This window comes from Bidens hawaiensis, unplaced genomic scaffold, assembly GCF_021521415.1.
Source record: "Bidens hawaiensis isolate Kalapana, Puna unplaced genomic scaffold, B.hawaiensis_p1.1 tig00013980_1, whole genome shotgun sequence".
Lineage (NCBI taxonomy): Eukaryota > Viridiplantae > Streptophyta > Magnoliopsida > Asterales > Asteraceae > Bidens > Bidens hawaiensis.
This window is the reverse complement of record NW_027492196.1, coordinates 113682-185770: the sequence shown is the minus strand read 5'-3', so window position 1 is coordinate 185770 and position 72089 is coordinate 113682. Positions and strand designations below refer to the sequence as shown.

The 72089-nt window shown below is 35.1% G+C and overlaps 3 protein-coding genes and 1 long non-coding RNA gene across 4 annotated transcripts; 1 reads left to right on the top strand and 3 right to left on the bottom strand.

Annotated features, from left to right (window-relative positions):
* The first annotated feature begins 2887 nt into the window (after window positions 1–2887).
* LOC143545548 (BTB/POZ domain-containing protein DOT3-like) lies at window positions 2888–7319 on the top strand. Its single transcript, XM_077037419.1, has 6 exons — window positions 2888–3028; window positions 3126–3195; window positions 4188–5095; window positions 5727–5982; window positions 6070–6198; window positions 6950–7319. The coding sequence occupies exons 1-6, from the start codon at window positions 2913–2915 to the stop codon at window positions 7301–7303; spliced, it is 1833 nt and encodes a 610-aa protein (XP_076893534.1). The 5' UTR covers window positions 2888–2912; the 3' UTR covers window positions 7304–7319.
* A 15406-nt stretch (window positions 7320–22725) lies between these two features.
* Window positions 22726–23410, bottom strand: LOC143545547 (uncharacterized). Its single transcript, XR_013137446.1, has 2 exons — window positions 22945–23410; window positions 22726–22802 (listed from the first exon to the last, which is right to left on the bottom strand). It is a non-coding gene; the product is annotated as an uncharacterized LOC143545547 (long non-coding RNA).
* A 1161-nt stretch (window positions 23411–24571) lies between these two features.
* LOC143545561 (calmodulin-binding transcription activator 3-like) lies at window positions 24572–35459 on the bottom strand. Its single transcript, XM_077037430.1, has 14 exons — window positions 35382–35459; window positions 35211–35292; window positions 34696–34815; window positions 34492–34607; window positions 34256–34344; window positions 33394–33436; window positions 32842–33028; window positions 32168–32281; window positions 31384–31616; window positions 30169–30663; window positions 28777–29435; window positions 26070–26640; window positions 25314–25637; window positions 24572–24881 (listed from the first exon to the last, which is right to left on the bottom strand). The coding sequence occupies exons 2-14, from the start codon at window positions 35248–35250 to the stop codon at window positions 24804–24806; spliced, it is 3069 nt and encodes a 1022-aa protein (XP_076893545.1). The 5' UTR covers window positions 35251–35292; window positions 35382–35459; the 3' UTR covers window positions 24572–24803.
* Window positions 35460–40038: 4579 nt separating this feature from the next.
* On the bottom strand, window positions 40039–43548 carry LOC143545546 (protein SCO1 homolog 2, mitochondrial-like). Its single transcript, XM_077037418.1, has 6 exons — window positions 43292–43548; window positions 42405–42543; window positions 42245–42323; window positions 41138–41431; window positions 40897–41029; window positions 40039–40348 (listed from the first exon to the last, which is right to left on the bottom strand). The coding sequence occupies exons 1-6, from the start codon at window positions 43360–43362 to the stop codon at window positions 40240–40242; spliced, it is 825 nt and encodes a 274-aa protein (XP_076893533.1). The 5' UTR covers window positions 43363–43548; the 3' UTR covers window positions 40039–40239.
* Window positions 43549–72089: the final 28541 nt, after the last annotated feature.

The following is a 72089-nucleotide window of genomic DNA, read 5'->3' as shown; positions in this document are numbered from 1 at the left end:
AAATAATTTGTTTCGTTGCTAATATTGTTAAGAAAAATAAAATATAATGATGATGCTTCTAATTTCTAAATGAATATTCTTTGAATTCCTTACTAAAAGAAACTTAAGAGATCGAGTACTTTATTTTAACTCTAGTTATTGTCCAGATTCTAATTCCATTCAGATCCAATATCTTGTTCTTTTACTTATTAACTTTTTTTGCCATGCATCTAATACTTCATGCATGGTTATATTTCAACTTATTTAGTAATTGTTTAATATTAATTATTTATTTATCCACAAAGCAAAAGCCTGTCTCTTAAAGCGAGGTGGTTTAATATTCTTTGGTTGGTCTTTCAAAAAAAAAATATATAGTCAGTTATTTCTTACATTCAAATAAAGACATGACATGACTGTCAGGAAACACATACCCAAGTGTTTGATACTGTTTCACCTACCAAATTTATTGATATTCTTTTTACATCCACACATGCAATGCATACTTTTGAGCATAAAGTGGAGTTTAGAATTAGAAACAACCACGTGTTAATGATGATTGGTTTAACTTTCATCCTAGCTAGAATGAACAAAATGCGAGAACGATCATGGTTCATGAAATAATAAATAAATAAAAACATTAACTAAAGACACAAGTGAGAAACATTTAAACGATGTTTTCATAGCCGGACTCCTTGCGGGTTCAGTTCGTTGCTCCACGCCATTTTTTAGCCAAAGATCAAACCGGTGACCTGCTTCACGGCCGGTTGAATTGCATATTTTTTATAGTGTCTTTAGCTTGTAGAAAACTTGTATAGGATAAACAAGTAGTAGAGCCATCAGCTTGTTTGTTTAATATATGTAACTAAAGTATATATTAATATAATTCTATTTTATTAAATTTGCATTTATAATGAAATCTTTGTGTATTTTTGTTTAGTTATAAAAGGATAAAACACATATACGTATAATACTTTTGATTCTATATCTACATTAAATTTTAGTATTTTTACTTTTTATAAACCGGTCCAGCTGGTCGACTAGTAGACTGGTAAAACGTTTGGTTAGATTTTCAGCCACCCGGGTATGAAAACACTATAGTTAAGATGTGCTTTAAAACTTAATAGTTGTTTCATTGAATATACGATTATTGTAACGATTCGCATTTAAATATGAAAATATACACAAGTGTAAAAGTAATAAATTTAGTATATATAAATCCAAAGTGAACATTTATTTTGTATGTCCATATACTAGTTATACTTGAATAGGCATTTGTAGTATGGAATTAGCCACAAAGTGATTTGGAGGTTGAGTTTGCATACACGTGAAATGATTGTGACTTGTCGGAGTCTAATGCCCAAACATTCTCTTCATTCTCTTAATACCAAACAACCAACTTACATTATTTTTATAAGCCCCACATCACTTCAAAATCAAAACCAGATCGACTAAAATAATACAAATAAAAAGTCGACCATTTCATTGATTGTGGCCCAATGATTGGGTTAAACCAACTATGCCACGAGACCATTTTGTCGAGAATATTATTAATCATGATAACAAAGTAATATGTATATCATCTGTTATTATTTAGTGATGATTATTTGTCATATAGTATAATGGCTAATGTAGTGAGCATGCATATAACATTATAACAATCAACTATAATGTGACGAAAATTACTTGTGAAGTATGAAAATTTATAAATCATAACAAAAATTACTATTTAATCAATATATTTTCTCAAAAACTAATTTGAAATATAAAAGAATATTTTGTTTCTCAATGTTCAGAGCTCATCATAAACAAGTTTACTTATAAATCAAACATCAAAACTTGTATATATTTAAGTTTGTATAATAGCAAATATAAGAGTACATGGTATAAAATTAGCTATTGTTGTTAATGTCTAAGAGAACCTTTCCCACTAAAGTTTCTAAAATTTTGATTAATATTTTATGAGTAGAATATTAGATGTTAAAAGTTTGATTAGTATTTATGAGTAGAATATTAGATGCAAAAGAGTTTGCTAGTTAGTTAAATCGTCATACCAGTTTCGTGTATGCAATAAAGGTTTAATTAACTAACCCGTTAACTCACACGTTGTTGTTTACCTACACATTAAATATATATATATATATATATATATATAAAACAAAGAAAAAAATATGATTGGTTATTTGAAGGTGTCACCACCATTTCTTTGTTAAAAGCCTCGTTGCTTGACTAACAGGTGTTCTTAACGACCCGGCACAATGTAGCCGGCGCTAAAGCCCCGTCACCTCAACTTTGCCACCTCCTTTGGTGCCCCACAATAAGTAGCCTAAGAGTTAATAGCACAAATTGTCAATGTGATTTGATCATATTGCATGTTTGGTCATTAAAAATGAATTGAAATTGCAAATTTAGGAGCGAGTTAAACGTTTAATCCCCAATGTTAATGCCTGCCCGTTTTTAATGAAAAACCTAATGTGCCATCCACGTAAGAGTAACTATAGTAAAATACTCATTTCTCCCAAAATTGTCGCTCGTTCAATTTCCTTCAACATATCATCATGTCTGCTCGACTTCTTTCAACACACCATCGCGTCGTTCGACATCCATCATCACACCATCAATATTTCAAAAATCGTTAAAATCCACTTCCAATTATATATACATAATGTATATAAATAAATTAATAAGAACAAGCCAAGCTTGAGCTTGAAAGAGGGACTTACAAGCCGGGCTCGAGCTTTAGAAAAAAAAAACTTGATACAAGCCGAGCTCAAGCTTAGTACATTTCAGGGTCGACCCAGCTTATTTACACCCCTGCTCAAACACACGACCCCACACACTACCAAACCTGTCCATGACTACTACACAAATTATGTATATATAGCTAAAGCATACAAAGAGAGTTGATCACAATAAGTAGTTATTAATTTCTTGAAATGGCCCAGTCAAATTTCCCTGAGATAGATTACGAAGATGCCCCTCAACAAGACTTGGTTGTTCCTCCAACTCTTATCTCTGCAGCAGAAAGCTTCGAGAGAAAAGGCAATTCATGGTAACAAGTTAACACACACACATGCATGCATGTTATTTATTTATATATATGATTAGCCGGTCATGAAGAAACTAACCCATGGAACTTGTACTCGCAGGTTTGCTGTATCCCAGCTTCCATCAGATTTAGCAGTCACTGTTGATGATGTTACGTTTTATGTTCACAAGGTATTAATAACATATATTCTTTTTTTAGTTTTTATTTATGTAATGTACAAATAATCAGTAACGTTAAACACAAACACCAGGCATTAATGTCATCAGTCTCTAAGAATGCGTGAGCGTAAACTAATATAAACTTATATATATATATATATATATAAGGGTTCAAATAAGAATAAGGAGTTTCCTAAGAATGGTAAGAACCAACAAATTTTGATATTTTGCACTACAAATGATGGTGAAAGAATAATTCTAGGAAACTATGTCGGTTATTGGTAATTTTAAATCTTAACCATTGATTAACATGATCCAATGACTATAATTTATTCCTAATCTTCCTAAGAAATTACTTATTTTTAGGATAACCCTCCCCTAGAAGAGGGTTCAAATAAAAAACAATTGTTTTGTGAGAAGTGTGAGAATGGTTTAAAATAAAAGCAAACCACCTAAATAGGAAACTATACGATTTTTAGAAACTACTAATCTCAACCGCTAGATCCTAGATCCAAGAGTCTAGATCTCTTCTTATGCTTCTCACAAAATTATTGTTTTTTACATTAACCCTACCCCCTCCCCTATATATATATATATATATATATATATGATCACTAGTGGCACGATAAGTGTGATAAACTCATAAACACACAAAATACTAAAATAGTTTAGCTAAAATTTCAAACAATAAAAAGTGTATTTAAGTGCATATATAAAATACAATACAAACCTTTTAAAAAAATTATAGGCCATATGCAGCTACACACCCCACACAGGGTACTGAGATAACCCTGATACGACTTATGATATAGAGAAAATTGTTATGTTAACCGTATGACTTTGTTAGTGATAATATCAGTCACTTCTATATCAGTATATATATCACCTCATACGACCATAATTTGACGACACCATCTCATATCACAAAGCACTACAGTGATGTGCCAGTTTAACACATTATACGACTCATATTTTCTAACTTCACTATGTAATACATTTTTCAGTATCCATTGCTTTCAAGATGCGGCTATTTGGAACATCTTGAGCTACAACCTTCAATCTCAAACTACGGGTACGACCTAAGACTCCAAAACATGCCCGGTGGAGTCGAAACATTCGAAACCGTGGTCAAGTTTTGTTACGGCCTTCCTGTATCACTAAGCCCAAAAACCGCAGCCCCTTTAAGATGCGCGGCAGAGTTTCTAGACATGAGTGAAGAACTCGAAGAAGGAAACCTTATTTCAAAAACCGAGTCATTCCTCACTTTCGTCGTGTTCTCGTCGTGGAAAGACTCGATCACGGTCCTTAAATCATGCCAAACGCTCTCACCGTGGGCCGAAAATCTCCAAATTGTTAGAAGATGTTGTGATTCTATCGCGTGGGCGTGTCAAGAAAACGCGGGTGAACAAAGCCGGTGGTTAAACGACGTTGTCACGCTTCGTATCGATCATTTTAAACGGATCATGACATCCATGGCTCTTAAAGGAACATTAAGGCCTGATTTTTTAGGTTCGTGTATTATGTTGTATGCTGAAAAATGGTTGATGGTTGGAAATGATGGTGAGAATAATAATATTACTAATACTAATAGTAATATTAATAATAGTTATAGTTATAATAATTATAATAATGGAAAAAAGGAGTTGAAATGGAGTATTATGCAAGGGAGGAAGACTGAAAAGGAGTTTCAAAATGAAGAACAAAGGATGATTTTAGAGAGTTTGGTGGGGATATTACCGCATGAGAAAGATGCGATTTCGTGTAAGTTTTTGTTGTGGATGTTAAAGATGGGTGTGGTTTATTCGATATCGCCGACATTGGTTTCAGAGCTTGAAAAACAAGCTGGGATGGCGCTGGAGAACGCAACCGTGTATGACCTTTTGATACCCAACGGGGAAGGAACACAAGTCAAGTAAGTTTAATTTTAGATGTTATGTTTTTTTTACCTTCGGGTTTCGGGTAATTCAGGTTCGGGTTTTTTCTGGTTGGGTTAATCGGGTTTCGAGTATCCTAGGAAAAAAACTACATTATTCAATTTTAATGTAACATATTCTTTTTTACTCGTAATGTAAATAAACCAATAACAAAACAAAAATAAACGGATAAAACATCCTAGAAAGAGTAATATTTTAACAAAGTTCAACCATAATAAATAAGACCAACATAAACGTCTTCAGTATGTTGGGATCAGGGTGTTGGTTTATAGTTGCTTTTAGTCATAAATTTAAACATTAACAAACAATAAACAATCAATTCATAATAGATGGAATGAGAATAATCTATTTGGACTAAATTCTGATATCATTAGTGGCTGAAGCTTAGCCTGTAATATATAAAGATATATATGTTTTTAAAACTAAAAATTTATTCGGGTTGACCCGAATCCTAGAATTCGGACCCAAAAACCAACTCGAACTACTTCAGTTCGGGTTCGGGTTAGTTCAGATTGAGGTACGTGTTTTCTCGGGTTGGGTTTCGGGTAAAAGTGACAGCCCTATTAGTACATATGATATTAGTTATTGATCAGTATATATATGGTGTAGGTCAATGGTAGATCAAACTATATACAATGTGGATTCAGTACTAAGGATTCTCGAATATTACTTGATGAACCAAGAGCAACAATTAGAAACTCATGGGAAAGCAAACATTAGCAAACTATTGGATAGTTACCTTGCGGAAATAGCAGGAGATCCGAACCTTTCTGCTACTAAGTTTCAAGTGATTGCTGAATCAATACCACATGCTGCGCGTCCATGTGACGATGGACTCTACCGTGCAATTGATATATATCTCAAGGTTTGATGATGATATATAATTTAATATACCCTTTGCTAAATTAGCAACCTTGTTGTTTAAAAATGTTATATGTTTTGTAACTTGTAGGCACATCCTACACTGTCTGACCACGACCGAAGAAGGTTATGTAGAGTCGTGGATTGTCAGAAGCTTTCGGTTGATGCATGTTCGCATGCTGCACAAAACGATCGACTGCCTCTAAGAAGCGTTATACAAGTAATTACCACTTATTAAATATTTTAATTCTAGGTGGTACACAAAAAAGTTTTCAATACAGTAAACTGCGGTTTTCATCCCTATGGTTTGTCCAAATCTACGGTTTTAGTCCAGTAGTTTCAAATTTGTGATTTTTGTCACTGTGACTTCATTTCACTTGCAGTTAAACCCGAACCTACTAACACAGTTAAGTCTAGTTGTTAAACCATCAACGTGCACCTCACGTGAGAGGCAATTTTGTAATTTTACTCCCCAAACAAACCCTAGCCCTAATTCACAAGCCCTCTCACGAGAGGGGTTGGGGTTTATTTGGGGAGAAAAAGGACAAAACTGCCCCTCATGTGAGATGCATGCTGATGGATTTAAGGATCTGACTTAACGGGGTTAGTGGGTTCGCGTTTAATTGCAAGTGAAATGAAACCACAATGACGAAAATCGCAAATTTGAAACTATTGGACTAAAACCACATATTTGAACAAAACACGAGGACGAAAACGACAATTTACTCTTTTTAAAAGTATTTTGGTTTCTAGTAGACCGCTAGTCAAAAGAGCAGACTCTAATGAATCTGACACTAGATATTCACGTGGCAAAAGTGAGTTTGCTTCTTTGACTAACAGACTCCTAAAAAACCAGAACAAGTTTAAAAACCTCCTATACCGACACACTTAATATTTTGGCGGATCACCTAGAAAACAAAAATATTCTAAAATATCACATTGTTAGACGATTCTAAGCAAGAACGCATCAGGTATTGTTTGCGGGGCAAATGAAGTTGAGGGCAACAATGAGTAGAAAGCACGAAACGGACATCTCATCAGAGGTGCGAGAAGATAACTTGTCATCTACAAAAGAAGAAATCAAAATGTTGAAAGCGGAACTAGAGAAAATGATGACACTGATTGAAGACCTTCAAAGGGACTACATAAACTTACAACAAGATTGTAAAAAGATGAGAACAAATCAGAAAGCTTTATCTGGTGGGATTTTAGGATGGAAGAAGCTTAAATTGTTTAATGGGAAATTGAATGAAAATGAAAATAAGGAGAAAGAAAAAAGAATAAGCTCTATACTCAGATTTAAAAGGAGACAGTCTATATCTTGAACAAGTGCCGGTTTGGATCAATTGTTCGACTATTCAGTATCGTGGCATAGAAACAAAACCATACCGTGAACACCCCTAATTACCGACACAGTTTGCAGTTTTGGGGTATATAAAGATTCCAAGTAGTTTGTGTTCAATATTAGGCAGTCTATAGTTATGAATTCAAATAGGCTTCTATTATATAGCTAGCTGCCAATATATATAAATATCCTCTAGTTCCTATTGCTTTTACAAGTACTAGTGAATGCATGTATTTATCAAAGAAAGCTTTTTATTCAACCAATATAGATATAATGCATTATCCAATACTTTAAGTATGTAGCGGCTACTATGTACTCTCATGCGAACGGTGACACTTAAAAGCCGAAAGTAACGGTTTTTTTCCAGTAACTTAATGATCAACATAAAGGTTTAACGAAGGATATTACACCTAAAAGCCCAAACCCAACCTTATACATGTATGAACTCACCCATTTGGCAGTATATTTCATGGGTCCTAGACATATTTCACAACTTTCATATGTTGCATTCAGTCCCATGTTGACATGTCACTCTGAAGGCTATGGTTTGGTGTGTCCGGTGGCGAACTCAGAAATTTCCGTACAGCGGTCAGAATTTTTTAACTCGATACTCGGTTATATATATATATATATCGGTCCGGTTCAACTGTTCGGCTCGAGTCAAATCTGTATATAACTTTTTATTCGTCCGATTTGACCGTCCCGTTGGGTCAAATCAGGTCAGGTCATAGAAAAAAAAGATAACCAAACAAAATATAAAATAACCAATATATTTAAAGTTGTTCTCTAGTTTTCATTTTTTAAAATCTAACCATTACATCATCTACTTTAACATTGATAAACAAGTTTTTCTCAATGTAACAAATATAACTATCGTTTAAGTTTTCATCATCCATCCGATTACGCAAATCGGACTTCACGTACTTCATCATCGAAAAACAACTTTCAACACTTGTGGTTACGACCGGTAATTCAAGAGTTTAATTAGGTTAGAATTGGATTGGGTATTGGGCTAGAAATTGGGAAAGGTTTTAATTGGGTCTTGGGATTAAAAATTGGGTTGGGTATTGGACTTTTGGACTATTGGACTAATTGGTAGAGATGCACAAAAAACCCGTACCTGAAACCGGACCCAAAAATACCCGGAACCGGTTTTTTATATACCCGGGTATATAGGGTGTGCATTTTGAGGTCAATACCCGTACCCGGAACCGTACCCGATTTATACCCGTAAATACCCGGACCCGGTCATACTCTATACCCGATACCAATTTTTCAATACCCGAAATAATACATGAGTTTTATAGTATATTTTTATGTTTACTTTACAACTTTTATATTTAAGTTTTTGTAAAATGCATATTACTAAGTAAATAATTTGTAATTAAGTGGATTTATGGTTTTTGTAATATAGTTTAATTATTTTTATACATTACAAAGCAAATTTAAATTTTAAACAAATTAAAAAATGTATAAAAAAATTACAAATTCAAAACCGGGTATTAATACCCGGTTGTACCCGGCTCCAATACCCGAACCCGATAATACCCTACCCGGGTACATAGGGTTGAGTTTTTCTCCTCAATACCCTACCCGAAATGTCACACCCCCAACGTAGGCCTAGGAGCGTGACCCATAAGTTGGTATCGTAATTGTAAATAAATCAGAGTTGCATTAATTTGCGGAAGACTTATAAAACTTTAAGGATCGAAAATGTAACATTTATATATACATTCAAAAGACGGGATTATAAAACACCCGTTTAAGTTGTTACAAAATATTTATGTGTTTATAATTACAAACCACCATATTAAGTTTACAAAAGAAATCCGAGCCATCGGATATTTATAGCACTTCGACACATCCAAGCGCTATCATTGTTCACCTGCAAAATGTAAGAAAATACGTCAGCAACGAATGCTGGTGAACACGCTGACGCAGGAAAACAGAATTTTCATTTTTAACCCTCAAGTTTGGATTTTGGCAATTTTAATCCCTAGATTTTGGAAAGTTGATACTTTGGACTCGAAATTTTCACGTTGTTACATCCTCCCCACCTTGAAACAAATCTCGTCCTCGAGATTGCTTTACTTGAACAAGTGTGGGTATTTTCTTTTCATTTCTGATTCGAGTTTCCAAGTATATTCGGGGTCTATATACGAGTCCCATTTAACTTTCACAATTTTCAAAGTTCGTTTATTTAATTTCTTTGTTTTCGAATCTTCAATTTGTATTGGACGTTCAACAAATTTTAAGTTCTTATTAATTTCAACATCTTTTAATGGCATAGCCAACGATTCATCAGTTAAACATTTACGCAGATTCGAAACATGGAATACATCATGTATTCCTTGCATTTCCTCGGGAAATCGCAAACGATATGCAACATTGCCAATTCGTTTGAGTACCTCAAAAGGTCCAACGAATCGAGGACTTAACTTTCCTTTCTTACCGAAGCAAACAACGCCTTTCCAAGGCGAGACTTTTAACAAAACCTTATCACCGACATTAAATTCTAACGGCTTACGACGGATGTCAGCATAACTCTTTTGACGATTATGAGCCATTTTAAGTCGTTCTCGAATTTGAAGTATTTTATCGGTGGTTTCTTGGACTATCTCAGGTCCAGATAACTGATTGTCTCCGGTTTCAGACCAGCACACGGGCGTTCTACACTTTCGACCATATAATGCCTCGAATGGTGCGGCTTGAATACTTGTGTGATAGCTATTATTGTATGAGAATTCCATTAGGGGTAAGTGGTCGTCCCAACTTCCACCTAAGTCGATCACACAAGCGCGGAGCATATCTTCCAATGTTTGAATCGTTCTTTCACTTTGCCCATTAGTTTGCGGATGATAGGCAGTGCTCAGGTTTAACTTTGTACCAAGAACTTTTTGGAAACTTTTCCAGAAATGAGACGTAAAACGACTGTCCCGATCAGAAATGATAGATAGCGGTACTCCATGCAAGGCAACGATGTTGTTTACATAAATGCGCGCTAGTCTATCCATTGAGTAGGACTCATTAATAGGTATGAAATGTGCGGACTTCGTTAAGCGATCCACAATTACCCATATTGCATTGTGTTGTCGAGTCGTTTTCGGGAGTTTAGTAATAAAATCCATAGTGATTAACTCCCACTTCCAAACAGAAAGTTAGGTTGCTGAAGCAATCCCGAAGGCTTTTGATGTTCAGCCTTGACTTGTAAGCAAGTTAAACATTTCGCAACATGCGAAGCGACATCCCTTTTCATCCCATTCCACCAATAGTTGGCTTTGAGATTGTGGTACATCTTATCACTTCCGGGATGCATCATGTATTTCGACTTATGAGCTTCGCTCAAAATTTTCTCACGCATCCCTCCAACGATTGGTACCCAAATCCTATTATCGAGTCTAAGGATACCATCGTCACCTTTGACTAACGAGTCAATGGTGCCATTATTCTTTTCATTGGAGATTTGGTTTTCATTGATCGCTTGAGTTTGAGCTGATTTGATTTGTTCGAAAAGATCAATTTGAAGTTCTAGGCGTAATGCTCGGACTCTTTTTGGTTTTTCATGCTCTTTACGACTTAGGGCATCAGCCACAACGTTGGCTTTGCCTTCATGATAAATAATTTCGCAATCATAGTCGTTAAGCGTTTCCATCCATCGCCGTTGGCGCATGTTGAGCTCCTTTTGATCAAAGATATGTTTCAAACTCTTATGATTAGTGTATACGGTAAATTTCACTCCATAGAGATAGTACCTCCATATATTTAGTGCAAAGATTATGGCGCCTAACTCTAGATCGTGAGTCGTGTAGTTCTTCTCGTGTACTTTAAGTTGACGAGAGGCATAAGCGATTACTTTCTTGTGTTGCATTAGTACGCATCCCAAACCTAAGTGAGACGCGTCACTAAAGACTACAAAATCCTCATTACCTTATGGCAAAGCCAAGATAGGTGCTTGGGTAAGTTTTTGTTTAAGTATATCAAACGCCTCTTGTTGCTTCGTTCCCCATTCATACTTGATATTCTTACGAGTTAAGGAAGTTAAGGGAACGGCGATTCGAGAAAAACTCTCGATGAACCTACGGTAATAGCCGGCCAATCCTAAGAAATTTCGGATCTCGGTTGGCGACTTCGGAATTTCCCACTTAGAGATAGCTTCAATCTTAGCGGGGTCCACTTGAATACCGTTAACATTAATGACGTGACCAAGAATTGCACCTCGTGCAACCAGAACTCGCATTTTGAGAACTTAGCGTACAACTTCTAGGTTCTAAGAATTTCAAGTAACGTTCGAAGATGAATTCCATGATCAGCCTTCGACTTAGAGTAAATAAGTATATTGTCGATGAATACAATAACAAATTTATCCAAGTAAGGTTTGCATATACGGTTCATCATGTTCATGAACGCAGCTGGGGCATTAGTAAGTCCGAACGGCATGACCGTGAACTCATAATGTCCATACCTTGTTCGAAACGCGGTCTTTGGAATATCTTCGGATTAGACTTTGAGTTGGTGATAGCCAGAACGAAGATCAATTTTAGAGAAGAAGCTAGCACCTTGAAGTTGGTCGAAAAGATCATCAATATGAGGGAGTGGATATCGGTTCTTAATTGTGACTTTGTTTAACGCACGATAATCAATACATATTCGCATAGAACCATCCTTCTTCTTGAGAAATAGAATTGGCGCTCCCCAAGGCGACGAACTCGGTCGAATGAAACCCTTCTCCAGTAGCTCGTCGAGTTGTTTCTTCAACTCCTTCATTTAGGTTGGCGCTAAGCGATACAGAGCTTTGGCGATCGGAGCAGTACCGGGAACAAGATCGATCCTAAATTCTACTTCACGATCGGGAGGGATTCCGGGAAGTTCATTAGGAAAGACGTCAGAAAAGTCAGAAACAATAGGAACGTCTTTGATTTCTTTTGGCTTTGATTCTTCAGTGATGTAAGCCATGAATGCGAGGCATCCTTGATTCAAACATTTGTTAGCCCTAATCATAGAAATTATGCTAACTTGGCCAGCGTCTTTTTCCCCTTCAATTCGAATCGTTTGCTTGTCGGGGGCTTGAAGTTCAATAGTTTTGCTATTGCAGATGATACGGGCATGGTTATCGGATAACCAATCCATACCAAGTACAATATCAAAACCAGCCAAACTCATGGGTAATAAACAAATAGGTAGAATATAACCAGCTAAATGAATTTTTCCGTTTTCAAGGGCTTCGGAGATTTTAACGATTTCGCCACTAGCAGTCTCGACGCTTAGAGTTTTATTTAGTTTTATTAATGGTTCGTTTAATAGACTACAGAAACTATAATCTATAAAACTTAAATTTGCACCTGAATCGAATAAAACTCTAGCATAGGTGTCATTGACTAGAAACGTACCGGTGATGGTTTCCGGCACATTAGCGGCCTTCTTTGTGTCGAGTACGAAGACTCGAGCGTTGCCCTTTTTGTTTTGGCCACTTCCACCCGCACCATCAGCAGCAGGCTTGTTCTTTGGGCACTCGAAACTTAAATGGCCCCATCTTCTTGCATTTGAAGCAAGTCATTCTCTTCTTCCAACAGTTAGCAACATCATGTCCCGTACGATTACAGGACTCACAGACTTTAGGAGACGGGGTGAAATTGCATCGGCCCTTATGGTACCTCCTACATGTCTTGCATGGCGCAGAGTTGTTCCGGTTTACGCCCTTGCTTCTAAAGTTGGAACCTCCTCCAGTCTTTCCTTGAGTAGTTGTTGGTGTCACCTTCTTATCCTCTTCCTTGATGCGGACTAAACCGCCCATCAAATAACCTGCCAACTCCATCGCAGAGTCAACGGTTTGAGGTAGGTGAGACCTCACCATGTTGCGGATTTCCCGCGGTAGTCCCCATATGTATCTTGTAACTTTGCTGGACTCAGGGTTAACCAGCTGGGGAACAAGGCGACAATACTCGAGGAATTTAGTATTGTACTCTCGGAGGTTTGTCCCTACGACCTTATGATTAAGAAATTTTGTTTGAATTTGGTCGGTTTCATGCATGGGACAAAACTTTCCCATCACCATGGCCTTAAATTCTTCCCACGACAGGCCATACATCACGTCTCTTCCTTTACTCATCAACAACGCATTCCACCACTCATGCGCTTCCCCCTTGAACATTAAGGCGGAATATTGAATCTTTTCCTCCTCAGAACACTTACTCTTGATCACAATAGTTTCCATCTCCTCGAGCCATCTCACGGTTGTGATAGCTCCTTTATCACCATGTAACTCTTTCGGTCCATAGTACTTGAAGTCCTTGAACGTACACCCACTAATTTTGAGTTTCTTGAACTCTTTTCTAACTCCACCGTTGGCGTTAGATTCGTGAAAACTTTCCTCTTCATGAGAGGGTTTCGGACGGGATTTCACGGATTTCGAGGGATGAACGGAAGGGTTAACAGTTCGGGAATGTCTAGATTGAGATTTAAACTCGGATTCTTCCCTAACAGCTTTCCTAATCATCTTTTGAATTTTGTTCACATATTTTTCAGGAATTTCTTCCTCTCGCTCGTTCTCGGGACCTTTCCCTTTATCTTTTATCTCTTTCTCTCTACGAGCATTTTCATTGTTGCTTTGTTCAGACATTTTTCTATTTCTTTTCAATTAAGTCTAAAATTTTAACAACATTTCTTTATTAAACACACTTTTTATTTATTTCACACACACACACACACATATATATATATATATATATATCCCAAGGATATATATATTTTATATTACACACATATATATATCGTTTCCATGATATATATAGCTGGTCCTATCATTTACATAAGAACGTTTCATACGTTCTTTTATTCATACTTATATTACACATAACAGACAAGGTCCTATTACACAAACAACTTCATGTTGCATCTTTTTCCACCATCTCTAATCTTTCATAAACTTCTTCACGACTTTCGTCAACTTATTGCATTTGTGAAGAAGTTTCTCTCCCATTGTCTTCTTCTTCTTTCCTTCATCATGCACCTTCTTCCTCCAATCGTCGGTTCGTGCAGTGCACGATCCAGATGTTCTTCATACGATTGCGGGATTACATTGGCGTATCCATACTGCGAAGGTGGGTCGCGGTAACCCAGGGTCACCATCTCGTAGTGATTCCTCGGCTCTGGATACGTAACATAATCCATGTAGGATGAAAGGTAGAGGTAGGTCTTGGCAGCTTGGTTCTGCTCTCAGATCTCGTCAGCTTGCTCTTGAATTGATGGAATTTCTCCTTGAAATGGTGGGATACTTGACGAAGCTTGATTCCTAAGTTTCTCAAGATGCTGGACATATGGATCCACAGAGCCATAGCTTGCATTTTGGGAAGTGAGTGATCTATTCATCAAGCTTGATATCTCGTTAGGATTCTCAGGATGCTCTTCTTCCGGTTCTTCCTCAGACTCTTCCTCGGGTTCTTCTTCTTCTTCAGGATCTTCCTCCTCTTCTGGTTCTTCTTCCTCTTCCGGTTCCTCCTCTTATGGTTCATTTTCTTCCATGGGTTGTGTGGTTTCATCGTTTATTGGGATCATTTGGAAAGTCTCAGAAGGCATCATTATTCTCATCTTGGGTCTACGAGACGGTCCTTCACCGTTGTTTGGTTGGGAACTAACTTCTTTGAAGGTGGAACTTCCGGCATGCCACTCTTGTTGTTCAGAGAGATATTTCATCCACTTGTAGGATGGTTGAGAGTTTGGTAGGTATCCGGTTGGATAGTATTGTGGTACCTCCGAGGGTTGGTAAGTTGGTACTTCGGAAGGTTGATACATCGGTATTGTTGGTGAATGATAGCTTGGGTGTCTTGGTGGTTCAATTCCTTGCTTTGATGGACTATCGGGAACATCTATTGGATAGTGCCTGCTTCCGGGGTAGTACACTGGTTTGGTCAAGTCGTGTTCCACATCTTGGTTGAAGTACGCCTCATAGTATCCATCACTCATGTTGTCTTCGGGGTAGGGTTCGGCGATTCCGGCCTCCTTTGCCTTGCGTACAAATTCTTCGATATGAACTTTAAACGACATCTAATATTATGGGTGGTTTAGAATGTAGAGTGGGAAAGAAAGGTTACCAGCCTATCTTATCCCTAAAACACATAATCAATTATTTCCTAAACTTGGATCGAAGATTGGGTATTGTTTTATGATACCCAATTCGCTAAGATCGATGGCTCTGATACCAACCTGTCACACCCCCAACTTAGGCCCAGGAGCGTGACCCATAAGTTGATATCGTAAATTTAAATAAATCAGAGTTGCGTTAATTTGCGGAAGACTTATAAAACTTTAAGGATCGAAAATGTAACATTTATATATACATTCAAAAGACGGGATTATAAAACACCCGTTTAAGTTGTTACAAAATATTTATGTGTTTATAATTACAAACCACCGTATTAAGTTTACAAAAGAAATCCGAGCCATCGGATATTTATAGCACTTCGACACATCCAAGCGCTATCATTGTTCACCTGCAAAATGTAAGAAAATACGTCAGCAACGAATGCTGGTGAACACGCTGACGAAAAATAACTTTTTTTACTTTATTACCCCTCGAGACTACGCCTGCCTCGGCCCAACGTGGCTTAGGAATAACAAAGTCAAATAACACATTATAAACTAGAGCCTCTACACTAGGTCACCTCAGCAAACACCGCAGTGTTCGACTTAGTTGAGTACCCGTAAATATACACATAAGGTCGTACTCCCTGCAGGAGAGCGTCCTACGACCAAGGGTGGTGCGATCATGCCCATTCATCGCATAGTACCACCTATGTAAGGATCCAGACATACGTATACCACAGCCTGAGGGCTAGGTTTATACCCGTAGTTATAATGGTTTTAGGAACACATAGTTCCTTGTAAACAATTTCATATAACAAGTTTGACTAATTTGAAAACAAGTTTGAAAGTTTGGGGGCGTATTCACATTGTCTCTTTAGAATCGGCTTCACTCACCGTCCAAGGGTCTTTCCCTTTCTTTATCTCGCACCTATAGTACGAGTATAAATATTTGTTAGTCGGATACACGATCCGGCTTAAGACCTTTAGTCTTATCTCAATCCTCGATGAACCTTTAGTTCATTTTCTTTTACTTAAAAACCTTTAGTTTAAAAGTAAATTATAAACCTTTAGTTTATAATAAAAACCCGACGTTTCTTCTTCTCTAAGAAACGTAATCATTTTCTTTTATTATTTAAGAATACTCTTTATTCATTAAATAATATTTTCATAACAAAGAATATATATACATATATACTTACACACATATATATATGTAATCACAATATTCAATATTCATACTTTTATTCATTTCTTTGTTATGTTTTCTTTTCTTTTATCGAGGTATCGAGTATAACCTCGACTTAAGGCTTAAACCTTGAATATAATATTGAATTATATTGAGTTCATTATTACGCCTAACCTTAGTGGCGTATCAAAACTCTAGGGACTTGAGCAACATCAAGCGATAACGCCAAATCTTCAACACTCGATGACACACTTATCGAGATTCATCGCCATTTCAACAAACACCGTCTTGGTATGTGGGTGGAGGGTGGCACACACACTTTGAGGAAACGTAGGTTCACAAACGAAGGATCGGGACACGTTTATCGAGACGGATCGTTAATATGATTGTCGGGTTTTAGTGAGAAGCTAGAGAGAAGTAAGAGAGCTGAGTTGTGGGATGTCAAGAATGAAACCCGTACCTTGCTTTATAGACAAAATTTTGGTCCCCATCGCGGTACGCGATGGGTCCCTGAGCAGACCTATCGCGTACCGCGATATAGGTCTGATGACGCACAGCGTAGACCTGCCACGTGTTGACACGTGGCAGACGCCGCTCCACATGGCAGCAGTGTTGCCACGTGGCAGCACATAGTGCCACCGTGTGCCACATGGCACACGTGTCACACATTGTCAGACACCCCATCGCGGTACGCGATGGGAGTCTCTTCTGACTCATCGCGTAACGCGATGGGTCAGGAAAACAGAATTTTTATTTTTATCCCTCAAGTTTGGATTTTGGCAATTTTAGTCCCTAGATTTTGAAAAGTTGATACTTTGGACTCGAAATTTTCACGTTGTTACACGAACCCTACCCGATTTTCCATACCCGATCATACCCGAAATCGGTCCATACCCGAACCCTGGTATTAGAAAAAACCCGATTTGTGCACCTCTACTAATTGGTATTAAACTCAAATTTAATAGGAAAAATTGTTTATATAACATTTATATAATTATATTTTTTAAAATTTTCATTTTATTTTTATAAGTGTCGGTCTCAAAATTTCATGGGGGTCGTTCTCAAAATTACACAGGTGTTGGCTTCAAAATTTCACAGGGGCCGGTGTCAAACTTTTACAAGGGTCGACCGAGAATTTATCGATATATTAACACTAATTATTTTTTTCACAGAGGTCGACGAACACCCCTCTCATATGAGTGAGTCCGCCACTGGGTGTGTCCATATCCTCCATATTGGTAATCTTAGTGTTATCGACATATATTTTAGTATATTGGATGAACTTGTTGATCGAAGAAATAGCATTGGAGATTAAACGAGTATGGTGACGCATAAGTGCGAGCTCGATGTAAACTCTAATGTTATTTGGGCTTCATTATTGGATTTTTATACTTGAGTTTAAATATTTATTTACTTGGACAGTGGACTTAAGTGGTATGTGAAGTGGACTTAATTTATTTTTGGGCTCATGTGGGAATTGATCAAATAAATTGATAGATGTATTTTCCCTGGTGATTATTCTTCACGATCGAAAGATGATAAACAATAAAAAAAGAAGATGATTACAACATAAACCGTTCAATCTCAATTTCATGTTCAGAATTCTTTGTCTAATCCAATAAATCGTTTGTATGTACCCACAAATAAGTTTATCTAATAGTGATTGCATGATTTAGAAAATAATCAATATATCAATTTATTAATCTACAATTGCATACAAGTTTCATGTTTGTTTACTAATTTGATTTGTTGATGTTAGACTACAAATATATACAACACGCCATTCCTCCAATTACCATTTCCATATATTAATAGACATGGTTCAGTCGATTTGTAAGGCGAATTTGGTTTTTTAGAGTTTGGAAGTCACGAGTTGAATGACATTGAACATAGAGCTTCTATTATACAATCGAACTATTCATCAGCCATAGTTTTTGAGTCAGCTTAGAGCTTTCATTAGAAGCAATTAAGGGTGTCAATCATGTCGACTTAACGAGTTAACTTGAATTGTTTAAGCTGAACCCGAGCCATCTTTTATTCATATGAAAAATGTCAACCCTAAAACGACCCACTTAGCTCATTTATATAAACTTGTCAAACACGTTGGTGGGTGATAATCAAGTTGTAATCGTAATAGTAAATATGAGTGGTAATTGTATGTATGACCAACTTTATTATTGTTGAAGTAATATTATGCTCAATTATAGTCCTCACATTATTAAATTATGAAACCATGTAAAAACTAGAAAGTGACAAAACCTTGTTGACGGGTCAACCCAACCCAACCAAACCTAACTATTTCAACACACAACCTATTTTGTCCTATGCATCATCCGACAATCTTTGTAGTCAATGTTGTAAAAACCATGATTATGCACCGATTAATTACCAGTTAACGATAATCTTCATTTTATTGATTAATTTTGGACTAGTCGGCCAATTAATCGGTCCATGGTCAAATTCAGCCATAATCGGCGGTTTCCGGCGAGATTCCGACCAAAATCAACGGTTTTCGGCGAGATTCTAGCAAAAACCAACGGTTTCTAGTGAGATTCCGGCCAAAATGTGTTTATGTACGTATAAAACTAAAAATTACATATAAAAATGTATCTGGGTATATTTAAAATTGAAAATTATACATTAAAGTTTCATCCGATTAGTCCCGATTAATCGTTAATCCTCACCCCATCATCCAACTAGCGTCTAGCAATTCTTACGACACTATTTGAAGTGATAAAGAGACTTTATGCTATAATAATATAATAAAAGTTTATTTAATGATAAATGAGAAAAAATGTCATAGATACAAAAGTTCTCTTATTAAATTGATGCTAAGCCTACTTTTTTAATAGGTCTCGTATTTTGCACGGCCCTGAAATAAACAATTAAAAAACATCATATCTCTCTTTATTTAACCTATTAAATTAATATTTCAATTATACTATTGCATAAAACTATAACAGAGGATAAAAATAAAGAGTATGCTTATAACAGTTTTAACATAACCTGTTTAATCGGAAATGGTAATAGAAAGTATACCTCGGAACTTCCGTATTCAACATCCGAAAAGTTTTCAAGCAAAGGAATTCAACAGGGACGACCTGAGAACACGTGAAAATATCGTCTCTTATTTATTAAAGATTTCTTATGTGTTCTCATGTCCCACCTATTGAATGCCTCTGCTTTTCGTTGTTGTGGATTTGTGATGATCGTGTACAAATTATCTATAACAAATGGTCAATAGTGTACTACAAATTGTATGGTACTTGATTGCTTGATATCAGTACATTGCATTGTACTACATGTACTTCTGCATCCTATATCGGCTAATTACAGATACAGTTTGTAATTTTGGGGTACAAAAAGATTCCTAGTAGTTTGTGTTCAATATTAGCCAGTCTATAGTTATGAAGTCAAATAGGCTTCTATTATTTAGCTGCCAAGATATATAAATATCCTCTAGTTCCTATTGCTTTTACAAGTACTAGTGAATGCATGTATTCATCAAAGAAAGCTTTATATAGATATAATGCATTGTCCAATACTTTTAGTATGTAGCGGCTACTATGTACTCTCATGCGAACGGTGACACTTAAAAGCCGAAAGTCATGGTGTTTTTCCAGTAACTTAATGATCAACATAAAGGTTTAACTTAATGAACTCACCCATTTAGCAGTATATTTCATGGGTCCTAGTCTCCTAGACATGTTGTCACCTGAAGGCTATGGTTTGGTGTGTGACCGAATGGCGGACCCAGGAACTTTCGTAGAGGGTCGGAAATTTTTAACTCGATACTCAGTTATATATATTTAAAAAATCGGTCTGGTTCGACTGTTCGGGTCGGGTCAAATCTGTATATAACTTTTTATTCGTCCGGTTTAACCGTTCCGGTCGGGTTGTATGAAAAAAAGAGAACCAAACAAAATATAAAATAACCAATATATTCAAAGTTATTCTCTAGTTTTCATTTTTTGAAATCTAACCATCACATCATCTACTTTAACATTGATAAGCAAGTTTTTCTCAATGTAACAAATACAACTATCGTTTAAATTTTCATCATCCATCCGATTACGTAAATCGGACTTCACGTACTTCATTGCCGAAAAACATCTCAACGCTTGTGGTCACGACCGGTAATTCAAGATTTTAATTGGGTTAGAATTTGATTGGGGTTTGGGCTAAAAATTGGGTAAGATTTTAATTGGGTTTTGGGATTAAAAATTGGGTTGGGTATTGGACTTTTGGACAATTGGACTAATTGGTGTAATTTGGTATTACACTCAAATATAATAGGAAAAATTGTTTATATAACATTTATATAATTATATTTGTAAAATTTTCATTTTATTTCTATAAGGGTCGGTCTCAAAATTTCATGGGGTCGTCTCAAAATTACACAAGGGTCGGCTTCAAAATCTCACATGGGTCGGGGTCAAAATTTTGCAGGGGTCGGCCGAGAATCTTTCAATATATAAATACTAGTTTTTTTTTTTCACAAGGGTCGACGGATACCCCTCTCATATGAGTGAGTCCACCACTGGGTGTGTCCACGTCCTCCATATTGGTAATCTTAGTGTTATCGACATATATTTTAATATATTGGATTAACTTGTCGATCGGAGAAATAGCATTGGAGATTAAACGAGTTAGGACCATTAGGTGACGCATAATTGCGGGCTCGATGTAATTCTAATGTTATTTGGGCTTCATTATTAGATTTTATACTTGGGTTTAAATATTTATTTACTTGGACTTAAGTGGTATGTGAAGTAGATTTAATTCATTTTTGGACTCATGTGAGAATTGATCAAATAAAAATAAATTGATCGTTGTATTTTTCCCTTGTGATTATTCTTCACGATCGGAAGATATAAAACAATAAAACAAAGGAGATGGTTACAACATAAACCGTCAAATCCTAATTCTGTGTTCAGAATTCTTTGTCTAATCTGATAAATCGTTTGTATGTACCCATAAATAAGTTTATCTAATAGTGATTGCATGATTCAGAGAATAATCAATGTTTCTATTTATTCATCTACAGTTACATATAAGTTCCAGGTTTGTTTAGATAATTTGATTTCTTGATGGTAGGCTACAAATATATACAACGCGCCATTCCTCCAATTATCATTTCGGTATATTAATAGACATGGTACAGTCGAGTTGTAAGGCGAATTTGGTTTTTTAGACTTTGGAAGTTACGAGTTGAATGTCATTGAACATAGAGCTTTTATTATACAATTGAACTATTCATCAACCATAGTTTTTGAGTCATCTTAGAGCTTTAATTAGAAGCAATTAGGAGTGTCAATCATGTCGGATTGACGAGTTGACTTGAATTGTTTAAGTTGAACCCGGCCCATCTTTTATTCATATGAAAAATGTCAACCCTAAAACGATCCACCTAACTCATTTATATAAACTTGTCAAACATGTTGGTGGGTGATAATCAAGTTTAATTGTAATAGTAAATATGTTAACCGAGTTGGTAATTGTATGTACGACCCGACTTTAGATTATTGTTGAAGTAATATTATGTTCAATTATAATCCTCTCATTTATAAATTATGAAACCATGTAAAAACTAGAAAGTGACAAAACCTTGTTGACGGGTCAACCCAACCCAACCAAACCTAACTATTCAACACAACCTACTTTGTCCTATGCCTCATCCGGTCATTCTTGCGGTCAGTGTTGTAAAAATCCTAACTAGGCATCGATTAATTCTTACGATTAATTCCTGATTAATCGCTAGTCCTCATTTTACTGATTAATTTTGGGCTAGTCGGCCAATGGTCAAATCCGGCCAAAATCGGAGATTTTGACGAGATTCCGACCAAATCAACGGTATTCGGCAAGATTCCAGCAAAAACCAACAATTCCTAGCGAGATTCCGGCCAAAATATGTTTGTGTACATATAAAACTGAAAATTACATATAAAAATGTAGACATGCATATTAAAACTGAAAATAATACATTGAAATCTCATCTTATTAGTCCCGATTAATCTCGATTATCATTAGTCTTCATGGGTTGCATTAAATAAATCTTTAATTTATTATTTTAATTAAACATATACACGCGTGTTTAGTTAACATCCAAAATAATAAATGAGAAAAAATGTCACAGATACAAAAGTTCTCTTATTTGATTGATGATTGATACTAAGCCAACTTTTAAATAATAGGTCTCGTGTTTTGCACGGCCCTGAAATAAACAAAGAAAAAACATCATATATCTCTTTATTCAAACCTATTAAATTAATATTCGAATTATACCATTACCTATTACATAAAATAAAACAGGGATAAAAAAGAAAAAGGAGTATGCTTTAACAGTTTAACATAACCTGTTTAATCGAAAAAGGCTATAGAAAGTATATTTCCAGTTCCGACTTCCGTATTCAACATCAGAAAAGTTTTCGAGTAAAGAAATTCAACAGGGGCGACCTGAGAACACGTGAACACATCGCTTCTTATTTTAAGATTTCTCATGTGTTCTCATGTCACACCTATTAGATGTCTCAACCGTTTGTTATCATGAATTTCCAATGATCGTGTACAAATTATTTATAATGACAGTCAATAGTGTACTACAAATTGTATGGTACTTCATTGCTCGCTATCAGTACATATCTCATTGTACTACATGTACTTCTGCATCCTATATCGGCTAATCATTAGCGTTTTAACTTTATTCTTCAACATGGATTTATCAAATAATATATGTAGTAATTTCTCAATCAACCACAAATTTATCAAATAGAGTTAACATATTTTGAATCAAACACCAACATTTATTCTTCATAAGGTCAAATCATAAATTCTATATTTTCTTTTTTTTTTTTGAATTAAATTACAACAAATTACAATTTAATTTTTTTTCTTTGAAAAACTTAATTAAAGAACCTCCCCCGGTTAAAAATTCCTAACCAGGAGAAGGAAAACCAAAATTACATACTAAGTAACGAGTTTCTTAACCACGCTACCTAATGCAATATAAATTTACCATTAGTATAAGAAAACCGTAAATAAGAAACCAAAACAACATAATTGAACAACTTTAAACCTATACATAACTAAAATTATGACCAACTATCTGGTGGAGATGATATCACTCCTCTTTCCATGTACTTGTTGTTAGGTATTTGGTATTTATTTTTTTAAACATTTATTTTCAGTTTTTTTTTTCTTAAACAAAAAAAAAGCCACTTGAACTAGAAGGGTAAACAAAAAGCACCTCCATGGTTAGAAGGATAAACAAAAAGGCAATTACATATTAGGTAACGGTTAAGCCACTCTGTAATTTACCATTGCATGACGTAAACTATAAAAAAAGATACCGATACAATCAAAGCTGCACACATGGGACTTTTGGTTAAAACTCAAGGCCAACATTATACTAAAGTTAGCATATTTTTTATGGTTTCGTCAAGAAGATTTGAAATTTATTCATCGATAACACCTTCTGGCCCTTTCTAACCCCCGCCACTAAACATAATAACTAAGTCGTAACATCCTTTTTTTAACAATTTTTTTCTCTGAGTCTACATGTGACGTGATTTCAACTGTCCCCAGTTATTTGATACTTTAGGTCCACCTCAAAAACGTCCCCTAGGCGAAAACCACCAATAGACGAAAACCCCAAAAGCCAATACATCCTCAACTATAAACACACCATGAATCCATGATTCATAGCAGGTAATCAACCCGACTTATCCCAACCCATAAGTATTTACCATTTCTTATTTCAATTCTTAAAGACGTCATTAACAGTTCTCACGCCAATTAAGCACGATAAATACACCGTGATTCATCTCATGTAAATCATCCTACATATACAAATTTACTATTTCTTCCAACTCTTGAACTCTTAAGAAACTTGTACTAATTCTCACGCCAAATGTTAATCAGAGTAAACTACCCATCATTTAGCTAGCTTTATAGAATAATATTTTATTTTCTGACTGACTAATATAAACGAAAACTTACTAGAAAAGCAAGCAAGAGTATATTATATGTTTTTCCTTCCTAGTTACAATCAATCAGTCTGGAGCCAAAATATATCATCATCCATCCACCTAGCACAACAAATATACTAATAATAATTTACAGAGTAAACATCATCGTTTCTCCTTAACACTTTCATTTACATTATAAAGCAAATTCAGTTTCAGATATTCATAAACGCCTCATCGTCGTCACCCAGCTACGCATCGAGGTCAATCAAGTCCTCATCAAAGTCAACAGCTTCTTCTGAACTCTCCAAAGCCTGATCATACACAGCCTGCCCACACTCAACAGTTATAACCAACTAATAACAGTTTTATGATGATAAAAAAACGTACAAAATAATAAAATAACCAACTAATAACAGTTCAAAACTGATTAAAGCGAAAACCAAACCGACACCGTTTTAAACCTCAAACTTGTTACAAAATCAAAACCACAAACCCTAAAAATGCACCTTTTCAAGCTTAGTACCCAAAAACCTTACCTGGGCCAAACCACAGGGACCCATCATTGTAACTAACTCCCAGTTTCAAAAAATAAGAATTATTCAGTTTATGTGGTTGAAACCGAAAACCAAACCAAATTCAAATTCTGTAACTCCAGTTGATTTTCAGTTAAGACCAAAAAAAATCATATAACACAAAAACCGAATTACAAACGAACACCCGTAAAGTGTCGTTTAAAAAACACGCTAATAAAAACGTACCTTGCTTTCTTGCATATCATTAACAACATTAAGCAATCTACGGTACTGTTCTCTTGCCTCGGGATACTGAACCATAGATTTAACCCTTGCAAGGGCCTTTTGTAAACGCTGTTCAGTTTGTTTCCTGCCTTCTTTAAAAAAGTCATCATCTTCCTCTTTTGCTGGATTAGCAGCTTCGTTTGCACTCTCGGTAACCGCTTCGGGTTTAAAACCTTTCAAACCGCGCCCCTTACGCCTCCACCGCAGTATTACTTTGTCAAGTATTCCAACCGACCATACTATCTTTTTGTAGTTTTTTCTTACCTGGTGCCCTCTAACGTGCGCCTGATAAACAGGTGTTAAACAAGTTGTTAACATAAAGTTGTTTATGAATTGGTCAAATTCCCAAAACTAAACGAAACAAGTTAAAACGGAACAAAATTCTATTTTTAACACACAATGCATTAGTCAAACTACATATACTATAATTTATGGTGTTGGGTTATAATTTACGTATAATAAAGTTTGAACTTTAATTTAAGCAAGCTGACAAACGATCCTAAGGATCCAAGCTCACCCTGTCAGGGACTCGGCTCGTTTACATATTTAAAAAATACGGCCAAACGAGCCAACGAGACAAGGTCATGTTGGCTCGACCCGGTTCGTTTACAGACCGAGCCGGCTCGGTTCAACTTTATCAACGAGCCGATTTGAGCAAGCTAAGAGCTTTGTGAGCAACCCTACTTGGTACATACATAATTTGAAATCACGGTTCACCTGAATCTTAACAATTCTTTGCCTCATCATAAGAAAATCTTTCCTCCCTTTCCAGCTACGAAACTTATTCTGTATACGAACCGCAGCAGCATGCACCGGTTCATCATGTTGACCCACCTTAGATGTCTTCAAAGCAAGGAGTGAAAGGGCCCGCTCATCGGACAGCCCAAACTCACTTCCACCATGCTCTTTTAACTGCTTCTTTTGAAACGATTGCACCCTGAACACTTGATGGATTCTAGCAGCAGCTTGAGTTGCATTACAAACAGCAGCTAAGGAGTCCTTTAATGATAACCCGTCACCATAAATCACTGGAGTTGGAGTTCGTTCAGTTACAGTTTGCACGCCTATAGAGGCAGAGGCATCATTACTACCGTTCTTGTTGGCGTCTTTTAGCTTAAGAAGTTGGAGGTGGGTGCTTAAGGCGGCTTCGGCACAGTAGCCTGCGATTCCTTTGTTTCCCTTGCTGGCTGCCAGGTCAGCAGGTGTTTTGCCTGAGTATCTTGGGGTTGGATCTGTTAATGCTCCAGCTGCTGCGCCTTGTGATATCAGAAAAGCTACCGTACGCTCTCTGCAAAACCATACACACACTGACTTTATTGCTAGAAACAGATAATCAAGAATAAGATAATCAATCATAGAACATTTAATCAGATAATTTGCTGTAATAAAACCGACTGTAGAAGAGTCTATGATATTTGATGCGGATCTACAGTTCGAATTCGTAAAAGTCAAATGTTCAGATGTTTAAGTGTGACAAACTACAATTATTTAACGATGCAACACTGTAACAGATGAAATGACCAGAATTGACGTTTGTTAAGAAAAAGGGACAGACATATTGTGACATGTGAGTCAAGTCTCTCCAAGTAAGGGGTAGGGGTGTAAACGAGCCAAGCCGCTCGTGAGCTACTCGAGATCGGCTAGCTAAAAGCTCTAATTGAGAGCCAGGCTTAAATGCTTAATTGCTTAAACGGACTCGAGCCTGAGTCTAAAAATAAAATTGTTTAATAAACGAACGTGAGCCTCTGCACCCAAGCTTCAGTTATCAAGCTCGATTTGGCTTGTAAGTCTAAATAAACCTATTATTTGGATATTAAATATATAATTATATAATAATAGATATATTATAATAATATATAATTAGACAGTGATGTGACCCACCGAGTTCAGGTAGGATGGTGTAGATGGAAGGCAGCCACAGGTATATTGTGCGACAAGAGTTTCCCGACTAAACTAAAGGGAAAATTCTATAGGGTGGCAGTTAGACCTGCAATGCTATATGGAACAGATTGTTGGGCCATCAAGAAGGCACAAGTGCGGAAGATGGAGGTAGCAGAAATGAGAATGCTACGTTGGATGTGTGGGCACACAAGGCTAGACCGAATAAGAAACGTTGTGTTTCGCGAGAGATTAGGGGTGGCGAACATAGCAGACAAGATAAGAGAGTGGAGATTGAGATGGTTTGGACATGTAAAGAGAAGACAGACGACGAATCCTGTTAGATCCGTAGAAAACATTACTATAGAGGGGAGAAGGGGTAGAGGACGACCTAAATTGACTTGGGATGAGAGGATTAGGCATGATTTGATAGACCTAAACCTCTCCGAGGACATGGTTGAGGATAGGATTTCGTGGAGAAGTAGAATTAAAGTTAAGGATTTTTAGAGAGAATTGAATAACTTAGGGCTTAGACTTAACTTATTTAGGTCACATACCATAATGGTATTTCCCTTACATATATTATTATTATTATTATTATTATTATTAGCTTTTATATTGCTGTTAAACTGTGACCTTATTATTAATATTATTATAATTAGTAGTAGTTTTTATATAACTGTTAAACTTTGATTTCCTTTATTTTGCTTCATACACATGTACTTAGAGCCGAGGGTCTCTCTGGAAGCCACCTCTTTATTCCTTTGGATAGAGGTACGGTGTGCCTACATCCCACCCTCCCCAGACCCTACCTATAGCTTTGCTGTCGGTGGGATTTTACTGGGTATGATTGATTGATTGATTGATTGATTATTTATAAACTTATGATAAAAAATAGTATATAATGTTATATATATAAATCTATACCTAGCAAAGAAGTAACTATCCATTGCCACGTGTCACAGTTCTGTGAGCTTAACCTGCTTTTTATTACTTCTCTCATCTCACCTTTCACCCCTTCATAGTATATAAATTTACAACTTGCAAACAAATAAAAATTGATTTTCAATTTTAAACAAATTGGGTTCAAAAAGAGAATTGATTTCCATCTCACACCAACTCACTTTCAATCATGTCCTATCTCAAAATATTGTTTTATAATTCCTAAATCTTCAGTACTAACAATTTAATATTTCCATTATTCAAACCGTGTTAACATGAGTTTCTAACCTAATTAAATTATTATATATAAAAAAGTATTATAAATGTACACAAATTAATTAATAAATAACAAACAAGCTGAGATCAAGCTCTCATAAGTTAAACGACTAGTCGAGCTCAGGCTTGTCTACGCCCCTAAGTAAGGGATAAATAAGTGTTGTCCCTCTACCCTCAAATAATAAGTTCTGTTGCGGCTAAACTTAAAACTGATTACCCCTAAATAATCAGAATCTAATAGACCAAACATCATAAACCGACTTCAAAAACAGCAATAATCTAATAACCAGTTAAGAAATACAGTAAGAGACACAAACACCAACTTTACCTGCCACAAAACGCAGCCCAGTGAAGAGCGGTCCAGCCATTAACATCCCGAAAATTAATACTAACACCCGCAGCAACCGTAGGTACTATAGCCCAATCATAACCTAAAGCCCCAGCAAAATGCAGCACGCCTTGCCCCTCTTCATCCAACACACTAGCACCTTTTCCACCTTCAGCCACCTTGTAAACAAGCCACGCGTGCAGCTTCTCCTTTAACATCTTCTCAAACAATTGATTCTTAGCTTTTTCAGAAGAAAAATCATCTTCAGATGTGACCTTTAGCATCTGATCCCACTCACTGTTATCCTCATGAATCAACGAACGGAGTTGACTCATCAGTTCAGGGTTGTTAACAGTAGGAACGGAATCTTGAGATCCAAGTGACAACAGTTTCACAAATCGTGTAAGTATTTCATTGCCGTCACCGTCCATGTCCTGATTATTAACTTGAAATTCAAATTCTCTAACTTCACTGCATGCGAGGCGGTTGGAACATGTGACATAAAAGTGCACACGTCCTGGTTTGTGATTGGGTGTGTGACAACGAAGGACACCATCGGCCACCACCTCTGCAGGGACTTCTAGTTCTCCAAACATACAGGCCCATTGACAGTGTTGTAATTCTTCTTGACTCCTTAAGAATCGGCCAGTTATCAACACCTGTGTTTAAGGGAAGAGAGAGAATGACACCATATTAATCTAAATCTTCAAAGAAAACAAGTTATGAAAGTTTAGGCCTGTAAACGAACCAACCATTCAGTGAACTGTACAGCAGGAAGTTCATTGATATTCGTAAGAACATGTATACATGTCTAGTTCGTCAATTAATGTTCGTTGACGTTCATTTATGTTAGTTTACGTTTGTTTAAGTTTATGTATTCATTAAAATAAATTTTTATGTCCATTTCAATACAGTCTAGCTTTATATTAAAATAAATTTTTATGTCCATTTCAATACAGTCTAGCTTTATTTTAACTTTTTAGGCACAACAAATTGATATCGATGTTTACTTTTAACTGGTGTTTAGATAGCCATGTTCATTTATATTCGTTCATCTATGTTTGGTTATATTTGTTCATGAATAGTTCGTTTATACTATTAACAAATGAACATAGGCACATTCATTTCCTTAACGTAGGAACATGAACAAAAAAACCCAGTTCGTTTACGTTCGTGAACCACCGAACCGTTCATTTATACCATTAGTGAACGGACATGAACACATTCATTTCTTTAACGAACGAACACGAACAAGAAAAACCTTCACAAGCGAACATAAACAACCATAAAGTTTGTTTATAATAATTAAACGTAAACTTTTAATAATTACTCAACTCAAAACCTGAAAATCATTATTTTTAATATTAACCTTGTTAATCATAAAGTTTGTACCTTGATTTCAGAACCTGCGTTAGCCGAGTTTGGAGAAAAGTCAATGATACTAAACAACTGGTCTTGTGATAGAGATGGGCCCACATAACTGTCCAAATGCACTTGTGGACTAATAATGGAATCATCGACTCCATTTTCATTTTCAACAGCTTCCCAATACGTCCCGGAAGTCGACTGCGCTTGTGACTCCTTCACATCTCCAAGTTCTTTGGTCATCCACCGGTCAAAGCTGTCAAGTTTCTTTAAACCTTCCTTCATTACTTCCAAAAATGGTGGTTTCAGAGAACCAGATTTGGTTTCATCTAAAATGGAAATTAAATTAGTTTCCAAATTTGGTTTCCAGCCATCTTCATCTGGTAAATAGAACTCAAAGCTTCCTTGCGAAATAAGCTTATGCTGATCATTGGTGTTTGTGGTCTCAAATGAGTTGACCATATCAGCAAAGTTAACATCTTCTTGAAAACGAGAGGGGAGATTATTATATCCTGCATCAGCCTGCAAATTTTTTAAAAAATAGCACTTAGCATTTGTTAAGAAATTGAGAGTCTCCGTACAAAAACCGAAATAACCAACATAACCAACCCGACACAGCCGGACCTAATCGAAAACCGATGGTTGAATTTATGTGTTTTAGAAAACATATTTCTCGGTTCAGTTTTGGGTTTGCTATCAACCAAAAACCGAAAACACACAAACAAAACCCAATCAAAAACCCACGGTTGGTTTTATAATTTAAAACACGATTTTTTGGCTCGATTTTGGTTTTGCTATCAATACGAAAACCTAAACCAAACCCAAAAAAAAATCCAACAGTTTGGTTCTACATTGTTATAAACCGATTTTTTGTTCACTTTTGGTTTAGCTATCGAACATGAACAAAAAATAAAAAACCTAACCCGTTGTGAAAACCAAAAAAAAAAAACAAAACCAAATGATAATCAAATTCTCGCTTTTTTGGTTCGGTTTGAGCCCAAAATGTTTAAGCATAAATAGTAAAACCATAAAAAGAAACTCACTGAAAACTAAAAAAACTGAATCCATGGTGAATACCAAAAAACCAGAAACCAAACTGTTTTCACAAACCCAAGAACCGAATTTTTGGTTTTTGGTCGGATTTGAGCCCGAAACCGACCCATTAACACCTTGAGACAGTTGAAGCTACAAACAAGATGAACATAATAAAAGAGTTAAAATAAATTATCAAATGTGTAGTACCTGCCACCCTGCACTTCCTCTGAACTGCATTTTATCAAATTCATCTGGCATCATTTGACGGGTGCTTGTATCATAAGACTGTGTTGACTGATAGCTAGCAGATTCACTTCCTGCATTGTAGCTTTCAAAAGGATATAGCAAGCCAGCATCAAGATTGTTCCCATCTTTATCCCCTTGCATGAGTGATATAAAGCTCATATCAGGATTTACTTGAGCTTTTCCATCATAATCATCTGTAAACGAATTTGTAAATTTGATCAGCTTTGGACTTTTATACAATAAGCAAAGAATCCAGCTGCTAACCGGGTTGGCAGGTCAAACGTAAAAATCCTCTCACGTGTCTGAACCCAAAAACAACACGTGTATTTGCAGATTGACACGTGTATGACCCGTTTAACCCCAAAAAAAAAACATACAGTTTCTTTAAAAAAGAAATTTCATAAAATTTAAAATTCTAAAATTACATATTATTTTTATCACTGAACTATGTTTAAACTAAGCCAATTTATTTATAAAAAAATTAACTTTGGCATCGGAAATTACCCAATAGTTAACATTATTATATAAAACACATTTTCAAAACAAAACAATAAAAAGATTAAAACTTGTCCGATTGACACAAACACGGCTCGTTTAGATAAACATATTCTCAGGTCCGACACCCGAAACCGTTTAGTCTAAACCAAAACCTTCAAATTTCGTGTTAGGTTCGGGTCGCGTAAAAAATTCACCCCCCTAAAAGAATCTAAAATTTATGCATCAAGTAATCTATACAAGGAATTACTTGATGAAGGAACAGGATAATAAGGCATAGAGAATGGATCATCAGTCTTTGCAGTAGCTGTTGGTTGCAAGTTAACAATAGAGCTATATCTGGAAGTAGATTGGTGAGAATATGCTGCATAAAAACCCCATTTCCAAGTCAATAATATTTTAAAGATAGTTAAAAAGAAAAAAAAATATCAAATAGGGTCGAAAGTCGCGTTAAGTGTATTTCTAATGACACGCGTCATATCTGACACCAGCTTAGGAGTGTTATCAGTTTATTCGATTCAGTTTATTCGGTTTTAAATTTTTTTGGCCCTAACCAAAATAAATATAGTGTCTAACCAAACCGGATTTAATTAATTAAACCAATCCGTTCGGTTTATTCAATTGAATTTGGTTCAGTTATCTGAATAAGCAACATATTTTTTGCTGGAAACTGTACTCACAATTTGGAAATGGTTAAAAACCGACCTGAAAACTGAATTCGCAATTCAGTTCAGTCTTTCAGAACTCACAAAACGGTTATTATTCTGTTTCTCTCTCAGTTCAGTTTTTTAGTAGATAAATATTTTTAGGCAAAACACACTTTTGTTCTATCAAACCCGACCATAACGTCTCAACAACTACCAATCACTTAACCGGCCCGTTTTGCCACTTATATAGAAAATGAAAAGGATAACATGAACACACCTGACTCAGCATCCTCATATTCTGAGGCATGTGTGCTATTCTCTGTGGTTTGTGAAGCAACTGGATGATTATATGTGCTAAACTTAGAAGACACGGAACTATCGACCTCAGAAGTAGATACGTTTTCTTCACTTTCCAAAGAGTTGGGAGTAGCCTCTCTAGCACGGTGCGTGTTTGTCCTATTTCCCTGATACATACAGTGAATTGTTAGTAAAAAAAGTTATATTCTATTTAAGAGGTTTTAAAGTAAACACACACACACATATAGTAACGACAAAACAGAGGAATCTAGTCAAACAAAATCATGGTTACAAGCGTTTTTTAGTGGTTAGAATTAAGAAGTAATTTCAGAGGCTAATATTCTTAGGGATATCACATGAACTACATTGTTGCATTTAGTTTTGGATGGAGAGAGAATAGAGTTTCTGGTTGGAAAAAAAACCTCTTAACTGTATTAGTGACATTGTACCAAAAGCGACTACAACATATTAATTTGATTGAAACAAAACCAAAAAACAAAGCAAGAAAAACAGAGATTAAAATTGGACCAACCTTTACTTCACGGTAGTGCACTAGGACAATATTTGATAGCTCCCTGCAACAACAGTATACATATAAGAGGGTGATAAACTCCAAGCCGAACACTTTATTTGAACTTTTAAAAATCCAATCGTTTATACTTTAAATATTATAAACTTTCTAACCTTTAGTTTCAGGATGTTTTATTAAGACGGTAAAAGGAATCAGAAATAGTTTCAAGAGACTTTCATCCTTATGACTAATTTTAAACTTGTACATATAAATATAAAAAATCTTTTGAAATTTCAATGGAGCTTAAATGAACTTGAAACCAAAATGTCCATCTACTTCCATTATTACTTTCCTTAATTTAAGTAAAGTCGGAGTGATCTTGGTTTTGATATGTGCAACACGCTCCGGTCTGTTTTGATCCATAAAGTCGATGCGTAATCCCAGATGAGCAATGCTTTTGTTTTTTAAAAATACTCAAAAATTATGTATAGATAATCTCATAACTCGTTAACTTTTAAACACTCAAAAGTAAGAGTTTAAAATAAATAAACTAAAAAAAGATATAGTGCTACAAAAGAAGTTTTACATATAACCAAAATAAGTCTTTTAACCCTGTGTACAAGTAGTCTATGCATAAGATACAAGTAATCTATGCAGAAACTCACTTTAACTCACAAATGCGTGTATCACACATTATGCGATTAAGAGCGCATCATCCTCACATCATGGAATTGCAGTGCACCGCGCATGATGCACGCATTTGATAACCAAGAAAGGTTTATGCACCAACTATATCATTTTGTGTTGATTTAAAAGTGCACGGGTTGGAGAATGACTTAAGAAAACACACACACACACACACTAGAAAGGAACTTTCACTCACTCTTCAAGCAACCAATAACTACGCCTCTGAAAATTTTCATTCTCTTCTCCATGAGCATAGTAGCAGTGGAGCACATCAATGCTTCCAGCCTAAACAACATTTAGTGAAACTTATAAGGCTAAAAAAACAGACAAGAAATAAAGTGTTAGAAATTTGAATGCTTCTATAGAAAAAACTATGAAAAAAAGAAGATCACCAAATACTGAATAAGTAGAAAATAGACCCTCAAAACTTACTTTAAGCCTTTCATGAGCTTCTTTGACCGTTTTCCCATCTTTTTTCTTTCTCCAGTTATGTCCATCTTTTCTAAAGTACCTTAACACCTTCCGGTCAAACAGAAAAAGTGAGCCATCTGAAAAGAAGCATACATATCAGTTCATCATGTCTAAATGTACCAAGTATAAGTAAACAAGTGTCAGTGTGTTTAAAAAAAATCATACTAGGAGGCCTATTTCCAGGCTCTGTGGCAATGCGAAACTTCGTATAGTTTCGTAGAATTTCACATATCTCAGCAGGTCGAAGCCATCGATGCTGTGCTTCCGAAAGTATTTGCTCGATATCTACATTTAGCCACCAAGTCAGTCAAAATAGGTAAGTAAAACGGTCAAAGCAACTTCAAATAGCAAAAAAAACTATAAAGCCAGCCGCATCCATCATCTACTCTAAAGCAAAGCGGATTATCACTGTCACTTTACTAACTCATAAAGCTAACGCACAAAGTCCTTCAATCAACACTCATGCAGACCATAAAAACCCTAACTACAACCAGAAGCAAAATAAACACAAATCAATCAACTCTAAGCTCAATCGAACACTTCATAAACACTGATGCATCTGCATACGAACAAAATACGATCATCCGAGATCGTACAAACCCTAACTTACGAAAACCTACATTAACAACAATCAGCAACACAAATCGCAATAAGGAGCAGTAAGTGAAAGTGAAACTGACCTAATTGAGCACCGAGCGCGTACCGACGACCTTCCGCCATCAGATCTCAGAGTAGAACTAACCTACAGGTCACTTTAGCGATGTATAGGTCGAAATTTTATATAATTTACTATAAAACTATTACAATAAAGTGGCAGGCAAACGGGCAACAAGCTGCGCCGCAACCCCAAGGTGGCAGTCTAATCGTTGAGCTGGAGGTGAAACGTACACCTTACTGAAAGTGATTTGATTTGATTGATGGCGATGAGAAATTAGGGTTTGTGAATTGGGGGAAAATTGTAAGGCTGAGGGGTGTGGGGCGGGCCGCCAGAGCCCCTCCGCACGCCCCCAGGCGCTAACACCACACCACCAGGGCGCTAGCGGGGGCGCTAACGCGAAAAACAATGTAGGCGTGAGCCGGTTAGCGGGAGAAGAGAGAGGGCTGCACAACTTTTGATGGTTTTTTGACCGTTGGGAGCCGAACAAACCAAAAAAAAAATATTTTTCCTATATAATTATACCCCGTTTCACCCATTTTTATACCAAAACTTCAAACCTTCACCCAAAATCAATTCATCTTCTCAACTTTTTTTTAAAAAAAATGGCTGAAAATTGGTTCCCAAACCTTGATTCAGATTATCTTGACGATGATTTATGGTCGTATAAATTCAACAAAACCATGGAGGTGGTCTCTTATGACAAAAAGGAAAAAAGTCGAATGAGAGATTTGGACTTTCTTACTAGAGACTTCAGTAACCTAAATCCGGTCGATCAAATGCTAATGGAAAAGCAAAAGGAACGTATCCGAAAGAGGTTGATCGAAGAAGACCAAGCCGAAGAATAAGAATAATGTTTTTTTTTAGTACTTTAATTTTTATTTTATTTTTAGATATTAATGTGTTTTTTTATTAATGTGTGTTTTTTTTAATAATTTATGAGTTTTTTTAATAATACGTTGTTTGAATATATTTATAAAAAAATAAAAAAAAAATTCGCTGGAGCCCCTGCTGGAGCCCCTCCACACCAGGGCTAGAGACTCCAACGGGAGCTCCAACACCCCCTTATCCAGTTTCTCTCTCTGCCACACGTCATAATATTATTGGTTGGAGCCCCCATTAAAGCCCCCCACGTGTGGGGCTTCAACGGGGGCGCTAGAGCCCCTCTGCTCGCGCCCCCAGGCGCTAACACCACACCACCAGGGCGCTAACGCGAAAAACAATGCAGGCGTGAGCCGGTTAGCGGGAGAAGAGAGAGGGCTGCACAACTTTTGATGGTTTTTTGACCGTTGGGAGCCGAACAAACCAAAAAAAAAATATTTTTCCTATATAATTATACCCCATTTCACCCATTTTTATACCAAAACTTCAAACCTTCACCCAAAATCAATTCATCTTCTCAACTTTTTTTTTAAAAAAATGGCTGGAAATTGGTTCCCAAACCTTGATTCAGATTATCTTGACGATGATTTATGGTCGTCACCGCACCAACCGATGTTTTATTCGAAGCCGCAAGAATCATCCGGCTTTCAACCATCCAACACACAACCGTCTCCTAACTTTGTTGTTCCGGAGACACAAGAATCACACGGTGAAGCTACGGGACCAAAAAGACGCGTCCACCGGAAAAAACAAGTTGCAACGGACGGGTCGGGACCGGCTTCGACTCCGAGGACGAAACGGAAAGCCACTCCGTGGTCATCGGATGAGAAGGAAGCCTTGTGTCGGGCTTGGATAGTCATTTCTGAGGATCGGCGTTGCGGTAATTGTTTTAACGTTTTTAAAAATGATTTTTAATAAAAAAGTTAAATAAAAAAGTTAAATGGAAATCTAATTTATTTAGTCATTTTGCAGCCGACTACCAAAAGAGCAAGATTTTTTGGACAAAGGTTAGGGAGACGTTCTACATGCTCGTTGGGAGTACAGAGCGGAACGCCGATATGATTTCGGGTCGGTGGTCCGAAATCAGAAAATTTGTCGGCTTGTTTACTAATCTTTTCAACAGGAACAGCGGTCGTATGAGACCAAGTGGCAGTGATGATTTGGCGGTTTACAATTTCACGTTCGAAGAGTGGAAGCAGGAGTGTTTGCGGAGGTATGAGATGGTGAAGACGTGGGACGATTTAAAGTTGTGGGAGAGGTTGAAAAGGTGTTCCAAGTGGGTTGAGCTGGTGGCGCCGGACTTTGATGCGGAAGTAAGGCCGAAACGGACTAAAACTAGTTCGTCTGGAGCGTATAGCACTTCAACCGGGTCGGATTGCCGCGTTGGATTCGACCTAAACATTGCGGAGGAGGAAACGTCTTCACCGCCGAGGAGGTGGCCATTGGAAAGGGACGCCAAGGGGAAAAAACCGGCTGAGGGGGAAGCCGTAAACATCGCCAATCTTGTTGAATCCCTCAATAAATTCAACAAAACCATGGAGGTGGTCTCTTATGACAAAAAGGAAAAAAGTCGAATGAGAGATTTGGACTTTCTTACTAGAGACTTCAGTAACCTAAATCCGGTCGATCAAATGCTAATGAAAAAGCAAAAGGAACGTATCCGAAAGAGGTTGATCGAAGAAGACCAAGCCGAAGAATAAGAAGAATGTTTTTTTAGTACTTTAATTTTTATTTTATTTTTAGATATTAATGTGTTTTTTTATTAATGTGTGTTTTTTTTAATAATTTATGAGTTTTTTTAATAATACGTTGTTTGAATATATTTATAAAAAAATAAAAAAAAAATTCGCTGGAGCCCCTCCACACCAGGGCCAGAGACTCCAACGGGGGCTCCAACACCCCCCTTATCCAGTTTCTCTCTCTGCCACACGTCATAATATTATTGGTTAGAGCCCCCATTAAAGCCCCCCACACCCCTCAACCTAAAGAAAGAAAAACGTCAAATGGAGAACAGTGTAAAGATTAAATAGGAAGGAAGGAAAAGGAAGGAAGGAGCCGCCGAAATGGAAGACAGTTAAGAGAGTGTGAGAGAGAAAGTTGACGTCGTTATTTGTGTAAGTTTCAGCGTTTTTTCCACTATGGTGCCTTTAATACACCAAGCCCAGCAGGCCTATAAACGAATCAAACGTTCAGCAAACTGTTCATGAACTATCTGACGAAAAAAGTTCGTTATGTTTTCATAGAATGTAATGAAATAATATCTAGATGAGTCAACTATTTGTTCATTTAGGCGTGTTTATTTATGTTCGTTTATCTTAGTTTGTGTTCATTTACATTTGTTCGTATATGTTTATTTATGTTCGTTTATATCTATTCAGTTATGTACGTGAATTGTTCGCTTGGATTTTAAACAAAACAAACATAAGCGAGCACGAACATGTTCATTTTTTAAATCTGTTCGATTACATGTTTGTGTTCGTTCGGTTTGTTTACAAGCCTAGACGAAGGGAGTGTGTGAGAACTGGGATGAGATTGGGTGGTTAAATGTAAATAATATATTGCTTGGTATGATATTGATAAAAGTTATTATATAGGTTGTATAATTTCGTAAGTTGTCACGTTAGTTTTTTCTTTACTTGTTAAACATTTACCTCGAAGCTAACCCTAAGGAGAACCAACCAAAGAATACGAGTGCTACTACTATGGTGAGATGAGACACTGGGAAAAATTGTCCTAGGTACTTGGCTAAGTTGAAGAATATTATATACGTTATCTACAAGGTTAAATGACGTTAGGAAGCTATGAGCATGAAATTTGTGTTGTATCTATTGCAAGTAAAATGACGTTAGGAAGCTATGAGATTGTGATGAGCTAAGGTTAAGGGAGAACAATAAATTGTAATATTTTGATTATAGTTATAAAAAATTGTTATTCCATATGATTCATTCAAAAAGCTTATCTAATTAGTTTGTTTCCACTGCCTATTACTTTGATAATACTAAATGATTCATGTTCAATATGAATTTAATGTTTATCTAATTCATTCAAAGAATTAGATAAGCTGCTTAATGTTATATTGATCAAGGGTTCAACTCCGATCCCAACAATGTATTTCATGTTATAAAGTACATGGATTTTACAAGCAATTTTGAATTTATATTTATAGAAATATATATTTTTTAAACGGCAAAATATCATAGAAATATTTACCACCAAACACATGTATGTGTGGTGTTAAATTAAGTTGTTATCTGTTAGAATTATGAATTTGGGGTTTAAGACAGAAAAAAAAGATAAATTATGAATTTGGAGTTTAAGGCAGAAAAAAAAAAGAAGAATTGTGAAATACATGATGTTCGAGTAGGGATGAGCAAACATGTACCACTACGAATCAATACCAAATTTTGAGTTTTCAGTATTAGTACGGTACTGATATTTTGCGAATTTTGGCTTTAGTACTGGTAAAAAAACACGAACATTTCGGTAGCGATACTAAGAATTTAGAAAAATCGGCGCCGGTACCAGTTATATCGGTGAGCACTAAGCTTGCATGTGCACATATGAATTATTGTACTTGAAGATGATGATTCTGTTTGGAATGGACTATGGAGCACGCTTCTCATTCAGAGTCACACATGCAAACAATGTATCTAACCTTGTTTATCCTACGTATATATGTAACAATAATTACGCATAGGTTAGTTTTGACACTGCATTACGTATATATAAATAGTTAACTGACACGTATCTAAATAATTTAAAAAACTAGAGAAACACAATAAAAACAATTTTATACTTCTTAACTGAACATGCCCGTAAATACATGTTTTTGCACCAAGTTTAGTCACTAGTTAGTACATCTAATAGAACCATAGTGTTTTCGTGGATAAAGACACAGTACTCACACAGAATAGGTGGATGAATCTTACTCAGAATTAATAAAATGAAAGAAAAACCAATATTCACAGTAATGAGGTGGATGAATCTTACACAAAAACACCGACAATCGCTCTCCTTACACTTGTGTTAATAAACTCGTTCTATCAAAAGTGATACCAACAGATATCTACCCTTCAATTCTATTTTGTTAGATGATTGAAAGATAAAATCAATCAAATTAGATGCTATTCAAACATATACTCTACTTGAAGCCATGAAAGCACAAGGAAAAATCAATTTGGTGTCTTGTGTAATTCTTTAAGAATCTCTTGGGATAGTTGGTTTGCACTATACTCAAGCCCAAAGCTTCTAACAATTTCTATATTTGGATTCATCAGATACCTGACAATTGGTAAATTGAAAAACAATGAAATAAAGATTTGGTTTTGCATAGTGTAGCTTAATTGTGTAAAAAAAGAGAAAAAGAAAAGGCACAATTATTGACTTTTTATCTAGTTCTACCATTTTTATATTTTTATAAACGAAGATAACTTTTATAAAAAATCTACCACTACTTTTACATACTTCATTACTTAAAAAAAGGTACTGCTATAAAATCAAATATTTTATTCTATATAATTTGAGTATAGTATTGCGAGAAAGAAAAAACTGTACTCCGTGTACTTGTATATACAAGGCAGCATGATTATAAATGGGGATATAAGTGAGCCTAGCCTAGCCGAGCCGAGCCGAGCCCGAGCTTGACTAGGCTTGGCTCCTTCAACTTACATAGAGCTCGAGCCCAGCTCAATTTATTAGTTCTTAATTAAATTATTATTTTTACATATATTTAATTGAACTTTGTATAAATAACATAATATGTGTGTGTAAGAATTAGATAATGACCAACAAAAAAAAAAACAGGAGTGATTTTGGAAAGTATAACTCACATGCTGTGTGAAGTATCAACAAGATAATCATCCCCATCTTCTTCAATCTTCTTAAAAAACACTCTATACTCATTTGCCATCTGTTTAACCGCTCCAACCGGTCCAGTTAGACCCATAATTCTCTCATCAAATTCTGCACTCCATGTTTTAAACAAACATTTTATTATTAGACCGTTTTAAACATTTACTTTTATGAGTCAAAACAAATAAAAATTAGGAACATGTTAAAACAATAACCAACCTTTGAGATAAGCACGAAGATGAGATGGTGTATCGCGCTGCGGGTCCATAGTAACAAACACAGGTTTTACCTTAATTTTGTGTTTTGAATCTAATGTATTGATAGCCTTGGCCAATTTCACAAGTTCGGCGGGCCCCACATCGGGAGATGATGTATAACCAAAGTAAATAAGTATCCAATCTTCCCCTTGAAGGTCCTTTTCTGTAACTAATTTACCATCTGAACTAACTAACTTGAAGGGCCCACCAATAACCGGACCGTTTCGTGAACTACACCCATCGTTTTTACACTGTCCTGATTAGTTAAAAGAATAGAAATTAGGCCTGTAAACGAACCAAACGAACAACGGAACATGCTTGTTTTTGTTCATTAACTTTAACAGAACAAACGAATGAACACGAACAGTTAAACGAACTGGGTTTTCTTGTTCGTGTTCGTTAGTTAACAGTATAAACAAACAGTTCATGAACGCCAACAAATGAACATGACTGAGCATAGATAAATGAACATAACTAAGCTAAAACCAATAAAAAGCAAACGTGAATAACAATGAAATGTTCCTAAAAATTTACTAAAGCCAGACTAAATTGTAATGGGCTTTAAAAAATTAAATGAATATATTAACTAACAAACTTAAACAAATGTAAACCAATGAGCATACATGAACGTAAAAGAACGAACATAAATGAATGAACAAGACATGTGTCCATGTTCGTTCGTTTATTAAACAAACGAACATAAATGAACCTCCCGCCTAACGGTTCACTGAATGTAAGGCTCGACAAGCCTGCTATTAATAATAACATAGCATCAACTATACCCGTCCTACAAAACACAAACCATTTTGACCCGTTCGGTTCGTTTCAGACCTACCATTAATAACAACATCGTCCTGGACAACGTTCTCACTGCGAATGAAGTCTGACTTAAGTTGACCATTTCATGTATAATCATTGTAACATCATAACTAATAACATGGACTAATTTAGAGAAATATACAACTTTAAACATTGATATTAACTTATTAAGTAATCTTTCAATTCAATTAAGTCATTTCAAGCATGAAGTACATCAAAATGAATATCGTGATCATAATTAAGATCTAACCTCTATGAATAGCTCTCCTCTCATCATTTATATGCATAATAACAAGTCCTCCACCGATCCCACCAATAAGACCAAATGGCTACAATAGAAGTTACAATGCCACAATAAGCATCAATGCTAGCATAATAACTATACACATAATTCATGTGAGTTAACTTACAAGCACGTAGGATCGCCATGATGATGATGAAGAAGAGAATTGTTCACGACCCTGTTCCAATAACCGACCATTCTTATTTGGCATTTTTGCTGCTCTCATGTAACTTGAAGAATGAAACATCTTCTGTGTACCACCATACCTACCAGCGAGTCAAACAAATTTAGCCCTAAACTGATTTCCAAATAAACAAATACACAACCATTTGACCCTCAGTTGACCTAAAAATGCAGAAATCACCATTTGAGCCTCAGTTGACCTAAAGTGTAGAAGTTACCATTTTACCCTCAGTTGAGCTAAAAGTGCAGATATCACCATTTAACCTCAGTTGACCTTAAAGTGCAGAACTTACCATTTAACACTCAGTTGACCTAATAGTGCAAAAAATAACACTCAGTTGACCTAAAAGTGGGATATCACCATTTAACACTCAGTTGACCTAAAGTGTAGAAACTACCATTTAATCCTCCGTTAATCTAAAGTGCAGAAATTACCAATTTACCGTCAGTTGACCTAAAAGTGCAGATATCACCATTACCAGGGTAAAACCACATATAACAACTGATCATTGTTCCAACAAATTCACAGTTCCACCACAATCATATTCAGATCATATATTGACATGTAGTTACGGCTGTTTCAATTTCTGCATTCATGAAGCTGTGAGTAAAACTAAGAGCAAAAACCCTAAGTAGACCTAAAAGTAGAAAAATAACCATTTCACAAAGTAAAACTACAATTAATCAATATCTACATCTAATTCGTTAACTACAGCAGTTTCACAAACCCTAAGTTGACCTAAACTAACTGCAGAAATCGCTATTTAACAAACTAGTTTCAGCTAACAAGTTACGAAGAATAATGCTACCGAGAATAATAATAATAATAACCTTGTTCGAGAAAACAGAGCCTGTACGGACCTCTTTCCAATGGAGTTCCACAAAACCTTGAAAACAGTCATGGATGAAACAACTGATCAACGATGACTATTCAAAACCCTAATTTGAATTCAATAAACCCTAACACTCGGTGTTGTGGGTTATATTAGTGGAAAGGAGTGTTGTTTTGGATTAGTTTTCTTCTTGTCCAAGAATCAAAATTTTCTAAATTCGTTTTAGTTTTCTTGTTATTCAAGAAATGTGAAAAGAATTTGATGCTTATGTATAAAATTTCTATATCGTTGAACTAATAATAAGAATTATAGCTATAATAATAATTATAGTAGCACTAGAATATAATAGAGTAACCATTATTGTTGACCTCATTTTTCCCGTAGTGTAACTGATTAATCTTAGTTTAGAGCAATAGAATAATAATAACCGACTACAGGTAGTGTAATTAAGTGTTTTTTTAATGTGGTGTTATGATAAAATGCTTGAGTTCTTTACCGCAAACTCAAGCTCGATCCTCACAGGTAACACGTTGGGGAGAGCATGGATGACTCAAGGAAAGAAGAATCGGGATCTTTATGATTTCCGGTTCAATCTCGATGGCGTCCGGGTTTTATCATCAGTGGACCTTCGGGGTAGGTTTTCTCCGGAACTAGAGATAACTTGGAGGCACTTAAGGGTTCCGTTATAGTTCCATACAGCTTGGTTGGGCTAGCTAGTGGTGGCCTTTGCCATTGGGTCACCCAATACGTAGCATCTGGACAATTCTTTGTTTGTTGACCGTTAAAAAAATAGAGTAGTTATTAATACGCACCTAGAAAATCCCGATCCCAAAAATACAAAATATCTGGTATCGGTACCGAAATGTTCGGTTCAGTACCGATATTTCATGCAAAGTTCGAGAAATATCGGTACCGAAAACTAAAAAAATTGTACTAACTCGCAACTGGTACCGAAAACGTTCATCCATATGCATATATATCAATAACATATAATTGTTTACATATATACCGAAATAACGTATACGTGGGAACCGCTTGAAGAATGCCTCCTCACGTTAGAAGGAAGAAAAAAAATCTTAGGTGCATGTGTTGTGGATGTGAATGTTTATTATCTATTTTCTCTGATATTGAAATGCCCGAAAAGTAACTTCTATTGCTTTCAATGCAGTCTTAAAGCAACTCGTCATGTGCCCGGGACAGGGTTGTTCACGAGCCGAGCCGAACCAAACGAAGGCTTGCTCGTTAATTGGCTCGTTTACAACCGATCCAAACCGAACTGATGAAATTCGTACCGAGCGAAAACCGAAACGAGCCAAAATCTAATCGAGCATTTTTTTTATCGAACATTGAGCGATTTTGAGCATTATTTATTTCTTTTTCACTTTAAAATTTTCAATAAAAAACAAATTTCATCATCATCGTACTCAGTATATCCCACTAATAGCAAAACTATGGTAGGGTCTGAGGAGGGTAAGATGTAGACAGCCTTACCTCTACCCCATAGGGATAGAGAAGTTGCTTCCGGTAAAAAACAAATTTGAAGGTTATAAATAATATATTTAATAAATAAATTAGTAGTTTTTGGACAAACGTGAAATAAATTGTAAATTTTTATTAAAAATAAGTTTGAGGTGAGATATAATTAGGGGTGAGCAAGATAAGGGTCGGACCCTTGAAACCCGGTTACCCGACTCGCAAAACCCTTAATTAGATCCGAATATATAATATGGGTCGGCTAAAGGGTATTTAAAATTCACCTTAAAGGGTAAAAGGGTTTTAAGGGTCCTACCCTTTTTCAAACCCTTTACCCGTTTACTAGTTTCTAGATAGATATGTATGAGATTCGCGATTAATCTGAAATTTAGGAGAGATACATATTTCATATGAGGTTTATCCGAAATTTCCCAATTACTACGAAAAATAAAAATAAAGGGTCATACCTACTAATTAGAAACATATATATGGGAATCACTGAATTATTCTCTACATGAAATTTGTAAATGTGAATATTTCAGTTTAAATGGATGATTAACTTTTAAAGTTAGACTTTACTATGTTATTAAATGAAAGTATAATTGTTCTAGGATTCATATTTTAAAGTCATATATGAGATATGCAATTAGTAAATGAAGAAAAAGATATGTGATTACTACCTTAAAAGGTAAAGGATTGGACTCTTAAAACCTTTATTTATACCCGACCCTTTTATTGTTTAGAGGGTAGGGTCTAGGGTCCACGTTTCTTCCTAAAAGGGTAAAGGGTCCAGGTAGGGTATTAGGTAAAAGGGTAGGGTCTTACCCTTTGAACAACCCTAGATATAATGATCATGTAAACAAACTTCTAGTATTATAAAAACTTGAAGCGGACAAATAAAACTATAAAATTGACGAAACATGAAAAATTTTAAGAGTTTAAAAAAATTGTAAGCTTATATTTATGTGTTTTGCATATATATTTATATATTTGTTTATATATAATTATTATATTATATATATAAAAGAGAAGTTTGATGTCACTAACCAAGTGGTGACACCAAACTTGTCCATACAATTTTGATTTTCCTTTTTAGTATTAGTAGCATAGCGAACTTAACGAGAACCGACCTAACGTCAATTTTTGTTTACGTAACGGAAACAGTCTGAATTTGTGTAAACTCACAACATCAACGTTCAGGACTGATGCTAGGGTTTTGATGCTATTTGGGTTTTTTGTTTTAGTTTCGGTACCATAATAGACGTAACGAAAACCGACCGGATGCAATTTTTTTTTTGTATTTTTTGTTTTGGTTATGGTACCGCAACGAACGAGAAAGAAACCGACCAAATTCGCGTAAAGTCAGTGTAACGAAAACCGACCAACTGCCATTTTGTTTTAGTTCTGGTATCGTAAGAAATCGACTAAATTCACGTTAACTTATCATCTCAACGCTTGATTTTTACCACCACCCAGATTTTACCGACCTGCCTGGTGCAACAAGCCGGGTAAATTCCTAGTTATATATAAAATAAATTAAAAATATTCGAGCCGAACCAAACCGAGCAGACCTTTGCTCGCGCTTGGCTCATTTAAAAACCGAACCAAGCATAGCAATTCATTTACAATCAAAGCGAAAAAACGAGCGAGCAATTTCCGAACGAATGACGAGCGAGTTCGAGTGATGAACGGTTTGGACGGTCCTAGCCCGGGATTTCAATTATTACTTTATCAAACAAGGAGCTTTATTCCTCATCTGTTGAGTATTCACATGGAATCTATCCCAAGATTAATAAGCTGAGGTAACAATTTTGTAGCTTTATACTTATTATTATTATTATTATTATTATTATTATTATTATTATTATTATTATTATTTTGCTATAAATTATATGAAGCTATCAACCACCTATTGTAGCTGATTAGGTGAAGCCATTTGTTGAATATGAATATGAGGGATGCTAAGACTTTTATGATTTTAGCTAGGGGTGTACATGGACCGTACCGGATCGGACGAAAGCTTGTTCGTGTCCGTTCGTTAAGTTTTTGACGGACAAGTGGACGGTCCACGAACACTCTACCGAACGAAAATTCATGTCCGTGTTCGTACATTAAGAAACTGAGTTTGTCCGTGTTTGTCTGTGTAAGTCCGTTAATATTGTCAACAAACGTTAATGGACAAATGAACATGTGAATATTAATGGACAACAGACACTAATGGACACTAATGGAAAAACATAAATGGTTATATATTCATTCCAAACATAAATCCAAACAACTTCAGCAACAAATTTGGAATTACACCATATAATATCCAAATATATTTAACACTTAATGTATTAACATAAAGTGGATCAGTATAAGAATATGTATTAATACAAAAGTGTGATATATAACACTAGAAATTCCACAATTAAATTACAATACTGGACGGACATTACCGAACGTAACCGGACATTCACGAACACTATTGGACGGACTTGGCCTTTGCCCGTGTTCGTCCGTTAAGCTTATCGAACAAATTTTTTTTGTCCATGTCTGATTCATTTATTAAACGGGCGAACATAAACGAACATCTTGCCGAACGGACAACCGGATGTCCGGTTCACTTACAGCCCTAATTTTAGCATCTTTCAAGCTTAATATATTTTTATGGTATTTGCCATGTCTCGATTATTCAAGTTTAATATGTCATCCAAAAGATATGATTGCTCGGTTAGCCTGTGAAACGAGTTAGGCCGGGTCGGGTCAATTTAGCTCAAACATTCTTATAAATTATTTCATTTTTGAAATAAAAGTTATATGGGTTAGGACAACCTGGTAAAAATCTAGAACGAGTTGCCTTAAATATAGTCACAGTGACTCGAGTCATAGCGCGTTTTGGTAAGATTGAGTACACGTCAAAATGAGTCATTTTAAAAATAATTAATTTGTTTAGGGTATTTTCTTTGATTCCGATTGGTCTGGAATGCCGTTAAGACAATGTTGATTAGGTCGGCTGGGTTGTGTAATGAACAACTTTGGGTAGTGACTGTATTTAAATTTACGTTGCTAATTCTATATAAAAACTATCAATTCGGTTTATGAAAAATATTTAACTAAATTGTCAAATTTGGGTTGATTCTGATTTGTCCCATACGCAAGTAAATGGATTAAAAATTTAAGATTACTTACTTTTGTTCACTCTTTTTTGCGACATGCTTTTACATGGCTTTGCCTTTTTTGTGCAAAGGATCGGACTTTATTGGTGGTCACAATCTGCAGAGTAGCAAGTTCTTTTAAGCTATTTGAAATGTTAAAAAGTTGGGTAAGCATTCATAGCAAATGGTGTAGAGTTGGAAATTTGGTAATCTTTAACATTTTCTTAGTCACACATGATTTACTTTAATATGGTTGACTTTGCAACAACGTTTTCTGATGGTGTCTAAATATAATCATAAGGATTTGTCTGGAACGGTAATTTGGGAGTTTTGGATTCTCAAAATTTTATAAAATAATCTGGTTAGTTTGGATTTCAAGCACATTTGACTTTTTGTTTGTAATTACTTAAATTATTTTATTTGTCTGTTTTATGTATGTTTTATTACTAGCATGTGTATTACACGGGTTCTAACATAATAATATAATATATTGGTATACGTCAATATAATGCTATGCGCTACGTCTCCATTGTTCAGCACTCTGGACAATTCACTATATCAATGCCTCCTTAGTTTTGGCTCTACCACTGAACCTATGTTATACACCGTTCTATACTATTCCAGTTATTTATATTATTTAAAACAAAAGAAAATAATTTTTTTTTCTTTTTATTGGGTGTAGATCTAAATGGACGTGGGCTGGCTCAATGCATCATGCTTCTAGTGATACGGGGGATAAAGGATGGTTTTACAATGATCACCATCTTTGTCATCTCAGTATAATTGGTGATATTGCATGGTCTAAGAAAACCAGGAATTATACGTTCCGTAACTTAAATAAATTTGAGTGAAATAAATATTAAGGTTGTAACAAGAAAATGTTTTATTATTTTAATGTGATGTTTATTTTATATATAAATTATTTTAATGTAATGTTCATTTTATATATTATGTTTGAAGTGAAATTATAATTTGGAATAAATTAAAAAGATGGAGAAGAAACCTAACAATCTGAACCAGATTCAATAGAATTATACCTTTCAAAAACACACCGAACAAACGCACCAACATAAGTGTCTTTTTACAATAATTTACATAACTGAATATAAAAATTGGTTTATATAGGACTGCCACCGCCTAACTTTTCTTTCTTGGTTTCACACCTTGAATTAGAACCAATAATGTTGTTTATTACAAAACACAAAAACTATTACATAAAAACAAAAATAGTATATTCTTCTTAATGATTTGTATTTAAAATACAGTACTTGTTACATAGATCAAAGTGATTATGTTGTAAAAGAAAGAGATCTCTATAAGAAATTATCAAACTTAATTTATTTATATATTATTTTAGTTTTTTAGGTTACCTACGTAGGTTATATACAAAACCTACCACGTATATGTTTTCTAGAAATACAAAATTTGTTTATGTATATTTAAATTTAAAGAGATACGAATCAACATTGAATTTCAACAATCACATCACATATTACAAAAATTAATAATTTATTTTGCTATTAGGTGTTCTCGCAATAAACAGACCAAAGCTACACGCACAACACATACATATTATCTATACGCCACTAACATGTCATAATGCATCATATAAACTTTCACTAAATCATACGCATCGTATGGTCCTTTATAGCCCTACAATAGACGAAAAAGTTAATACATCTTATACAAGGTGTTATACGAGCAAGTATAACTTGATGAACACAAAAAAATAACATTGATATGTATGATGTGACAAGTGTATGTTTTAGAACACTAACATGAGCCATATAACCTCTTATTATACGTGCGCGTACCCTTTATAGGACTACTTAGATTTAGATATCATGAGAGTGTATATATACATATACTCTTTTTTTAGAATGGATACACGCATCCATCTATCTTTAATGTCACTCCTAAACTATTTCAATAGAAGATAATTATTATGTCTATCATGCCAGATTTTAAACCTTGATCTTCTTTTCTTAAAGCAAACATCTTTAACATCTTTACCATTCAGTATATGTATACGCGTATACATATACTCTCTCTCTAGAGTTACACCATATATATATATATATATATATATATATATATATATATTAACCATATATGCTTAATTAGTACTATGCTATACCTCCCATGTCCCCACTAGCTTCTTCCTAGTGGAAACGTGAGTTGATGGAGCAGCCTTCCAGTTGATCCAATTCCAGTTCTCTCTCTCTCTCCATCACTCTATCAATCTATATAGAAACCCTAGCTTTTTCTACTTGTACACAAACCTATTAATCACCACCATCCAATTTGCTTCTTCAACCTCACACCTTTTTCACTAATTCGATCCCTTTTTCACCCCTTTAAACACTACTTTTAACCAACAAAAGATCTCATCAGATCTTCTTCACTTTCATCTACACATGATGGTTTCTGGAAACAACAGTGGTAGCCTACAATCATCAAGTGATAATGAAGAGGAGTGTAATTCACGCGCCACCCTTCACCTACCTCACCAACCACCACCACCACCCCCCTTAATCAACCACCAACTAAATCAGACCAACAACCTTAACAACATCAACAACAACAATCCCTTGTTCTTTTCATCGTCCCAACAAAACCAACTTCTTGATCTTGACTCTGTTGTTTGGTCCAACACCTTACCTTCTTCCTCTGACCACCACCACCACCTTTCAACCACCGTATCTACCGCCATAACTAACCCTATTAATCCGCCTGCTAGGAACCCTAAGAAGAGATCAAGAGCTTCAAGAAGAGCACCAACTACCGTCTTAACCACCGACACTAATAACTTCAGGAGTATGGTTCAACAATACACTGGCATCCCATCACTCTCGCCTGAGACAAGTTTAGATCTTTTTGGTACAAGATCTAGCCAGCTCATCAGGCCATACCCATATTATTCTTCACCTTCACTTATTAATGATTCTTGTATTAATCTTAATCTTCTCAACACCATGCAAAACCCTATTACCTTTCCTTATAATAATAATATTAATTATAATAGTAGTTCACTCAACTTCTCACCACTCTTGAATCTCAAATACTCAACACAAAACCCTAATTCTTCAAATGGGTTTGGTGGGATTGGACAAACACATATTCATCAACACCACACCACTTTACCGGATCTTCTTTCGACTGCGGTGACACCGACAACTACAAGCTCGAGAAATGACGATCCGGTGGCGTCAGGAGGAAACTGGGAATCTTCAGCTGCCATGAAAGGTGATAAAGGGTTCATTGAACCATGGACTTAATTAATTAATTGCTCATCTGATTAATTAGTGATTTGATATATATATTGGTTTAAGAACTACATGAATATAGTATGTGATGATGTTTCTAACAATGACTTTTAATTTGAAGATGTGGGATAATTTGTGTGTATAAACTTGGATCATATATTTGATTTTTTTCTTAGGTTTTAAAATACATGCTTTGATTTGGGTGATTTTATGAGGGTTTGTGTTAAATGCATCTTCTCGTGTGATTTAACTTACGAGAGGTGCAACTTTCTTTTTATAGCTAGGGGTACGTTTAAGCCTCACCATTTACAAAACGTACAATGTGAAAATGGAGTAGATCTCCATACATAATTTACTGCTACTTTCTATTTTTTTCTATGTTAACATTTAACATTTAGTTTAGTTTTTCTATAGTAACATGTAATATATATACATCTAATATTTTTTAAACATATTCATGGTTTTGTTTTATATTTTTTTCCGTCTTTGATATAAATTTTACTTAAAACGAAACTGTATAAAAAAGCTCTATTATTCATATTTGATACCAAATATTATGATGTTTTGTAAAGAATGTAGAAAAGAACACAACAATATACTTAAATTTTAGGTTGAAGAGATTATATATAGGGTTGAAGGGAATTGGTTTATTGGATTTTAATAATCCAAACTTTGGTCTATTGGCCGATATTAATCCCAATTTAAGAAATTCCTTAGAATAATCCCAACTTTCACTCTATTGGCCTCCACTGAGCCTTTTCTTAACAGGAACTAACCCGGTTAGTTTTAGGGCAAAATATGTCATTTCTACAAATTGAGGGGGACAAACGAAAAATGTAAATTAACTTAATAACTCAATGACACGGGCGCCACCACCACCGCAGTCGCCGCCACCGACATCACGACCCTCGACACCGCCACCACCACCACCACGACCGCCGCCGTCGACACCAACATTACCACCACGACCTCCGCCATTGCCTCCACCGCCACCACCGGTGGCGGAGGCCGCAATGGTGGTGGTGACGATGTCGACGACGGAGGTCGTGGTGGTGGCAGTGTCGAGGGTCGCGGTGGTTGCGCCCATTTCGTTGAGTTTTTAAGTTAATTTATATTTTTCGTTTATCCCCCTAAATTTGTAGAAATGATATATTTTGCCTTAAAACTAACTGGGTTAGTTCCTGTTAAGAAAAAGCTCAGTGAAGGCCAACAGAGTGAAAGCTGGGATTATTCTAGAAAATTCCTTAAATTGAGATTAATATCGGCCAATAGGATAAAGTTTGGATTATTAAATCCAATAAATCAAGAGAATTTGATGATTATTAGGTTGAAATATTTGTGCAAGCGTTGATGAAATTTTATGGTGGACTGACATGGGATTTGACTTTTGGATACTGTTTTGGAACATGATAGATTTGATATAATTATAAGTAGAGATCTTATGCAAGTGTGTTCATATTCCCAGTACGCTGTCTCTAGCTTTATGTGCATTAAAAGGAAAGAGATCTATGCATTTCTCACCTTTCTATTAATCTTTTGCCAATATCTTTAGTATTAGTATTAAACTAGTGTTTTGCGGCGGGCAAACTCGGACATTGGTAAAACACAAGTGTTGTCAATCCCGGGGGTTGAGTAGGTAAGTCGACACAAATTTAGTCGATTTCGGTTACGCACGTTATGGGGGTAGTGTTGGTCTGTAAAACTCAGGCTTTGTAAAACCAGAGTGTTGCTTATCCTGGGCGTTGAGGCGGTAAGTCTAAGAAAACTTGGTCGGTTTCCGTCATGTTCGTTACACTGTCATACCTAAAACATAAAAAAGCAAGCAAAACTGGCATTCGGTCGGTTTCCATTACATTCGATAAGGTAACGGAATTTAAACAAAATATAGTGAGTCTATGCAAATTCCATCGATCTCCGTCACATTCGTTACGGTACCGAAACTAAAACAAATTGGTAATCAGGATTTTCGTTATGTTCATTACAATATCGGAACAAAAAAATATATATATCATGGACCAATAAAGTGGTGCCAAGTGACCCAACAGGGGCTTGACGGCACGAAAGATCTCTTTTATACTAATAATAATATATGGGATAAGGCGGTGACAATTTACAACGTGATATATATATATATATATATATATATTCGTTTTGTTATATCAATAATTCAATCATTTTACGATATATTGTTTAGTAATTCTCTTAATTAGTCTTTTTGTTCATAGCATCTGTATTGTCTTTAAATGTGTCTTATAGATCTACATTAATAATAACGAACGCGCGAATAAGAATATACCAATCATAAACATAGTAATTTAAAATAAAATGTGTACACATGAATAAGATGTAGGTCCTGAAACCGCATCCGACCACGAACGGATTTTGTTCTTGATAAGTGTTCGAGACGGGTGCGGTAAATCAAACGATCAAACAAAAATATAAATATAAAAAATATAGTGAACGGCTACATAATCGGTTAAAAGATTTATAATAAGAATAACGAACCGAACCCACCCAAGGTGAGCTCCCCTTGGGTGAGTAATTTACACCATTGAAAAACACACCCATACATATGACTTGTAAAGTCCTATTTATAGTCAAACTAGTTGTTAACCCGTGCGATGCTACGAAGACGATAGTTTGAACAAAATTTATAACGAAACGTCAATAAAAATAAACATATTGCAATAATAAGTTTGTTTTTTAATATAATATATTTAAACAGATAGAATGAAAAAACATTTAACATTATATGGGTGGATAAATGACCAAAATTGAAACTAATTCATATATTTACTAAAGTTGAGTAAAGTTAAGGGGGCAAAACTGTAAGTATATTAAAATTAGAACTGTCAAAATTAGATAGATTTAAATTATAACTTTTCTGCTTTAAATACTTGTAGATTGATGCAACTATGACTTGTACTATAATCCGCACATCGGTTTTGAATAAAATTTATATCAAACTGTAGATAAAAATAAGAACTTTGCAACAGTATATTTGATTTTTTTTAAATACAATGTACTCAAGGATATACAAGAAATAGTAAAAGAAATAGATTTGAGGAATATGTGGAGAAAGATGAAGGGGTTGAAATGTAAATACTGGTTAAATATACCAAAAAATGCAAAGATAAAGGGGAAATAGTGTAATTATATAATACCAAATCAATTGTTACTTAAGATGTATTGATGAAAACACTTTTAGCCCTTAAAATTCAAAAATGAATGCTTGAACACTTGTACTTGTTGCAATGAGTTAGATACCTCTTAAAATTTAAGAGGTTCCTAACTCATGTATTATATATAGTAGAGATATACCAAAAAATACAAAGATAAAGGGGAAATAGTGTAATTATATAATACCAAATCAATTGTTACTTAAGATGTATTGATGAAAAGAAACTTTTAGCCCTTAAAATTCAAAATTGAATGCTTGAACACTTGTACTTGTTGCAATGAGTTAGATATCTCTTAAAATTTAAGAGGTCCCTAACTCATGTATTATATATAGTAGAGATAAAAACATTCTAGAAGATCTGCTCCCCGTTAAAACTAAACTCGTGCACCGAAACTCTCGTATCGTATTAGGATTTTCCGCCCACTTTAATTATTAACTTAACCATAAATATATTACGAGTTTCGCATTTTGATATCGTAAGCCACAAATTAATTTTTATCCTAAATATTTTATTTGACATATTTTATTAAAAGAAAAAGATCTTTTTAGCATATTTCAAACACAACTTTCTCTTCAATACTTATCTACTTAACCCCATTCTAATCATAACTATTAATATCCCTCATTTTCATTTTATTTCTTTTGATCATTTTTCTTCTTCTCTCTTTAATAATAATTCTTCCATTAGAGTTTTAAATTTATATTTTCGTGTGTATGTTCATCTCAAGATCACAAAGTAAGCATAGAGTTTTGTTCTTGTTCATGTTTACTTGTCTTTGTTCTTCGGTTCTAAGACCATCACATAATTATGTTTATAATCTCACCTAATCTATACATTACGGTGTATAGGGCAGCCGAGACAAAATCATAAGGTTGCAAGATGATCTTTAATGATCACATTTTAACAAGTTCTTACATTCTTGAAGTTTTTGTTTGTTTTAATTATTTTGATTTAAGAACCATAAGGATTTTGATGATACATGACCAAAATATTGTATTTATCATCCCATAAGTGGTTCATAGTTTTCTTTTACCAAAATTCATTACAAAGCATCAAAAAACATTTAAACATTTCTGTTACAATGTTTCAGATTTGACAACAAATTGTTTGACATAGGTTGAGCAATAACTTGGTTATAACAAACTGGAACGATGTAAAACCAAATCTTATCATTAACTTTATTGAGTTATGGTTTTAACAACTATTTATTTGTATTTTTATTCTTTCGTATGGATCACAATCGTTATTTAAAGTTAGTGCACATATTTGCAACCTCTATGAAGATCTACTATTTTAGTTTATATCGCGTCCGAATATGGGAAAACTTTCTAAAGAAAATCTATTCTCTACATATTAGTTTAGTTGACTGAAGAATTTTATAATTTTGAGAAATTAATATTTTTTAACATTTATGCAATCGGTGACAGATGTCTGTCTAAAACTGATTTCATTCTTCTTGTTTCTTTTTCAACTTATAGTTGTGTTATATGTTTCTTTGACCTTTATTTATCCAACACAATCTAAAGACGCCTTAATTACTTGGATTTAGAGATTACTCGTTAGGACTCACCCAAGCTTAACCAAAGAACCAATCTTTTCATTCACCAATCAATGCGAGTAATCACACTCCCTGTTTTAATATTTTATACTTTTGGGGTTTTATCCGTAACTTTATTATTTATTTATTATACAAGTATATACTCTACACAATTCCATTATTTGTGTAGCTTTGATATTGCTCGATTAATTATTAATTGCTAAATGACTATGTATTTACAGTTTTTATGGTTGATTGGTATCTCATCATCATCGATCATCATCATAGTATGATCATACGTCGTCCGAGTAAATATGTCCGAATCTAGTGGCATGTCGAAAAGACACTTTTATTTATGTTATTCTAGTTGATGTAATGCACATTATCGCAAGGAATTGTGATTACTTTCCCATCATTATGCTGATAAAAAAATATATTTTTATGCGTATCGCGGGTAGTTATTTGGGATGAAGTGAAGTTTTGAAAACTTAGTTTAGACCTTATATTTTATTAAAAACAAAAAACATTTTTTTAGCTTGAGTTTGATGTAATGTTTTAAATTATTTTGTTTTGTGAAACTCTTGTGTACGATGATTTGAATGAGTAATTAGAAATTGACACATATTATTTTTAGTGTCTTTTGAGCTATGATAGAAATTATGACGCACCCCAGCATGTTACGCCATAGGTTGGGGTGTGACAACAGTAAATCGTAAAGCTCATTCGAGAATAAGAGGGTTTCTTCTCCGACCAACCTTCGGATTGAGAATCAGTGAATTGTACTTCTGCAAGTGCGAATGAATGTCAATGGAATGCTCAAGTGTGATTACCTCGTTATGGTTGACAAAGATATATATATATATATAGAGAGAGAGAGAGAGAGAATGGATGTAATAACATAGTTTTTCAAGGGTTTCAAGTGTGACATCCGTTAATTTCTGATATTTATTTACCCGACACGGGCTTGTATTCAGATCTTATTAATTAATATAAGTGAGTGTTTGTTAGTATTTTATGTTATTTAATTCATTTTCTAATTATTTGACATTGAAACATGTTAAAACATCCTTTAAAACATCTATTTTGGCCTAAAACGCAATTTCGGAAACCTTAGGGGGCTAATAATGTCAAAATCTGAAAGCTTGTAGAAACCACCTCACCACGTCACGCCTTCGGGTGGTCTTGTTGGCCACGCACGTGGCCAATGGGCTGCAGCAAATCAAATCTGTTTTGGTTCGTGTTTTAGATTGTTTAGCTCGTTTTTTACTCGTTTATCCCTTAATCTTCATCCTAATCTAATCTAATGTTCAAATCTTTGGTTCTTGAATGTTCCTTAGCATATTCTATCATTAATCTACGAATATTATCGTTTAATTTGAGTTTTTTATCAAGATTAGTGCACATCTTATTCACTGTTGAGTTTGAAACCAAGTTATTAGATTTTGTTATAAACACTAGGTTTTAAATCCGATTCCTATGTAGAATAAGGTAATTATCATTCATAGTGTAAGGCCCCGTTACCGGTAACCCTACTTTGGTGTTGGATTTACTCATAAACACAGTTCTAAATATCAGAGTTAATTAAAACATTTATGCGAAAAATAAAACTTTCACAAAACTTTACCTAATTCATAACTTGTCTCAAAACATTTATTGTCTTTCACATTAAAGCATTAAAATTAACACATCATAGGTCTTCAGATGCCAGATTCTTGTTCAGTGCCATGTGTCTCCTCAAGCGAGCTGCCTCATCCTACTCACCTGCGTGCATACTAAAAGTCAGCTACGCTGAGTGAGTTCTAGATAATCACATAATCATACCATTCACATAACATTATATTCTTTCATTCATACTTTTATACTTTCATACTTTCTTACTTTCTTTCTTTCTTACTTTCATACTTTCTTACTTTCTTTTGTATTAACTTACTTTCATATCTTACGTTATAAAGAGCATTACGCCCTACATTCCTCGAGTATTATTAGGGCTCGGTACCCTCCTTCCTCGAGTATTATTAGGGCTCGGTACCCTCCTTCCTCGAGTATTATTAGGGCTCGGTACCCTCCTTTCTCGAGTATTATTAGGGCTCGGTACCCTCCTTCCTCGAGTATTATTAGGGCTCGGTACCCTCCTTCCTCGAGTATTATTAGGGCTCGGTACCCTCCTTCCTCGAGTATTATTAGGGCTCGGTACCCTCCTTCCTCGAGTATTATTAGGGCTCGGTACCCTCCTTCCTCGAGTATTATTAGGGCTCGGTACCCTCTTTCCTCGAATATTAGTAGGGTTCGGTTCCCTAGTTCTCGAATATTAGTAGGGTTCGATTCCCTCTTCGTTACCATACAACCATACATCATACCTCGAGTATTATTAGGGCTCGGTACCCTTTCCGTAACCATACAACCATACATTATCATTTCTTTCTTTTATTATCTTTATCACGTTCATACACATAAACATACATAACATACTTACCTTATACATAGCGTTACAACCTGACAGTACGTGCAATATCCGAAGATCGTTCACGTACCATCAAGCAATCATTCATACATTTCACATTATCCACATAAGGCATACACTTATCTCTTAGGATAAGTGTATTAACAAACATATTGAGTATGCACACAGCCCCGAAAACGTAACACATAAAATGGGGCTATAAACTCACCTGAACACGGTTACGTTCTCCGTTGATCGTAATCCCTTTCTTCAGTTGTGCACGGCTGACTGTATAACAAGTATACATATCAATTTAACTATCACTACTTATAACATCTTTCTAGTCTTAATTACTACCCACAACGAATGGGGGTCCGGGGGCAGCGCCCCTGGCAGCGGGGTCTAGGGGCGGCAGCCCCTAGCAGGGTCCAAGGGGCAGAGCCCCTGGCTGGGGTCGAGCTGCCAGGTCAGCTTGGAAAAATTTTATTTCCATTAACTGTCTTAACACATTTTCCATTAGGTTTTTAATTTATTTTCTAAACGAACTTCACTTCAGACGAAGTTAAACCTTAGGCGAACTTGGCTTCAGGCGAAGTTATCCTTAGGCGAACTTGGCTTCAGGCGAAGTTATCCTTAGGCGAACTTGGCTTCAGGCGAAGTTATCCTTAGGCGAAGTTCCGCTTGAAGGCGAAGTTACGCTTGAAGGCGAAGTTCATCAGGCGAACTTAATCTTGCAGGCGAAGTTATCGCGCTACAGATCTGTTTGCCCATAAATCCTTCGTTTCTTAGCCAAATAACTCGATTTTGGTACCCACGGAATCGTATGATCGGCGCCTACAAATCTCAACCATCAAATCGGCCTAAAATCGACGTTTTAGGGGTCCGATTTGGGAAGTTTGGGTTTCGGGTCCGGTTAACCCATCCAATCCTAACCATTTTCAGTAATATTAGCTTTGTTGGATTTGTTCTTACCTTACCAACTCAGATCTATCAACAAAATCTCGGGTCTCGGCTTCGAATCTTGATCGGTTAGAATGTGTGTGTTTTGAGTGTGTGAAGAAATAGACGTAAATGAAGAGATGGTTGGGATTTTGGGGGTATTTATATCCCTGAAATCCCATTTTTATTTAACCCATCTCAATTAATCCAAGTCCACAACCCACATCCCTTACCCAACGCTAGCCCGACCCATACCAACTCATATTCTATTATTTATTTCCTAATAACCCGGGTAAACTTTCTCTCTAATATTAAGTAATATAATTAATATTAACTTGAAATTTCGGGATGTTACACATAGCCTGTTGCACAACTCACAAAACTCTTTCACTTTCATGAATTCAAGATCTAGCTCAAGTGTTCTTCACGGTTTGACTTTAAAAAGTCAAACGAGTCTTTCAAGCTTAATTCTTCTACACACATATTCAGTTCTCAAATAAGTTTTGATTTTTATTATTAGTTATCAACCCTTGAACGAAATCCCTCATCTAATTTCAATGGATTTTGGGGATTTCATGTTTAATTAAATCTAATTCAAGTTAGGGTTTATGTTATGAAGTAACCTTGAATTGACCCAAATTAGCTAATAATTTTTTAATGTTTTATGTTTGTATTAGTGTATTGTTCATGTCGGACCCGAAATTGACCTCAAATCAACATTCGGGTCAAGACACAAACCGGGCACTCGCTTAAAAGCAAACTTTATGTTTTTTTGTTTAAAAAACTCAATTAGTTAATTATTCTATTTAATTATCATTATTTTCATTTATATATGGTTTTAAACTCACGTTAGGGATCTTTCATTGAATCGGAATGTCGGCTCTCTTAACTTTACTTTTCTTGTTTTATATACATATCCACTTTTCTACTTTCAAGGTGAGTAACCTCTTTTTCATATTTTAATTTTAGGGGTAACATGCATACTATACATATTAAAGTTTATTTACTCACGTATATACCTCATCAACCACATTAATTCAATGCTAGCAAAAGTGCCCGTGCGTTGCTGCGGGTTCACGCAAATTATCTTCTCGTATTGGTTTGCAGTGTTTGGTGTTGTGTGTAATGGGCTATCCGTGCGAGCGAGCTGCCACTTGTGCATGGTGGATTTTTTTGGGAGGGGTTGCGCACAAAAATTTTAACATATCCATACGCATTGGATACATCGTGTTTTGTGAAATATTTGCTAATAAAGTAGGTTTTTATTGGTTTTGTGAATTTTAATCAACATAAAGGATTAAATGTGTGTTAATTGGTGAGTAGTTAGAGTTGAAATTTAATCGGCAGATAAATAAATGCCAAATTAAGACCACTAAGTTGTCGTCAACGAATGGTAAAAGGGTAAAGTGGTGGGCATACGTGATTTTATTGTGCACATGCATACTGGCATATGCATATATATTGGATCAATGGTGTTATGAATTACCGGGTACTTAAGTTCTAGAACCAAAACTTTTTATTTGGGGCATCACAAACTGACAAGTAGGAATGTGATGAGAATTAAGAAAACGATATGACATTAACAAACTTCTATAGTGGGAGGGACAAGGGTCTCAGTGAAGATTGCCCCCTTTTCGGCCGTAAACCAATTAATGTAGTAGGTCTTCCTAACAGTTTGTTGACGATCGCAATCTCATATTGTTTTGTTGTGCCAACCATAGCAAACAGTTTCTGTTTGTAACGTAATGGGTAATGGGGATAACGTAATGGGTAATGGGGATCCACGAGTGCAAGGATATAGATGCGATTGCGGGGGTTGTGAAAATGGGGGTCCACTTATCTCGGAGTACGGACCATAGGTTGTATGATATTTTGTGCCTTCCCAGAGTATCTGAATGGAGTTGTCAATGCTTCCCAAATGGGCCATAAAAGTTGATTTTGATGGAACATGAGGGAAGACCATCTCTTTAACTTGTTTCATTCTCGTCTGAAACTTAATAACAACATTCATAAACACAGGCCAAGCCTCTTAATCGACGAAGTGCAACGCATGTTGACACGGAGTTTCGTTTCCCACATAAGTCGTTCTTACATGTTCCCTATCTGTGTTGAAGGGCATTTGTGTCCATGTTGTTGTTTGTGTTAAATAAATGTATCTGTAAGGACACCTGTGTTACGTTTAATATGCGAAACTCTGTGTCATTTGAAGGGTCATTCTATAATCCCAAAGGGTTTCTTATAGTGTTATAAAGGCCATGAGATTCGTTTGTTAGTAGACGTTTGTATGCCATGGCTGTGGGTTCTAGAGAAGCAACTCATTGGTTGTAGAAACGTATGACATAGTAGGTTATCCAAGTGTGCAAATATAGTGGTGGTCATGGTTAGTGGTTGGATGGGAAAGCAAATTATTGATCGAGGGCTATAATAAGTTGTTTGCATCAATCAGATAAGAATACCATTCATTCTTGCGTACCAATGCATTGATTTAATCTCATCAATTAAAACCTTATTATGAATCTAAATGTTGTATTGTGATGCTTCAAATGCAAATAAGTGGCTAAGTTTTTTTTTCAAATTTCAAACTGATATTTTAGGGTTTTTGATCGGCATAAGAATACGAGTCGATTGATGTAAACCTTACCTCAAATCGGGGATCCAGTGAAAACAAATAGTGTGAAAGTTGAGACAAGTGGCAACTATTTTCAAATTTGGGATTAATATTGACCAAATTTATTAATTTAAGATTATTAAATTCCAAGTTTCCATACTTTTATTATGTTATGTTAATAATTTGGATGGTTGCATGATGGGTTTAAACTAAGTCTGGTAAAACATTCAGGTTGAGTTAGATTGCTTGACTAGTTAAACAAGTTTATGTAAAAACACATTTTAACAAAATGAATTTGGGTTAAATTGTATCATTTCAAAAAGTTTAAATTGTTTTCATGAAGGTGGTGATTTTATTTATATATATAAAAGCACAACTAAATGCCAATGTAACATTTGTTTTATTTATTTATTTTTGTCACAAAATTTTCTAGATGTTTACATTAGCCTCATCAAAGTTTCATTGTTTTAATTTGTGCTCTCTTCATCATTGTTATATACCATTCAAACTTTTCATGGTTTAATTTAGGTTTATTGGATTTTAATAATCCCTATTGACTGGTATTGGCCGATAATAACCCTTATTTATTTTATCACTATTTACGGTCCCAAATTTTAAAAAGTTGCCCCCCCAATGGTCCTCCGTTAAAAATGACTTAACAACGTTATACGTTTTCCCGAATTTCAAAATTACTTTTTAGAGCTTTTGATCGGAAGGAGGATACGAGTCAATTGATGTAAAATTGATCTCGAAAAGGTGATCCAAAACGACTTGATTTTTGTTAATTGAAAGTTTAAACACCCGAATTAAAACACTATATCGTCGTTTTGGAGGACTCTATCAAACTAAGTTTTACAACAATAAACATGTATTATCATTCTGATCGAAAGCCCTAAAACATGAGTTTGGAATTTGAGTATGATGAGTTATTTAATTTAATATGACTTTAAGGCATGAATTTAAATACATACGAAGTTGAGAGTTAAAAATCGTAAACCCTCCATTAAGAGCAAATAGAAAATAAGTATGAATTATGTATTATCCTATTATCCATTTTTTAAATACTAAAAACATGGCACTTTTTGTATCATATCCTTTGTTTGATCCATATGATCAGAAACTCGTGGTTGTTCATTAGCTTGTTTAAAGGTGAATCTTGTGGTTGTTCGTTAGCTTGTTTAATAATCTGCATGTGAATAGCTTACAATCATATTATTAGAAGTTAAAAATGAAGCAAGTCTACCTAAACATATTGCATATTCATAGCATTTTGTGCAACATTGTTCTTTTTGTTTCGATGATTGATATTATAAACTTTGAGCATGTTACCTTGTCATCTACATGTTGCGCAGCATTGCTCGCACATATTTAACTTCAAAGCTCAAATGTTTCAAACACCTATAACAGATGTATACTATGAATTGGTTAGTTAAGACAATACAAACTAAATACCAAGAATTAAGGGTGTGCATGATTTACTTTTATTCATTTTTTTGCTAAAATCGAACAAAATATCGATACTTCGGTTTTTGAATTTTGAAAACCATTCGAGATTGGTTTTTCGACTCAAAAATTTTGGGCCACAAAAAAGAAAGTTGGCCTAGATCATTTTGTTAATTGATAACTAATTGATTATTATACATTTATGCCAAAGTATTCGTGCTACATATTTGTAATATAATTCTTTTAAATTACTTAAAATAAAAAATAACAACTAAAAATTGAAATCATCTGCTGCCATTAACGGTGACATTTACTTAACATTATTGGTACCGAAAATATTTCCTGCAATTTTCTGGAAGAATTTATGCAAGCCGTTTATGGTGGCCGGGAAAAACAATTCATCTTTTGAACTAAATTGAACAGTTGCATTACATCTATGACAAATGATTGACCTACAATCACCTGTTTAAGGGAAAAACAAATTTACTGTAAGTGTACAAAAAAAAAATGGTGTTTCTCTTGGTAGTGACAAAGTCCAGGTTTATTGACTTTTTGACAAATAAAATTACAAAACATTAGTTGAAGCATTATTTGGTTATTGACACTTTTTTGGAAAAAAAGTGTCAAATAACTTGTTTTCCAAATTTTTTAATGTTATAATGTTGGGGTAAATGTAATCGGTTTGTTTACGGGTCACGGATCGGCATCTTATCGGGTCACATAGTTCAGATGGGTCAACCTCATTTCGAGTCATCGGTGGATAAATGTGCTATCACCAATTAAAGGAAAAAAGATCTTGTTCTAATATGTTACTAAAAACTTATATATGTTTAAATAAAACCGTACTCAAATGCTCATGATTTTCTACAAGATTTGTATTTTAAACAAACAACGTTGTTTTGTCTAAAATTAAAATGAAAATAAATTTTTCCCTTTTAAAAGTAAAAAATGATGGAAAGTAACATATACTTTGTTAAATCCAAGGTAAACAAAATCTACTCAGGATTTGGAAGGAGTAATATACAAACTTTGAAAAGAAAAACTATTCTCTTATATTCAAATCATTGTGTTTTTATTTTATTTGTTTATTACAAAGTAGATGTTTTAATATAACCTTTTAACAATCTTAGAATTTTTAGTAGTGCTCGTGTTTAAAATATAAGATAAATAATTAACCAATTACTTTGACCAAATCTTACTTTAGAATTTTATATTTGTCTTACACTGATTTAGTTTATTTTCAAATATTAGTTTTTCAATAAAATTTGATAGTTTCGTATCTAAATTCATGCTCTCCTACATTTTTAGAATAAATTGAAAATTTCGTACTTATTCATTAAGCAGATTTCAGGCTCTATTCTTTAGCTAACGTATTTATATTTTATTTTTAATCGATTTTTGTCCTTATGCCCAGTAACATATCCATAAATTTGTTCATGAGGTTGCACTGTTTTTATATGCTCCAATTTCATGGAATCGAATATAAAAAAGTTGGGTCGGTTTTGATGGTTCGTTTTGGTAAGGTTCATCACATAATAAAATTACGAATGCATCCAATTTGATTATGAATTTTTTTAACCAACAAATCCTTTAGAAACCTAAATAACGTTTGAATCTTTTTAAACTTGGACTAAGCTAACAAATAGAACCATTATGTTAAAAAAACATCATAATTTAAACAAAACCTAGTAACTATTAAAACCCACAACTAATTAGAAAAGTGTTTCTATTAACTTTGTTACCCTATATATATAGTGGCGTCTTGTGCTTGTATTAGACATACATACATACACACACACACACACACATACATACATACATACATACCAATGAATAATAACCTCTCTTAACGGATCGTCAATTGAAATAGGTTTCAGTCATCTCTAATCCCTACCTCATATGGTTGGTCAACTTAGACTTCTTCCACACACATGTCGTGTTAAATATTTGATGATATCACATATACCAACCGATGACTCGGAATGAAGTTGACTATCTGACCTTGTGACCCGATAAGATGCCGATCCGTGACCCGTAAACAAACCGATTACATTTAACCCAACATTATAACATTAAGAAACTTGGAAAACAAAACCTGGGAGTTAAGAACGTGAATAGTCACCATAATAATAATAATAGCATATTTAAATCATAACCTTTTGTTTTTTAACTTATTTAGACTCTTTATTTATTATAGAAATCTGAATTTTATATTAATAATCATAATTACTAAAACTATATAAAATCTGACCTTGTGACCCAATAAGATGCCGATCTGTGACCCTTAAACAAACCGATTACATTTAACACAACATTATAACATTAAGAAACTTGAAAAACAAATCATGGGAGTTAAGAACGTGGATAGTCACTATAATAATAATTACATATTTAAACCATAACCTTTTGTTTATTAACTTAGATTTAGACTCTTTATTTATTATAGAAATATGAATTTTAGATTAATAATTACAATTAGTAAAACTATATAAAATCTGAACATATATTGTGGTTGTTATTACTCCTTATGCCCAATTCATGTTACGATTTGTATCAGACTGCGGAGTACTGCGCAGTCCCTTGCTATATCAATAAAAATACATGAAAAAGAAAATTTAACATTATTGTCTTTTAATTTAGTTGTGTGGTAACGTGTTACTTATCATGCAAATTAATTCATTTTTTTACTTTGCACCTTTGAAGTAAAACCGTCAGCATAAGGTTTGCGAGAAGGACAAATGTAATGCATGCAGTTCCTCTTAAAACAAAGTACCATCCATTGGCTGTAGATTTGCTTCTCATTAAACGTTAAGCAGTTAATGCGAAAAAATATCAGATATCAGCCAACGGTCGATATTTGAGATATCGGTTATTGCGGTGGTAATTCGGTGAGATGTCGGTAATTTTAAATCATGCGTAATTTATATATATATATATATATATATATATGCAATGTATTTAATAATTAGGAAGTCATCTTAAAGTTATGTTAATAAATATTATTAGGAATTAAAAATGGAATTTAACAATTAGGAATACTAAAAGGTTAAAATAAATTAAAAACTGAAAATTACATCTTTTCATCCACGTTCTCTTCAACAGTTTAACACTTAGGAATACTAAAAGCTTAATATTTTAACTTATTGTATGCTCTATTCACCCGACCATCTCTCAACAATTACCTTCTTCGTCGTCATTACATCTTCTCCGACATGAAGTCCCAAACAAATTAGGGTTTCGTCCAGGTTAGTTCATTTTCTACCTCAATCGATATTGTGAAAGTTTAATTATGCATACAAGTAAAAATTGGTTTTCTATTATGTGTGTTTAATGGAGTTTTTTTTTTTTGCCTTAGGTGGTTTGAGAGACAAACAAAATAATTGTTTATATTCCTTCAAATCCACCTAAAGATGCAAACAGTTCGTTTAGTTATTGATCAACATTATATAGCCCACATTGTGATCATGTATATTTTGTTCTATATTTGACTAATCTTTTTCTTTATTTACTTTGTTAGTTTTCTGATGAAACCGCAGCTATTATCTCTGTTCTTCAGTATTTTCGTGATGGATACAACAGTAATCTTCGTTATGCTTTCTGTAATTCAAGCAGGCACAGATGCAAATCCAACATATTTGGTTAAGGTATGACACTTGACCTAAGAAGTTGACTTAAAAATATTATACAAAGTTTTCTAAAATAAGATTATTATTTTTTCTTATTATGCTGATTTATGCATCATGCACATGGGATGTTGATGCAGCTGTGAAAAGTTGGAATCATCCAACCTTTAGCTTTGGGCTTACTATAGAATGGTATTAAATTCTTCAACCTACCATTCCATTTCTATTCTTCATGAACTGTCAACCAAACATGCACTTAGAAGCACCAAATTTCATTACAATGCATAGCAAATATAAACAACACACAAAACCGATTTATAACAAAAAGATGAGAGAAACTTGTTAAAAAGTTTGACTCCGGTACAACTTCCTTATCCAAAAGCAGATATGCGTTGCTCTTTTCAAGTAGCATCAACATTATTTTTTCGTACAAAAACATCAAAACATTCTAATTTCTATACATCATTCCCCCAAATGAGAACCAACAATGATTAGTCCACCATTCTAAATCCAAAGCCGGACCTTGCTTTACGTTAGTTGTGGTTGTCATTTTGAATAGTGTATAGAGAGCATAATAAGTAGAGAAAAGAGAGTTTGTTCTTCATTGGTATGTATGCATGTATACACAAGAAGCCACTATATATAGGCTAACAAAGTTAGTAGACACATAATGACACATGAGAGTTAAGAATATGAACAGTCACCATAATGATAATAATAATAATAACATATTTAAACCATAACCTTTTGTTTTCTAAAGGATTGAAAAGTAATGTCACAAAAAATGAAGCTTCATGATGTTGTACCAAAAGCTTTGAGAGTTTTGGCAAATTACTTTTCTTGCCCTATTATGTAATGACTATTTTGTCCTTGTCATGTAATTGTGAAATTACCTCCATTGCCCATCACTCTTCCTTTATATATAATATAGATTATGTGTTTATGGATTATTGCTCATCGATGACATGCTATATGGTTTATATGTTTAATTTTTATCTTTTGACGGTTGGGCCACCTCACCCTCATCTAGCATGCATGCATTACCCCGGTAAGCTGGCTTTGTGCTAAACAGAAAGGTTCCACATATTTTATTTTGTAATTGTTATATATCATTAATGTTGTAATTATTCATATTCGCATACGAGGTATTTTGTTTTACAATATAATAAATCTAAACTTGTGTATTGTTCATCAACTTTATGTTGATCAATATCTATTTTTACGTATGTCATAGGTTTGCTAGTTGAAAATTTAGAAGTTCAAGAAGACAATTTAGTTGGACTTTAGGTTGTTGAAGAAATGAACAATTTATTTGAATAAACTGTTATGAATTTGTGATGTAATTCGATTATATGAATTTAAATAATTAGTTATTGTCGTTATTATTAATAATGTCTTGTGAGATGATGTGCAATCAGTTGCGCATCGACATATTTCTAGGTTGAGGTGTGACATCAAGCGCCTAATGGAGGTCCTCATTTATCTCATTTTTTACTTGTGGACGGTGCGTTGATTGTGGGAGAATGGTTGGTAAGTAGTGTCCATACTTTAGGCCGGTTGTTGGGGGTTTTAAAACTATTATCAGGACTATAAATTTCATTGATTGTGTTCAAGGTGGGTGTCAATTACTTGTGGACGATGCGTTGATTGTGGGAGAATGGCTGGTAAGTAATGTTCATACTTTAGTCCGGTTGTTGGCGTTTTTAAAACTATTATCAGGACTGTATAAATTTCATTGATTATGTTCGAGGTGGGTGTCATTTACATTGAGGTCAAGATGATGGAGAAGATAATTCATTGCTACCATTTTTGTATTTGGGTATTAAAGTGGGAGCAAACATGAAGAAAATAAATAATTGGCAACCGGTCGTGGATGTTTTTGATAAAGACTTGTGCTATGGAAAACTCACACACTTTCAATGGGTGGTTACATAACGTTGATCAAGGTGGTCCTTGAATTTACTCCAAGCTTATATTTTTCATTGTATCAAGCTCCGATAAAAACAATAAAGACCCTAGAGGCTAAACAAAGAAGATTCTTATGGGAAGGGAATGAAAAAAGTCGAAAACGTGTTAGGTTGCGTGGAATAGAGTTACGTTGGCAATAAAAGACATAGGATTGGGTTTGGGTTCGCTAAAAGATTCAAATTTAGCACTCTTGTCTAAATGGTGGTGACGTTTCAAAGTAGGAAAAGATAGCCTTTGGAAGGGAATTATTATGGCTTTACATCACACATCGAGATCTTGGACGGTCATTCCCCACAACAAACGACTTATGGTACTTGAGATACGATCGTTAAGATTGATAGGTCACTGTCAGAAATGCAGGTTTCCTTAGCCGATTCCATCACATGACAGGTTGGATATGGGCATAAGATTCAATTTTGGTTAGATGTGTGGCTTCCCGACAACATATTCAAAAACCGCTTCCCAAAATTGTTTGTGTTGGAAGCGGTTAAGTCATGTCTTGTGGATGATCGTTGTGATGTTATTGATGGAGTGTGCTCAATGAAATGGAATTGGAAAATTCAACATGTTTAGGGAGAAACGATAACTGAATTAATGGAGTTGTTAGACCTGTTGTACTATTTTAGATTTAAAACGAGTAAAGACAATTGGGTGTGGGGTGGCGATGTTTCAGGAGTGTTTTCTATTGCGGCAATGAAAAAACTAGTATATAAAACGGAGCTAGTTTTCCCTAGTTGTATTTTAGAATGGAACAACTAGGTTCCGATGAAAGTAAACGTCGTAGTTTGGCAAGCTATCATGAATCGACTTCCATCGTGCGATAATTTGAAAAAATAAAAAGAAGATTATGCTTGGACCGGATATGTGTGGTATTTTGTTTGGCGACAAGCAGGGATGCAAATGAGCCCAGCTGCTCGCGAGTTACTCGAGATCGGTTCATTAAAAAGCTCGATCGAGCAGAGCTTTATTGAGCCCGAGCTCGAGCATAAAAATAAGCTCGTTTAATAAACAAGCCCTAGCCCGAGCTTTACTTATCGAGCTCGAGCCGGCTCGCGAGCCTAAACGAACCTGCCATTTATATAACTTTTTTTAAATATATATTTAATAATTATTAATTAATAAATATAATGTTATGAAAAAATAAATAAAAATAACTAAATAATACATATTCTTTTATACACAACATTATAATAGAAAAAAAATATATAAAATAATTATAATTATATAAAAAAATAATTAATCAGTTGTAAACGAGCCGAGCCCGAACCTTAAAATCCATTCACGAGCCGAGCTCGAGCTTTGAAAATAGAGTTCGAAACGAGCCGAGCTCGAGCTCTGTGTAAGTTAAACGAGCCGAGCTCGAGCCTAGTCAAGCTCGGGCTCAGCTCGGCTCGTTTGCACCCCTAGCGGCAAAAGACTCGATAGACCATATTATTTCATCTTGTTACGTAGCGATCATGGTGTGACAGAGAGTTAAAAGACATTTTTGAGGTTGGAGAATAGATTCCGAAAATGGTGTATTTCATTGTTATGGACCTATGGTGACTGTTTGGTATGTGTGGAAAGTTCGAAACGAATGCATATTCGAAAACAAGTCGGTAAAGATTGATAAGTTGGCTAGAGATATTAAGGTGTTGAGTTTTTTGTGGACAAAAAATATGGCAAATTGATTAAATCTAGATTGGGATAGATTGAGAACGATGGCTATGTAAGTTGTTTTATTGTTGCTGATTCTTGCTATCTTCTCAATAGGAAGGGTTTTGATAGTGTATTAATGAAAGTTGTTAGTTTAAAATAATAATAATAATAAGTAACGTATGGATATTGGGAGTCTTGACTCATTAACACGTATAAAAATACTTTGTAGAACTATAAAAAATAGAAAGTTATTTATAGAAATTTGCCTGTTGGAGTGATTGACGGCGTGATTTTCGGGAATTTTTATGAAGCCGCAAGTGTTTACTTCTTACCAACTCTCCTTGATTCCTCCAAAACTACATTTAAAATTCTTTAGTTAAATAAATATGTATCAAATGGCATGCTATTATAAATATATATAGATATGATTATTTTTTTTAACATGGTTTGAAACTACTCCAATGCCGGAATAAGTTTTTCTCAAACCGGATGTTAACTTATAATACTAATTTTGACGCTTTAAACATGACGCGTCTAAGAACACTCATAAGCCAGGTTTCAAACACCCATGACTCGCCCAGGACAACGCCAATGAGGAAACTCAACCCTTTGAGTCAGATTTCGACTATGATATCACAAGGATCTCAAGTCTTAAGTTTTAACCATCACACCCATGCCATTGCGCGCACCCAAAGTTAAATTACAATTAGAGGTGACAAATGGGTTGAGTTGGGTCGAACGAGTCATGGGTCGAAATGTGTTTGGGTCAGAAGAGTCATTTAAAAAAAGTGTTGTTTTCGTTTCGGTCGGGATAGGTTAGGGTCGGAACGAGTTTCGTTTTTTGAACAAGGATGACGGTGGAAACCTTTTGCTTTTTTAAAATTTTTGTATGTTTTATATTTTGAGTTATGATTTTTTTTAATCCAAGCTTTAAAGTTTTATATAATTTACTATAAAACGATTACAATAAAGTGGCAGGCAAAAGGGCAACAAGCTGCGCCGCAACCCCCTTTTGAACAGCAAAGCCAATCCTGCTAAAAACGAAGCTTTGGGACCTAGAAGCTGAAGAGGTTCCGTGTACGACGCGCTGAACCCTACTCAAAAATTTCACAGCCTCTGGAGCCAGAAAACCAAATGTATCAAAGGCAAATGGTAGAAAGACATGTTGATTATCTAAACAAGCTTTCTCGTGTTTAACAACTTTGCCCGATTCAGCCTTCAACGCAGCCTGACCCACAACAAACCCACGGTCCCTGAGCCCAACAAGAGGAGACACTCCTGTAAGATCCACACAGGCGTGTTTCCCCCCTGCCCACCCGAACACAAGAATATCAGCTGGTCGTAAAGTAGACCTCCCTTCAATAGGATCCGTGAGAAAGTTAACATGTGCCTCCTTTTTAGCAGAAATCTCTGTCCGTTTAAGAACATCACACAGAACATCCCTAACCAGATCATGTCTGTATTTAAAGCCAGGCAATTCTTTGCAATGCACCGCATGGTCACCAAAAGAATCCAAACAGACCTTACGACAAATTGGGC

Coding starts and splice junctions, on each gene's coding strand:
- LOC143545548 (XM_077037419.1), top strand. CDS start 2,913: ATGGCCCAGTCAAATTTCCCTGAGATAGATTACGAAGATGCCCCTCAA. Junction 3,029..3,125: donor GAGAGAAAAGGCAATTCATG/GTAACAAGTTAA, acceptor TTGTACTCGCAG/GTTTGCTGTATCCCAGCTTC. Junction 5,096..5,726: donor GGGGAAGGAACACAAGTCAA/GTAAGTTTAATT, acceptor TATATGGTGTAG/GTCAATGGTAGATCAAACTA.
- LOC143545561 (XM_077037430.1), bottom strand. CDS start 35,250: ATGGCGGAAGGTCGTCGGTACGCGCTCGGTGCTCAATTAG. Junction 30,664..31,383: donor GAGGAAGTGCAGGGTGGCAG/GTACTACACATT, acceptor AAAAATTTGCAG/GCTGATGCAGGATATAATAA. Junction 25,638..26,069: donor AAAGAATTGTTAAGATTCAG/GTGAACCGTGAT, acceptor CCTGTTTATCAG/GCGCACGTTAGAGGGCACCA.
- LOC143545546 (XM_077037418.1), bottom strand. CDS start 43,362: ATGACTGTTTTCAAGGTTTTGTGGAACTCCATTGGAAAGAGGTCCGTA. Junction 42,324..42,404: donor CATGGCGATCCTACGTGCTT/GTAAGTTAACTC, acceptor CTTCTATTGTAG/CCATTTGGTCTTATTGGTGG. Junction 40,349..40,896: donor GTTGATACTTCACACAGCAT/GTGAGTTATACT, acceptor ACCAATTGTCAG/GTATCTGATGAATCCAAATA.